Consider the following 72,089-nt stretch of genomic DNA (forward strand, 5'->3'; position numbering starts at 1 on the left):
TGAAAAACTTTGAAACTTTCTCTTCTTTTACTTTTTTCAAAAGCTTACCGTTCGCGAGGAAAACGCTGGCCCATAATATCGAAATGGAACACTCGAAATGGACTGTAATAATTAGAATCAGCAAAGTTTCTACGATAACAAAAACTGCACATCGGGCACTGAAAATTCCTTGACGTTCAATTTTTCAACAGCCGGACAATTAATCTCGATATTATCGATCAGGTTTCGCCGTGGCTGAGTTTCGCTTTGATTAAAAATTTTCATCGCTCGACAGCAAGCTACGTTCATCGATTCCGTTTACCTGGGAACGACGTTTATTATACAAGGACGTTTATTATGCAAATGCACCTGTTATTTTCAAGCAAACCGGATCGAGAAGTAATTTAACGTATCGGACATAGCGAAATCTAAAAGTCAGTCGCGATATTGAAAAGACCGATATAATCCGTCGAATATATATCTTTCAATCTCTCGTCGTTTTCATTACGTAACTGATGCGGTACATTCGAAGAAAGAAAGAAAGACAAAAAATAAGGAAAGAACAGAAGTCTCGAAAGAGATGTCAAATTTGGCAAGCGTTGCTCGACGATTAGAAATTGCAGAGAATGCACATCCATCCAGATCCGACATTTTAAATCACGATCTCGAAAGTATGAATTCCCATTCGAAAGAAATGGTGTTGATCAGCCGATTACGAATCTCGAGCGCGGTAGAGGCAAATCTGAAAGTCTCGAAAACGGGTGGCTTGGTCGAGATCGAAGTTGGTTTCATCTTTTTAGAGAACGGTGCCACGCGAAACGCGATATTTATTAAACGGGAATGACACGACGAATAAATCGACGCGAGGAACGTTATCGTCGTGTTTCAACCTATCGATGATAATGAAAAAGTAAACCTTTGAGAAAAAGTAATAACGAGAGCCAGGGTGAGCTTTGGTCAGGATTAAAAAAGGCTTCGGATCTCTAGTGTATCTTGTTCCGTTGGTAAAAAATTGTCACGCGCAATTTCCAGGGCAGATCGATGATTAAACGATCCACCGGCAATTAAATTAATTGGAATATTTCGCAGTAAGTTTCGAGAAATTTGGCTAATTACCGGGCTTTTGAAATTTTATGATAGCCGTCTCTTTGAATATTAATATTTAATCTTGAACGATATAAAGGAAACTATTTTTGGACGTTTATGGCGAGGAGCAGAACTGTATCGAAGACGGTGATAATTTAAATTGACGTAAGTTTGTCAAAAAGAATGTGTAACGTTTCAGTTGTGTAAATTTTTTGCCGCAACTAGATCCACTATCGTTTTGAAGATCAAAGTTACAACCACTTCTTGAAATTCACTGTTCGATATTCTTTCATCAATTTATTGAACGTTGAATATTAAAGTTAAATGACAAAAATGTCAAGAAATCTTGACATTTCGTCACCTAATCCACGAAATTATAATAAATAATAGTAAAGAAATTCGTACAGCAAGTTGTAAACAGAAGACTATAATGAATTCAATTGTGAAAAAAATTGTTTATTGCGTTTGAATTTTCGCAGAAAAAGATATCTTTACTTTCCCATCTATTTTACGTGATGTAAAATCATCAATAGGAGCTTTACGCTTTGAAATAAAACCGAGTTGTATAATTTTCTTTTACGACGTTATAAATTTAAACGTTCGGCAATTTTTCACTGTTATCGGTGCTCTTTGTAACATAATCAATAAGTATTTCGCGCTTACACGTTTGTTTATTCGTTCAAACTTCTTCAAACACTCGAAACTCGCAAAGCCCAATTTCTTTGGAGAAAACAGTCCCTGGATCAGTATCATCTCGTCCGAGATCTTTAACTTCACAGTTAAAAGAAAAAGATTCGAAATGTTATTCGTTTCGCAACTAAATTTACCTACAAATAACGATGCATGCATCACGTTCACGACGTGTATGCACAATACAGAATATTGTCATCGCGTCACGTATGGTGTTATACCTACGTAGCTTTTACCGGTTCACCCGCACATAAGTACGTAGCTGACGTAATGCGTTTCGATTCAAGGTACACAGCCGATGTAACGGGCGAAACAACGACGAAACCGCGTAACACGGTCTCGGTTTCGACGAACGTGAGGACAAAGTAACAACTCTAATGCTTGCTGTTCTCGCGTCGAAAGCGCGGGATCGTGCCGCGAGAGCTCTCATAGTTGGTTAATTCTTTCTGGCCTGGTGCTTTCCGATCCTCTGGATCCAATTAGCGTTCGACGTTGTTGCTGTCGCGTGTGTTGTTGCCATCGAATTGCCTCTCTGCCCCGCTATCTCATCGCTGCGTGCACTGACTTACAGCAGGATCGATCTTTACGTTTTCTTTGAACCGTGTTAGAAATTCACTTCTTTTTAGCTTCCTCCTCCGTAAATTGTAGTTTCGTCGAAATTTTTATCGAACTATGAAGTGTCGGTGGATTTTCCAAACCCAGAGATGCAGAGATGAAACTGAAGATGGGAGGAGAGAATAAATTAGGAGATTGGACTCTTTTGGAATTGAATTTTTCACTTTCCACACTAGTAGGTTTCTATCGTTTCAATTTTCCTGTCATTCCAATTTTATTGCAAAACGTGACGGTAAGTAGAAAGAGGAAATGAATTAGAAGATTAACTCCCCGATTTCGTGTTCCGGAATTGAATTTTTCATTTTCCAAACGAACTGTTTCTATCCTATGTATAATTCTTTCACTCCAATTTTATTGTTAACGATTATACCGTGAGACATAGATCGCAGACGCTTTTGCTAGATTTCGAAAAATTGAAATCTTTCTATCACTTAAATTCTTTTATATTGAGAATTGCACCGGAGGAAAATATTATTAATTTTAATTCCCATATTTAATTTTCATTAAATTATATAGAATTTTTTAATAATTTTATTATATATATAAATATATATATATATTTAATATAAATAAATTATATATAAAATATTAATTTAATTAATAATTTAACCATAATTATATTAATATCAATAATTCATTTAAATTCAAAATTTAATATGCAATTTACATTAAATATAATTAATATTATTTAAATTATTTTTTATTTATATATTTATTTATATTTTTATTTATATTTTATTTATATAATTTATATATTTATTTATATTTTATTTATATAATAAAATTTATATATAATAAATATAGCTATATCGCAGAAGCTTCTGAAATTTACAACTCGACTCTTCAATAATTAACAAAGAAATTACAAAGAGCGGTACTTCTTACGGAGAAATAAATGAAAATATCATTGCTAGAAGGGGCGTGCTGCAATGGGTGGTTGGTTATACGTACCTATATACATACGTATGTATGTAGTTGGAATTTCGAGAGCGCACGAGTTCGGGTGGTTAAATTTGATCTCGAGGGCGTTTAATACTCCGTGATATATACACACATTCACGAGGCCAGCATAATATCGCGCGATTATGCTGCGGTGGCAATAACAATGGCGCGAACCGGTAAAGATGAAGGTACGACCGGGAATATAACAACGATATCGGCCAGCTTGCGCAACGCCATGACAGGTTATTAATTGAGATGTATTAATAACATAACTGGACACCGTGTGTTTTCGCGTGACGGTAACAGATATTGATTGCAATCAAATCTATTTATAAACCTCGGGCCATTGTCTGGGAAATTTGGATACCATTTGTTTAACCCAATGTGTCTGGCTCTCTTACTCTGTTTTTTTTTTTCGTTTTTTTTTATTACACAACAATACTGCTGCTCGGTCGAAATTGCAAAGTGCTGCGCACGTGTTTTTTTATTAGATTTGATTAACTTCGTTACAGAGTATTTTTTTTCTTTTTTTTTTTTTTTTTTTCGTTAACGCTGTCCTATTTTCACCGAGTTTACGTTTTTTATATATTTGATTTTAGTGCCCGGCGCAATTTAATTATCTTTCGCGCGTTTCGTGCTTTTAATGAACAAACAAACAAAGAAAGGAAAAAAAAAAAAATACGTGTGCTCGGAACATTTCTTTTTGAACGAGATGGATCTTTCCCATGGAAATAATATAAATATTTTAATTGCAGATACACGTAATTAATTGCTGGGCTGCGTATTTTTGTGTGTTGTTAAAATTTTATAATAAATATCGTAAGGTTTGAATATTTTACATACTAGATGTATTACATCTGCGATTGTTCTATATGTGCAATTTATTAATTATTATTATTCTATCGTTTATGATCGTTTTTTTACGATTGTACAATAATAGATACTTGCCTACAATGTGAAAGATTACTAAAATATTAATATCAGAAGTAAATTATTTATATTTCCTCGAAATTTAAAATTGTACAAATGCGAATCATTCGTACGTTATACGGAAAGATAGTTCAGATAAAAAATGAATAAAAATCATACGAAGATCACCTCCAAAGATACAAGATATCGAAAAATTATTCTGTAAAATCTATATGAAGCCAAGAATACCGTTCTTGTTTCCTCTCGTCTTCCACACGATAGACTTTACAGAATCTCCAAAACTAACGATTTCTCATAAGTGTCTTGATAAAATTTTGTAAGAAACAACGAGTGCATTAAAAACTATGTCGCTGGTTTTTCATATGACTTCTATAAAAAAGATCATCGATTGATGTATTAAAAAAAAATCACTTCACACCAGATCGCGATTTCACCTTGCGAGACCATTCATTTTTGTAGAAATCTAAACTATACTTTTATAATTTATGTAATTTGACACTCGAGAAGGATGAAACGCGTGGAGTGCAGCAGAGTTAAAATTTTCCCAATAATGTATCTACCGAGGTTCGATTTCTTTGCAAAGAGGATAAACGGAGCTGCGTGAACAATGCAAAAAAAAAAAAACATCGTCTCGAGAAGTACAATTGTTGACAAAACGGTTTCGTCATTATCGTTCGATAAATAATAATTAATCGGGGAGGATCGGCGTGGCGCGACAAAGCCTATTTGTCGAACGTTAGGCACGCCGTGCGCGCGTTATAATTGGATACCGAGGGCAGTCTGCGCTCTCGCTCTTCGAAACCACCGTGCCGACGCCTGATCGTTCGCCTGGGAAACGACCTTATCAGCTCGGATGGTTGGCCTCAGCCGCGTTCGTTGGATTTTTGAGGGAATTCTGACTGAGATCTGATCGCGTGCTTCAACTCTCAGCGACGAACGAAGAGACGTCGTTTAACCTTCGACGGTTCCCGGCGAGGAAAATCGAAAAAAAAAAAAAACGTATTCGCGGTATCGCGGATCCGTTTCAATGGAAATTCGACTGAACGAGAAATATCGATTTCGATCGCCGGCGTTATTGTCGTCGAGCAACGACTTTCCAAAGTACGAGACTGCGGACAGAGGATATTCAAGTAATTATTTGTGCAACGTTTCGGGAGAGGCAGTAGCTGTTGATGAAAAGTAAAATAGATCCGTCAATCGGAATATCCGTTCGTTCGAACGAGAAGCGATGTTTACTGGAATAATATTAAAACAACGTAGCTCCATTTGTATCAATTAGTTGAATTAATCGGCCTGGATTTGTAGCCTGCGCAGCAGCGGACAATATCTCATTTATCGTGCGTTATTTTCCAGCCGTGGATTAGAGGAATATGTAATGGAAATTTTGCGAAATTTCCGGAGCGGGGCAGTTTCCATCATAGATGGACTGCGCGATAAAGAATTCATCGCTGACTTGTACCATTGTCGACACGGATTTGGATTTAGAGGCTACGCGAAACTGGGCGAATCGGCAAAATTCCATTAGCGTAATGCCACGCGCGGAATAATAATTTTATACACGTGTCGGATATATCATTCACTTGTATCACTGTTGATACGGATGTAAATTTAGAGACAAATGCTAGTTGAAATGGATTCGCCGAATTTCATTAACGAGGGATTTCATTAACGAGGGCTCTACAGAGCGACGAATCTACCTACTTGTCGGATCTATTATTGACTCGCGCTACTAGAATAGAAATTCTTCTGCAGAGAATCCAAAAAAAAAATCAGGAAAACATTTGGCACTTCGTCGTGTTTTGACCTAGAGGCGATGAAATTCGGACGTTCGCGAAATTTTGGGATTTCGTTAACGAGGGCCGGCCGAACAAAGAATTGATACAATTTACGAATATTTCATTGACTCGAACAATCGCCGATACGCGCATATTCCGATACAACGGACGACCCAATTGAATTAAACCAAAAGCCTCGGAATATCATTTGTTTAACAACAGCCAGTGGCATCTCGTTCGAGGCCATTCAGAGTGCAAAGCCGTTTTATAAAATTATGATTTCATTGTTCCTGGCGGCCGGGGCGCGCTGTTTACACGCGAGCTCATCGATATTGCCTACTCCGCGTTAAAGCTGTCGTTTTCAAAGGGACACACTGTCCGGCGAGATCGTTAATTGCCAGATCAACTATGATCCGAAATTTTGCAAAAATTTGTCGATTATCATTCGCGATGTTATTGCTTCGTTTGTTGAGACCGCGTTGTTGCGCTGAAATTGTCGCAAATTGATTCGTTTATTTGTCGGACGAAGAATATCGGAGCGGAGCTTAGCGAAGCCCAGTGTTGAGTCGTACAAGCGCGAGCAGGTCGATATCGGGTCATTGAAGTCAAGGGTTGTCGGTATCGAGTTCCTTGAGTCAGGTTTCCACGACGTGGTATTAAATTCCATCGGTTGTAAATTATCAGTATCGAAATTGTTTCCGAGCAAGTCTCTACCTCCTTCCGTATTAAATCTCTTTTTAAATTCCGCGGTATATGATTTCGTATGGTACCTCACAAGATACTCACATTAATAAAGTTAAATATTTGAACAGTAAATATTTAAACTATCGCAATTTCAGAAAACAGTATCATACAACGACAAACCTGAGTTTACTTCAAAGCTTTGAAAATCTTCGTATTAAATCTCTTTTTAAATTCTGTGGTATATGATTTCGTATCGTACCTCACAAGATACTCACATTAATACAGTTAAATATTTAAACTATCGCAATTTCAGAAAACAGTATCATACAACGACAAACCCGAGTTTATTTCAAAGCTTTGAAAATCTTCGTATTAAATCTCTTTTTAAATTCTGCGGTATATAATTTCGTATCGTACCTAACAAGATACTCACATTAATGCAGTTAAATATTTAAACTATCGCTATTTCAGAAAACAGTATCATACAACGACAAACCCGAGTTTACTTCAAAGCTTTGAAAATCTTCGTATTAAATCTCTTTTTAAATTCTGCGGTATATGATTTCGTATCGTACCTCACAAGATACTCACATTAATGCAGTTAAATATTTAAACTATCGCAATTTCAGAAAACAGTATCATACAACGACAAACCCGAGTTTATTTCAAAGCTTTGAAAATCTTCGTATTAAATCTCTTTTTAAATTCCGCGGTATATAATTTCGTATTGTACCTCACAAAATACTCACATTAATAGAGTTAAATATTTGAACAGTAAATATTTAAACTATCGCAGTTTCAGAAAACAGTATCATACAACGACAAACCTGAGTTTATTTCAAAGCTTTGAAAATCTACGTATTAAATCTCTTTTTAAATTCTGTGGTATATGATTTCGTATCGTACCTCACAAGATACTCACATTAATACAGTTAAATATTCGAACAGTAAACATTTAAATTATTGCAATTTCATAAAACAGTATCATACAACGATAAATCTGATTGTGAGTTTGTTTTGAAGCTTCCACTTTGAAAATACACCATTCATTTTATTCTAAGATGCTTTTACATCACGCAGCGAGTGAGAGAGTGAAAGGATATTTCTCTAAATTGTCATGGTATGTAAATAAATTTTTTTTTCATCTGCAATGGATTTGAAAATTGTAGTAAAGATTCTCTTTACAGTGACCTTCTAAAACTTGATACGCGATTTTTTTTTGGCCATTTTATTGAACTTTGAATTTCAGCTTAAATTCAAGAAATCGCGTTTTCATTTCCGAAAAAATTTGATATTTAATAAAATAGTCAAGAATAATCGTACATCGTGTTTCAATGGAACAGCAGACTCCAATCTTCAATAAGAAAAATATTTTAATGGTTTTACATATTACCGACAATTCATGCCATTTTCGCGAAGAAAAATGCCTTCATTTTTTTTTTACCTTAGAATGAAATGAACGATGTGAAATCTTGAAAATACAGGTTTCAAATTCACTGCAAATTCAGTCGTGAAAAAAATATTTTAACGTTTTTACATACTATGACAATTTATACTATTTTCGAGAGAAAGAAATGCCTCCACATTCTCACCTTAAAATGATGTATTTTGAGAATATAGGCTTTGAAATAAAGCCAGCTTCGTTTTATTTTACCAAGTATTTAGCGTTCGAATGTGAGCAACTGCAGTTCGAAATGATCGTATGCAACATAACATCGAGAAACTTTCCATCGATTCCTTCGTGTCTCTTTGAAATTCCTTTCAATTGAATACCAATGCACCGATCACAGCCCCTTAATAAACTTATCCGTTTCATCCTCTTGCCAACCGCAAAATCAAAGAGCCGCGAACTTCTCATCCTTCGACCTCTTTCTTCAACCGCCTCTATGAATGAATCGCCATCTCTGGTGGCGATTCAAATCGATTGGTTTTATCGCTGGTTACGGCGGTAGAGAGTATACGACTGTAACAGGTGGAACGTAAACTTTGTACTTAAGGGGATGGTAAATATTTGAGGAGACGGCAGCTGTAGCCGGAGGATACGTGGACACGTTGACTGACTTAGGTTGATGCGCACCACGGGCCATCGCTGCTTCTCACGGCTGCCTCTCAACCGTTGATCTAATTCGACCGAATCAAAATTAACGTCAAATACCCATAAACGCGACATAACGGCTTAACGCATACACGCGCGAGGTCTTGTACGAGATATCAGGGGATCGATACAACATGTCGCTCGCGATATCCTGCCCGAGGATAGATCACGCTCGATCGCGGCCGAGAGTCATTCAAGCTAATTGTAAGCGTTCGCAAGGCGTATGTTTTGAGAATTGCCGGGTACTCGAGCGTCCTTTCTGGTTTGTAGCTTCTGTCGAATTGTTCGACTCGTTTAAATCAGAATTGGTTTAAATCAAATTTTGGTTGAAAATTATTTATAACACGTTATATCGTATGTGTGCATGATACGATCGTACACGTAATACGAATAATATTGATCACGCGCGTGAACGTGTTATATTGTAAAAGCACAAGTCCAATTCATCACGTCCAAGAACAGAAACATATTCATGTTGTCGTAAATGTTTCTAAGGTAGAAAAATATCGCGAGACAGCTGTCAGAAACTGTCTGCACGCGGCATTTTCTCTGACGGTGGCGAAATCTTGGCGGCAAAAGTCGCAACACAAGCCGCGATTTTAACGATTCGCATTTTCGACGCGGCGAACAACGTACTGTTCCAGATTTCTCTACGCGCTTTTTGCATTCGCGTTATCGCATCATAATCTAGGTGAAACTGTGACGTTAGGACGAGAGCGAAGTTTACGATCCATCTGTCTCAACGCCCCCGAAGACTCGAACGAGACGTTCTCCATTTTCGAGACTCTCGAATCTTTGTTTCCATCTGCAATACTTGTTACGAGCGTATTTTGCGTTCCTTTCTTGCTGTGAGTGGAGGAGATCCATTTCGCGCCAATGAACATTTATCGAATGTCGGAAAAATTCATTTACCGAGAAACACGTGTCTTTGGTATTTAAAATTTTTGTTGGAACTTTTCACGAGAGATCAAACTTGAATAGAAATTGTCGCTCTGAAGACTCTGAAGTTTGATTGTTTTATATATATAATTTTATAATTTATATATTTTATACATAATTTTATAATTTATATATTTTATATATTTTTTATATTTTAATTTATATTATTTCTATATTTATATATTTTACATATTTTTTTTATATTGTTACATACATCATATATCAATTTTAGTAGGTAAAAGTAATGCAAATAGGTACTTTCATAGGTACCTACGTGGTTGAAAATAAAGATAAATCAGATTTATTCAATTAGGAATTCACAGAAAAAAGTCCCAATACTAAAAGACATTAATCTCTAGATCACTAAGATCTCTCGCAATCACACGCTTAAGGCACGATCAATCGTTAAACACAGGAAGAAGTCTCTGTCTAACAGGAAGAGACCAAAGTTCCACCACAATAATTATTTTACAAAGAGATCGAAATTGAGAAGTAAAATAACTCAACATATTTTCAGAAAAAAAAAAATTTCCTTTCGTCGAACACACATGATTTCACTTGCAGTCAACTTCGATACAATCGTCGGCGCGCGGAGATTGTTTCTTGCACAATTCAAAGAGCGAAATCGATGGAACAGATGCAGATAACCCGGAGCTGCAGATCCTTCCAGGCTATAGTTTAACGAACTCGTAATAACGTGGGAGGCTCTCGCGTAAGAATAAAGAGGAGGCTCGATTGTAAGATGGAGGCGTTGGACGGGCTCGTGGGAAATTTTCATTTCGTCCGGGAAGTTTTCGCGGTCCATTGAAAGTTTAAGGAGCTTTCACGGAACGACGACTTCATGGTTGGCGTATGTTAATTTATGAGCGAACTGCATTACCGTCGGTAATGTATTCAGTATTCACCTGGAGATAGAGAAAACGAGAGAGAGAGAGAGAGAGAGAGAGATAGAGCCTATCTAGGATTTTGATCTATCTATCTATAGATTTCTTTGTTAGAATTTCACTGCGCGTGATGGGTCATTGTATCTCTGCGTTTGTTATCTGAAGCGTGCTCTTATCATTTGTTTTCACACACGTTCGAGCCTTTGCAGTTTTTTGATGAAAAAGTATACAAAATCATTTTTGAAGAAAACGAATTTGCGCCTTTATCAGGACTTGAAATTGCGTGATTTAAACTTAAAGCACATATCCACGTGTGCTATAATTTGATCAAACTTCAGTATAAATACTGGTTACAATGAAACGTCAGAATACGAGAATATCGCATATGGGAAGCTCGTGATCGAATCAGTGTGAGTTACTTTTGATTGAGAACAATTTGTGCTATGTATCCTCTTTGTCTTTTTCGGCAAAGAGAATTTCAGCCAGTAGGACACTTTAGTCATTATTATACGATCACTGTAATCGTTGTAACAAAACTGTAACGATTAAAGCTATTAAAAATATTACTAAAATAACATTACTGTTTAAACGATTAGAAATGATAATTGAATTGTTCCATCGACTGATAGTTTTAACAACAAAAAGATATTTGTCCAAGCAATTTTCATAGGAAGTTCAATTGTTACACTAATTGACTACTGAGCCTGTATATGTATTAATAATTATAGTATTCTTAATCACTGTTTCGAAGAATATTTCGACACCAAGTTGCACGATCTTTAATAAATATAGTATTCTTAATCACTGTTTCGAAGAATCAAATTCGACACCAAGTTGCACGATCTTTCTCTACAAAGCTACGTCATTTTCAATTGTCGACAATTCTTCGTTGTCACTGGTTGCAGTCACGTGCTCCAGTCTAACTAAACTAAAAAATAGTTTCGCCAAGAAAGTAGATAGCAGTAAGTAAAATAAGCAATAGTTTCGTTTTAAAGAAATTAAATGTAAAAATTCGAAACAAAAGAATCCATATCTCAGTAATTTTAACAATCAATCAATTCCAAATCTCGATAATTTCGATCTCGATGACCTCGAGAGCTTATTCAGAGATCGGTTCACGATACGCAGGTTCATGAAGGGGGCAGGTCGTTGGTGAGTTTCTGCCTGTTCTTCGGCGGTACGTCCCTCCTCACCATGTCGTGCACGTTGTTGTCGAGCGGCGTCTGGTGCTTGCTGGTTCGATTGCCGGTGATCCATCTGGTACAAGGGCCGGCGAGTATCCTGGTGGTCTTGACCGGTTACATGGTGGTCGCAGGAGCGATCACGTTCCCCGCCTCGTGCCTCCTGTACAGGGAACACAACGTGACCGAGCCTCATCGCCCTCTGCTCCCGGTAAGCCTTATCCATCCTGCTTTTTCTCCGACGATCACACACTCCCTTTCTATCGCGGCGCGAGCGGCTAATTAAGGAAACGCCGCGATCACGTAAGAGCGCGGGATAATTGAAGGGCTTCCGGTAGGTTTACCGTCTACAGGGGAACGCGCCTCGCCGGGAATTGGACGAGCTCACGACTGTGAGTTGCGAGGGATGGGATAGTCGCGTGTTCCCTCTCGCCGCGATAGCGAAAGTGCTTTCGCTGGATTTCTGCGGGAATTGTGGCTGAGAGTTTGTCGTATTAGGTAGATCAGTTGTTCGGCTCAATGATCAAAGATGATAATTATTTTCCTGGAAATTTTTCCAAAAGAAAAAAAACAAGGAACGTTATTTGAGTTGAGGATATGAATCTCAGAAAATGCGAGGAAAATTTTAAACTTACTCGGATTTATAAATTATAATTGGTTATAAATTATATGGTTATCGTATGAATTGTTTGGCCACTCTTATACTTTGTACTTTGGTTAATTACAAGTGACAGAATATTTTTTTCGTTGTTCATTGATGACAGAAATTCTGTCGCGCTGGCTTGTGTAATAGCCATCGACGAGGGAGATTTATTTCATAGCAGTTACCAATGAGGAAAACTCTAGTTCGTTCGCAATAAAGAACAAAATTCGCTTCCAAACGATTCTCCGCAGTCGCGTTAAAATATTTTAAAAGAATCACAGAGATATTTGCTGACATGAATCTCGTGGTGATAATTATATTGAAAAAAGAGCATCGAAATAAATTCCTCTCGTCAATAATCGTTATTAGCAACGAAACTAATAACCATTATTCGTGATCAAAGACACTTCAGTTGAAAAAATAATTGCTACCCTGTATTCTTTTTATTTTGGTTACGATCAAAAGCTTTCGCTTTTTGGGAAAATTACTGATAACTGTTTCACTAGATTTTTTGAAGAATCGAAAGATTCAATCTAGGGAAAAGAAATTTATTTCGAGTATCAAGTGTTCTCCGACGCAAAGATAGAGCTCTATCGATAGAATTCAGAGAGAAACGACTCGGACGTTGTTCCGTTACGCCGGGATAGAGAAGAATTTTTCAGAAAATTTTCACGAGGATCGCGAAAACGAAAGGGACGACAGATCGAATTCCGCGGCGAAAGCTTGAACAACGGCATCGTCTCGCGCGGTTCCACCACTCACGGATGGAATTAATAAAAATTATCCACGTTGGACGAGGACTTATCTCCCCTTTCAAAGCCGAAGGATACTCTAATGGAAGTCGACTGAATGTTCAATAATTCTCGAAACCGTGCGTCAAGTGCACGACGTGAAAGAAACAGGCTGTTCGTCGAATCGTCGCACGATTCCAATACGTTCTCGCAGAGAGAGATCAATATCCTTTGACGTCGTATCAATCTCTCGGCCTGGGCATTTACCGATTCCGGTGATATCGTCGCATCGACGTCGGTAGAGAATAAAATTTTTCGCAAACACTATCACGTGAGTGGAGGATCAATTCCAGCCGACGTATCGGGTACCTGTTATCTTCTCCTCTCTTCCGTGAAGTTTGTCGCGCGAAACATTCCCCTCCCCTCCTACGAAATCGTTCGAAACGTTTTTCGAATTTCAAACACATTTCGCCTAATGGCCCAAAACAATCGAATCTATCGTTTCGTAGATTTTGTTTGGAATTCGAAGGAGAATCCGAATTTTTTTCTAGCTTCGCTAAGCTAGAAAATTGATGAACGTAAATCTTTCTCCGTGAGAGGATTTCATTTATCTGCTCACGTCGATTTAATTTGTACGTACAAACGCGAAACGTGAAATTCGCCAGTAAATTTTAATTCTCAGTCTTTCATTTTCAATAACGAAATTCGAGTCGTTCGTCTTCCTGCCGTTTTAGTTCCGTGAGAAAAAGGAAAAAAAAAAAAAACTGAATTGAACGAGTAAAAGAAAAATGGATGAAAACTAATTAACGTTATTTAATCAACTTGTCGAAATTTATCCCTCGGAACTGCCTGATGTTTACAGTAACAAATTAAACACTCGTTAAAAACCCAGCAATAAATTCTCACGACGTATCACAAACACATATATCTTGCTATTTTTCGAAATCACGGAATCTAGATAAAAACCACGTCTGTGAAACGACTTCTTGGAATTTGCTTTCACTCGGGAAAAAAATAAATAAAATTTAATAACGTAATTATGATATATAAATTTATTGAAAATCATTACGTGAAATTAATGGATTAAAAAGAAGAACCCAGCAATAACTTCTCACGACACCACAAATACTTGTACATATTTCGGTACTTGAAATTTCCCAAAATCAGAGATAAAAACCACGTGTGTGAAACGACTTCTTGGAACTTGCTTTCACTCGGGAAAAAAATAAATAAAATTTAATAACGTAATTATAATATATAAATTTATTGAAAATCATTACGTGAAATTAATGGATTAAAAAGAAGAACCCAGCAATAACTTCTCACGACACCATAAATACTTGTACATATTTCGGTACTTGGAATTTCCCAAAATCAGAGATAAAAATCACGTCTGTGAAACGACTTCTTGGAACTTTCACGTTATTTTCACTCGAAAAAGAAAAAAATAAAATTTAATAACATAATTATAATATATAAATTTATTGAAAAAAAATTACGTGAAATTAATGGATTAAAAAGAAGAACCCAGCAACAACTTCTCACGACACCAAATACTTGTACATATTTCGATACTTGGAATTTCCCAGAATCAAAGAGCTTAGATAAAAACCACGTCTGTGAAAAACGATGTTTTGAAATTCGCTTTCGCTCGATCTGTTAAAAAGAATAAGATCCGACAGCGTGATTATAATATCAATTCATTGAAGAAAGATTAACTTAATGGGTTAAAAGAAGAAAAAAAAAAAAAAAAGGAAGGAAGGTAGATAGAGGATAGAAAGAGGCATTCGGATAACCGACAGGAGGACAAAGTGCGGGAGCGTGGCGTGATCGATCGCATAAACGCCACGCTGCCCGGCGTGGAACGCGTTCAATGGACCTAGGTACCCGTGAGAGACGTGATTCCGCGTCCTTGGCTCGTGTCCCGGTGGAAACTCGGCGGGAAACGCTGTCCTTCGGTGGCTGTTTGGCCCTGTGCTCGCGCGCGTCGCTCGGAACATCTGTTCCGAATGGCTTAAGAGCCGACCGGGACAATTCGTCCATGCAGCCTCCACTTCCGGCTCACGGTTCCAGCTCACGTTCCTGCGAGTCCCGCCCCCTGGCCTTCAACGATAATTTGGCTCGCTGCGCGGGCAAATTAATGGCGTTTACCGGCGTGTTTGCCGCGTTAAAAGCATCGACGCGCGGCGAAAAGAAGAGTTATGGACGATAATGGCGGACGAAGGCTTTCAAGGCTGAATCAAACGAGCGAAATTGCGTTAATAACGACCGGCGAGCGTTTTGCGAACGCTTGTTATTGAAACAACGACGGGCCACGGCTAAAATGGCTAAATGGCCCGGTGTTTTCGCTGTTTTTGTTCCTTCTTGGCGCGAGCCGGGCCAATATCGTCGACGATTGAACATATAAAGCTTTCAAGATTATGCGGGAACATTTGGTCGACTGTGGTACGAGTTTCTCGCTTCGTCCGGCGAATTACTTTGTGAACGTGTGTATGTAGTTTCTGTATCATTGAGCTTTTGATACTTTACTCTTTCGTGATTGCAAAAACTTGACACCGTGGGAGGGATGAAACATTTAGCAGCAATGGAAATGCAATTTAGCGAGAAGCAAGAGTACGTGCAGCCACTGTATTTCAGAGGCCGAAAATTTAGTACTTTATGCAATGTGAAGTACGTACGTTTCTATTATAAAACGCCTGTTAACACTAGAATTACCGACGACCGAAGCGTAAAATATCCATCAGCGACATTAAAGTGAAAAAAATAGAAAAGCTTTATGGTAACAATAACTTGCGCAAACTTTTATCTATGTATTTTACAAAAAAAAAAAAAAAGAATCTTTGAAGTCTCTGAAAATGCACTGTTTCGCATCTACGAAATTTCCAACGAAAATTGTAAATTGTAAGTGGTCGTTTTGATCACTTTAATAGTTCTGGTGTTAAGAATCGTACCATCCACGGTAAGTAGTGAGTTCAGCTAAAAAGTGACGGAATTTTGAGGGAAGTTTGAGGAGCAGGCGAATTAAACTTGCAAATAAAATTCCTCAGGGTTAGTACAGATAAATCTTTCCAGGTCTTTTCATTCACAAACTCCTGAGTCACAGGGACTGGAGCCTAGACTGTTTCGTGAGAAGGGTCTCGAACTTTCGACAGATTTTCCACTCTGCAAACTGGACTTTCCCCAGCAATCGTTCGAATTTATCTTTATGGGTCGGAATAAAGATGTTTCGACGCGATCCACTGCCACCGAAACGCGTTACGCGACGATATCGATTCCCGACGAGGGTACAAAAATAGGAATCGCTCTCGCCACAGATCACTAGCGATTTCATTGACGTTGAGGGTCGAAGGGTCCTCCTGGACCGATCGAAACAATGGCTTGCCTCGTTCCCGCGGTAAATTCGTAGACCATGCAAGATTTTCCGATCCCCAAACGTTTGCCATCTCTGTCGTCGACACGATGTTCATTTCTTCTCCTCCAAAATCTCAGGACGTCCTTTATTTTCGACAAATATAAGATTAAACTATAGATTAAATTTCATGGATACACGAAACGATTGTCAAAATTGTCAAACTGGTTAAACTCGTAAAAAGTGGATACAAATAATTTTGAATATCGAGGAAACTTTTTGGAACATTCTTTCTTTTTTTTTTTCGATTTATAGAGTTAGCATAGCTCTTTAAATTTGACAAATTGCAGATACATGGATAATTAATATCAAGCTTCTCACACTCGTTAAATTCGTAAAAAGTGAATACAAATAATCGCGAATCCCTTGGAACATCCTTTTTTCCCTTTTTGATTTATAGAGTTAGTATAGCTCTCAAAGTTACAGTTTTAGAGTTCTCTCTGAATTTGACAAATTACAGTTTCTCAAATCATCTGAGTGAAATTCTCGATCTCCAGATCTCCGGTTGTAGAAAATTCTGAGATTGAATATTTAAATCCGCACGGACACGAAGACTTATGGCAGATGGATGTACATATATTTCCCAAGAGTTTCATTGTCAAGATCGTATATTAAACCACGGTCGGTTTGTCAAACCCTCCTGGTCTTCGTTCCCATAAAGAAAAGATATTCTCGTGGATATCGCTTCGAGCGCTGGCTTGATTCTGCACCACAGGTACACACTGTAGTTGCAATAGTTTATAGAGTTTCGAGGGTAGTGAAGTATCTAAATAACATTAGGCTTCCCGAGGCACAGGCTAATTGCTGAAAGTTATAAATCTGGAAGGTTATTAATTGTACATTATTAAGCTCGCAAGCTGTGGAGAATCTTAAAAACTATTCTGTTGCAGCAAGTAGATACCACTTGTTAAAAGTTTCAGAGATCTCAAAGAAAATTGCTCGTAAAGTTTCGTATAATTATAAATTATTATGAGTTGCGATAGATGTGCGCGAGATGGTGAACGCTTAAAAATGATATTTAATTATATTTTACTGTACGATAGAAAAGAATAATATCTACGCTTAATAATAGAAAAATATTATAATGTAATCTAATATATATAAATATAAGATTGATATCCAAACTAAAGTATATATAAAACAAGTATTCAGCTTCTATGTATTTTCGAATTTCATAAAAAGCATGATAAAGTTTCGAAGAATTATAAGTTGCTAAGTGTTAGGTGTAACCTAAGTTGTGGGACGCTAATTCTCATAAATTGTGAGTTACTGAGATAGCGAATGCTTTAGAAAACTATTTCAGTAATGTGAGAATAAATACAATTCATTACACGTACTCAAACCAGAGTATGGACAAAAATCTCTACCAATACTTCTGTATCTTTAATTCCACAGAAATATAGTAGTTTCGAAGGATTATGAATTGTAAATTATTTACAATTATAGATGATAAATTTACGTGCGCAAGATGGCTTTAAAAAAATATTTTCTTATAGAAAGATCATTTATTACAGAAAGATTATAAAAAGATATTTTATTAGAAAGATCAATGCGCAATGATGCGCGTTTTAAATTTATTCTCACATGCTACTTCCAAACTGGAGTACACAAACAGATAAAACCTCCACGCGCAGGCATTGCTTCTTCACAACTCCGCAAAAGTATAAATTTCCATAAAAGTTCGCACTCTCGCTGCTATTACTAAGGGGATCATCCGCCCATTTAAATTCCAGCCATTAATTCCTTGTAAACTAAACTACAGAGCAGTTTACTAGAGTAATTAGCTGCATGCACCGTTGTTTTCGAGCGCCGGCCGATTTTCGAAACACGCCGCGCCACGCCACGAAAAATATCGGCGGGATTTTGTACGTAATTTCCACGGTGGAGCGCCAACGTTTTGCTGCCAATGTTTTCTTGCGTTGCGCCGTACCTCTTTCGCTGATAATGCCTGGGCATTATACGGTAGTTTAACAGACGCCGCCAGCGCGAGCGTGTGTGGCACGAACACACACGAGGCGCGCGCCTCCCCGATGCGCCACGAGCACGTCGGGGAACTTCATTACACTAACGTGCGTAGTGTAACAAACTCGTTACACGGTCGGTCGAAATCCCTTTGTCTAGGTTCGAAGTAGATTTTTCAGTTAAAGGCGTACCATTAACTGCGGCCAGATCCCCTTCCTCCCTCCCTGCTAGCTGTTTCTCTTTCTTTTCTCTCTCTCTCTATATATCTAGCTCTCTCTCTCTCTCCACGTTGAATCTTTATGAAACGATTCTCCCCGGGGGGAAAGTTCGCGTGCCGCTTTCGCCGCGCACGAACTTTCAAACGACGCGGGGTAACGATGTTGCTTTGGCTTCGTGTCTGTGTTTCACGCAGTTGGAAATTTCTCTCTCCGCTAGTAATTCTCCCGATAATCGCCACGGCGGAAACAGCCGTGGAAAAAGGCAGATTTCCAGCAACCTGCAACGAGCAAAGTTACGAGATTCGCAAGATACCTGGAGCTCGAAGGCCGCGGAGAGTTTCGATCGGGGAAAGAATTCATCAACGTTTTATCGGTGATCTTTGATCGGAGTTGACGATCGCGCTACGACCGTTAGCTGTTGGTCGTAAATAACGAATAAATTCTTACCTCAGTCGTTAGTTAAATATATACACTTTCATCGTTCATCGTTATTGATGAAATTCCTTTCACAGTGAAATTAGTGTCTTTTTGTTCTTGCGATAACGTATAAAGTGACGATAAGTGAGTCCATGAACAGTGAAACAATGTTAATTCAACGAAATGAAGTTTTTCCATTGTTGCCCGTTTATTTAGCGAATTTTTAAGGCGTTCGAAATAAATTATGAGTCGTTCTGCATCTCTCGATCAGGAACATACGTTTCATTTCGATGAAATATCCTGATACAGAGACTAATTGGCTCTTACTCCTACTATCCCTTCCCCACTAAGCAAGTGCAGTGATCGATGCAGTGGAGGGGATAGCGCTAGCGTTCGGGAAAGTGGGGGCAAAGGCCGCCAGTTAGCCACCTCTGCCCTAAAGCATCGACGCTTTATTATAATTTCCAGAATATATCTTCAATTTAGATGAAATTATAATTAAATTCGATGCAATAACCAATAATTGATAATCGACGATTAACACGATTAAATCAATCACCGATTAATTTCCATTAATCAATTTATTTATTAAACGATTGACTTTATTTATCGATTAAATCAATCGCCCATTCTCCGACGATTAAATTCCTTTAGCCAACGTTTGACGATTAATTGTATTCGTCGATTAAATCAATCGCTGATTCTATTAATCGTTGATTGATCAATTAAACGTTAATCAGTTAATCAAACTTAAGATTTTAATCGATTAATACCTAACCCTGTTTATGGTAATATAATTGATCGACAATTTGAATTTCAAATTTCGAAACTGCTCCTCTCTATGAAATGGAAGAAACGACTTGTCAAATTTTCTTCTGGCCTTGGTATTCTAAAATTCTGCGAAGTCTGTGCAATGGAATTTTAAATTGATAGCCACTTGTACGTTTGCTATCAATTAATATTGATAATTGACGTTTATTTCAATGTTTGCCTCGTTTCTGTCGTGCTTGTCTCATCTTTTCGACTTGAAAAAAAGTCCTGAAAAACAGACAATATTGCCGGGTATTCGATCGGTATCTCGTCTGCATGTTTTGAAACTCCGACGCGTTGAAAAATCGACGGCGGGACGGATTGGAAATTAATCACGTTTCATTATTAAATTCCGCGTCGCGCGGTAATTACCGCCCGGGCGTATTATTAACTCGCGTTGTGTCAATCGTCGTAGATTGACTTTTAATAGCTAATTTAGATTCAAATGTAACACGCTCTCGATAAATTCTTCCTTGCGCCAGGCGATATTTATGCATAACATTATCCCGCCGCGTAAAATCGTCAGCGTTGTACACTGTCTGTCAAAACTTTAAAGCCGTTATGCACGTTAAGAAAGGAACTTTCATTTCTTGAAAATGACTTCATTTTTCAAGGATGTAATTTTTAACATCTAAATACCGATATAGACTACAGACTATAATTAATTGAGTGTAATGAGAAATTAAAAACGAAAGAAAAGGAAAAGCACACAACAATTTATGAATAATTTATAATTTATTACAAGTGAGAAAATTCTTCATTATTTATCAATACAACTTCTACTATGTTAGACATTTTTTCAATTAATTTATTTCTTATTTTTTTCTGCATTATCTTTCAATATAACTTCTACTACTTTAAGCAGTCTTTTTCTTCAATTAATTTACTTAAATTATTAAACAATGTTATAAAATCTTTATGTTTCACATATCGAAAGCATGATCAGGATCATTATCCTGTTGCACCTGGTGAATTCAAACGCAAAAATATTTGCGCAAGTTCTAAATAAATACAAGTGGTCTTAAACTTCTGACCGGCAGTGTATATCTCATTTAGTGAATGTTAAATAATTTTTTCCAATCCTTTTGCCAAATTAATGGACACCACATGAAAATTGAAATTCATAGTCTCGTTAACGATTCGTTTGTTCGAAGATGCGCCGCGTAATCAATCGGGTAAACTTCCCACGAGTTGCGTGTTTTCAGAAGTAAATTTTTCGTTTCACACACTCGTCAGTCGTCGAATCCACCGACGTGAATCGTTACTTTCACTAACGAAGCCATCAATTTTCATTCGTCACATCCGAATTCCAGGCGTCGTTAAAATCTTCTAGCCTGCCCGGTGTTTACACACACGGAACGCGACAAAGGGTTTCGAAAGCGGGAATTAATTGACACCGATGCCCGGATCGTTTCTCGCGCCTCACTCAAAATCGAATTACAGTATTCCCCGGTTAAACGTCCGACTATTCCCATTTTGCACTACTTTATCGTGCGGCCATATATAACATATGATGAATGATACCAATATTTCGGCACTTTATGATTGTTTCAGACACACATCGAACAAAATTTTATATTGAGTAACAAATACATATCCAATTTATATAATGTATTAATACGATTGTAGAATCATACTCTGTGTATTATTAATTGAACTTGAAAGAGCAATGAAAAATGTGACAAGACCATCCGTTCAAAGTTTCCACTCAATTTACAGGAATTTCCAATAAATTTTCCAAGAAATTTAGATTAATGACAATCATTTGGTAATTATTATAATGTGTTGCTTCGTTTAGTTTGAAAGCATGCATGTGTTGAATTTAAAACAGTCTAAATAAATTGTCAGAATTTTAAATTTCTTCGCAATGAAATAATGTAGCAAACGATACTGGAATTCGCCGTACGTGCCTATGGTTGTTCGTTCATGCCCACTCTTTCTTTCGGTGCAGAATACACCTCTCTTAAGTGTCCGCCACTGTGGACGCTTAACCTCGACTATTGTACCGCGAAGAATGTTCGACGGAAACGATGAAATTGTCGTCCACTTTCGTTAAGCTCGTCAAATCGTCCAACGCGATTTTCTTCAAACATTTTTCACCCGTGGTTGCTCGTTTTATTTCGATGAGAAATAAAAAATAAATAAATAAATAAAAAAAAGGCTAGCGATCGTGTTTCTCTGTTGTTTTTCAATATTTGGTAATAGCGCGGGAAGCGTTGCCGCGGTTTTCACACTCCCCCTGTTGCTCGATTTCACACCGATCGTGCCGCTGCGCCGATGTTTACAATCAGTCACGCGCTTGGATTTTTAATCCGCGTTCGACAAGTCGCGAGGGGGCAAGTTCGTTGAAACGTCGAGCTCGGCGGAAATCCGCGGCGCGAGATCGCAAACACGTCGCGTCGAGATTTCCTCGGTTCGTTCATCGCGATTGAGAGCGCGGGAACATGGTGTTGATTGATGCTATACTGCGGCGAGTAGAATGGTCGCTCGATGGTCGGACACGTGGACGAAAACGAAGGAATTCCATGGTGTTATCGTCGCAGTTTTTCGTGTTAACGTCGAGCGAGATTCGTTGCATAGGAATTGGGATGAAACATAGAAACCACGAGTGAGGCTCGTGATAAGTTTGTGATATATTATCCTAGAAAAATAAGCATTTATTTACAAATCGAAATAAAGTGTTAGTGATACATTTATTTGTCATAAATCATTTTTGTTCGCTGATCAATCGAAATCTAGTTTACTTTGATTTTCATATTTAATTTGAAATATTGATCTTCGGCGATACACGTGTTTTAAAATTAAACTATTTGGGTCGCCTCGGTAAAATTTCAATGTTTCAAAATTGTTTTAACGTGATCTTCAAAATCACCCTCATTTTACAAAAATGGCGAAAATTGTCAATAACGATGGAGATTATATCATAGATTAAAACTTTATCAACTCTTAAATAAAAAAATGATGATGTTGAAAAATGACATTACTTATCCCCTATTAGAGGGTAACTTTTTCTATAGATTTCTTTCTATATAATTTTTTCTATAAATTTCGTCCTGAACCTGTTTCTGATCTGAACGATCCGATCGACCATCCGAATTAATCGTGATATTTCACGCGGGGCGAGTAGCTGCGAACGAGGAGGTGGCTTATTCGCGAGTAATTCAGCACTCGTTGGGAGGCGATAAGGCAGCGAGACAACAGGCGACAGAGAGAACGACACGTTTTATCAAACGTTCGCCGCACAAACGAAGTCACCGCGCGTGTATGTACGTATGTACATGTACAATACGTGTACAGAGATTATATCGCGGAGTGGTAAGGAAACAAACGCGTCGACATCAGCCAATGATTCAGAGATGGACAAGGGTTAGCGCGCGGGGTTGGCCGAGACAGATGGTGAAACGATGATATCTCGCGAGACAAATGACGCCGGCAAGATCGGCTGGTTAAACGTCCCGCAAGTATAATAAATCCCTGTATGATCAGATAATTAATTCACCTGCAGCTGCGTCTCCGAATATATTCACGCGGCAGAATGGAGGGTAGAGTGTCTCAGTGTGTCTCAGAGTGCCGGCGATTAAGAGTGATTTAGCAACCTCTCGAATCACTTTCCGAAGGAAACGTGCTGTTAACACCATCGTCGCTGACGATTCCATCTTTCCAGCTTTCCTACTTCCGTAGATTGGACTTTCGTCGTTCAGCACGACACTCGAGTAAACAGCGGAACAGTCTGTTTTGAGAAATGTTCGAATGCAACATTATTTTTAAGTTACTTTTTTAAAGTTACATTTCAGAGATAATCTGTTTGCAAAACAACGAAATTATATTATCAAGTATATCACGTAAAAGTTCAATTGATTTATTTCCAATTAAATGATTTATTTGTTATTTCATGAAATAAATTGTTTATTATTTCATAAGGATCTGTGCGTTTTGAAATATTCTCAAGTAACATTATTTTTAAATTACTTTTTTAAAGTTACATTTCAGAGATAATCTATTTGCAAAACAACGAAATTATATTATCAAGTATATCACGTAAAATTAATGTATTTCCAATTAAATGATTTATTTGTTATTTCGTGAAATAAATTGTTTATTATTTCATAAGGATCTGGGCGTTTTGAAATATTCTCAAGTAACATTATTTTTAAATTACTTTTTAAAATTTATATTTCAGAAATAATCTGTTTGCAAAATAACGAATTGTGTTACGAAGTATTTCATATATGAGAGTTAAATTAATTTATTTTTAATTAAACGATTTTATTTGTTATTTTGTTTGATTTTGATGAAAGTAACTGGTTCCTCAACGTTTATATTATCTACTACTAGCTACGCTTATCTACAGACAAATGTTGAAATGGATATCGTTCGATTTTTTAATGTCGAAATTTAGAAGAAATTTAGATGTGCTCCACGATTATATACTAATGTAAAATATAATGCTCTCCTTCTGGTTTCGTCATCAGTAGAAAGACTATTCTCATTTGCGACTTTAACATATATCCCCAAATTTTGTATCATTAGTAGACCAAATGTTTGAGGAACGAGACTTATTAAAAGCGAAGACAAATTTCTGCCCTGATAACGCACACTATAATTGTTTCGATTTTCACTGATTATTTCTCTTTTCATTCGAAATTATTTCGAATTTTGTTTTGCTTTCATTAATATTTATTTCGATTGTTATTTTAATGGCAAATTTTCAATTGTCAAATAAACATCATTTCCTCAAACAGCTTTTTAATTTATTATTCTCCGAATTATTTGCCTATTATTTGCGTACTCTCCGAATTATTTGCGTAATTTCAGATTCCTTTAATCAATCAAATGAGCTACACATCATTAATTGAAATCCATTATCTGCCAAATATTAAAGAACATCGTTTGAAAAATTTACTTACAAATTATCGAAATAAATTTCGCCCAGATCTGCCGTGAAACTAGATTATTTACCGTATGCAACAGCAAATTACAGCATCCTTTTACGGTCCTCGATTATTGTATGTTATTGTCGATGTTATGTTGTATTGAAGGATGTTCAAGAGTTGTGCGTAGTGTTGGCAAGTCGTGGATTTAGCCAGAATTGAGGTTTATATGTCTCAAAGAGAGAATGGAATTCTCTATATCTCGTTTCGAAAGAATGAAATTATTTTCGATGATCGTCGTCGGATATCAGTTGAGAATGAATTCCTTCAGAGTTGGAAAGATGAATTGGACTGAATGGCGAGATCGATATTGGCGGAGCGTAATTTGAAAGATTGGGGATGGAAGTTTGAAGTATCAATTTAATCGTGGCGACATTTACGCTCGTCACAAAGTAATTTCTGGCCAATATTGTAATTATCATCGACAGCGATGGCTGACCAAGTAACACAGGAGATAGAAATTTCAAATATCAATTTAATTAAGTGATATTCGCACCATGAAGTTCGTCAAATTTATTTAATGACTATACACGTAACGACGAGGCACACACGTATGCGTCGAAAACGCATGTGTCGTTATCTGCAGCCAGATCAATACACGTTGACGGCAGAGCGAGACAAATACAGTGAAAAGAGTGAAAGCCAGAGTAGAAAAATCAAAAGTCAGTCAGAGCGAGTTGTCGAGAATCGTCGTTGAAATCCTGTATATGCTAATTAATAAATCATTCGCGAGATTATTCGTCATACTGTATGATAGTGTACTCTAACATAATATTTTATGTCCGTGGCTGTAACAGATGAGTTCTACATCTTTGTTTTGATTGAAATACATGTAAAATACCTGCCGAAAAATTGATCTCAAAGTCAACAAAATTTTTTTCTTCTTCTTGCATTTTATTCTACTCACCACAAAGGTCAAACTTTTTCAAGGACAGTGCAAGTACGACAGGTTCTTTATATGAAATCGAAGATGTAGAATTTATCTGCGATAGCTTCTCGGACAAAAACTTTTCTCTCCACCCTGTACACTGGAGACGAAACTTCGAAAAGTCGAATGCTTGAAACTCGAAACACTTAAACATAATGATCATCCGCGCTGCAAGCGAATGTTGCCTATCCAAAGTAAGCAGTAAATAGAAAATTTCGTCAGCCACTGCCAGTGAATGCGTTGAACGTCTCTTGGCAAGATATAAATTACATGCTTCGCTTTCTGTCGAGTAATTTATGGCCCTTGGACCAGCCACCTTCTTCAGACACGTTTCTCGATGGATGCACATACATACGTAGGTACTTACGTTCGCAGACTCTCCCGGCATGCGTCTTGTGTATGTGTGTGTATGCCCGGTGTACAGCAAGTATTCATCAGTATGCAGGTATCGGTATTATAGATCACGTTCAGGATTACCTGAACGTATCACGGAGGAGGAATCTAAGCATCGGTCGATCGAGGCAACCATGTCAATATTACCCTAGGTTATAAATCAACCGGACACGGCGAAACGATAGGCGGCTTATTAGGGGATGATGACCTGCCTCGGACATAAATTCCACGCCGCGAGAAATCTTCGAGTCGCGTGATTTAATAAACACTGTAGAGATTTCTACTATTTAATAAACACTGTAGAGGAAGTCACTTTCAGGGGGAAGATTTACTATTTTATTGTTTTACTATATTATTAGACTATAATTATACTATATACTATATTATACTATAATTATACATATTATATAATTTTATATTATTATATAAATTATATATTTTATACTTATGTAAACGTAAATTTTATTTTTTTTATTATTTATACCAAAATAAAATTTTATACTAAAGAGTAAAATTTTATACTATTATATAATTTTTATATTATACTATAATTATATTATATTATTATACTATATTATTATATATAATTATTATACTATATTATTATATATAATTATTATTATACTATAATTATATTATATTATTATACTATATTATTATATATAATTATTATTATACTATAATTATATTATATTTATATATTTTATTTTATATTATTTACATTTGTATATTTTATTTTATATTATTTATATTTATATATTATTATATTATATTTATATATTTTATTTTATATTATTTATATTTATATATTATTATATTATATTTATAATACAATATTAGAGTCCGTCTTGGCGACGAGCGTGAATGAGAAATAAATACCCCGAGCTTTTTAATTTACCACTCTCCTCGACAAGATGTGTGTAAATGCACGTAAATGAGATATGTTCCCGGTATTAAGGACTTTGGTGCAAAATAGTCTTCTTATGGTCGGCGTATGATAAGGCGAATTGAGGTTAATGTGGAAACGAGGTTAATGAATTTTTTAAAACCACTTAATTCACTAAAACGAGAAAGAAGTGTTGGTAAGTTGTGAATCGCAGAAGATTTTGATGGAACGAATTGTAAGAATGTTGAGGTTGTTGCAAACAAAAAGAGTAGTGTAATAATCGAAAATCGATTTTAGTGGACGAATTCTTTAACGTTTATTTAAAAAGTATGTCGTATGTCGAGTTTCTTGAATTGTTCGTAAAATTTCAATTCCTTCTGTCACTTTGTTAGGACAGTTTTGTCATCTCTTGTGTTAGTTTGACGTATTTTTCGTACAAAATGAGACTCACATTAACATTGAAACTATTATAATTTCCTAGAAAAAAAAAATTGGACTATGTAACAGATGACAATGTAAAGACACTTTTCTCGAAGTTGTTATAAACTTTCATAGCGCGTAAAAACATTGAAAACAATGTTCCATGATTTAGTCTACGGCGAATTTAAAGATCAGAGCCTCCACTTTATGACGATGTCTCAGAAACGATTTAACATTTTTTCTTCGCCAGTTTATTGAATTGTCATCTAAACTTAATACTCAAAGTTCAATAAAACGGTAGAAGAAAATCGTATGCCAAGTTTTGGAGGGTCATGGCAAACAGGAGATTTCACTCTTCAAATTTATTGTAGATTCAAGTGTGAAGAAATTTTTTTAACGTACTATAACAATTTATAACATTTTCGAAGAAAGAAGTACTGCTGCTTGATGCAAAAAAATCTTATAGAATAAAATGAGCAATGTGTTTTTAAAAGGTTTCTAGAGGTTTCAAGCTTTAAAACAAGGCCAAGTTTATTATTGCATGATTCCTTCTTGTAGTATTGGTTCTGTTTGCTGTCATTAAAAGAATTTGCAAATTGAACTATTTATTGTCTCACGGTAAGTGTCAGTTTTTTCGCCATTGTGTTGATTTGACTCAGGGGACGAAATAATTGAGGAAAATAGAAGACGGGTTAAAACAATTATCTTTCATGCACTTCACGATTCTCTAGCAATGGAAAATGTGCAAATCGTCGATTCTCGTTCGCGTATCCTCGTTCCGGACACGCGCAAATTCGATCGTAGGATCGGATCTCTTTTACGATCTCTTTACGATCTCGTTTCGCTCGATGCGATCTATAAGAAAAATAATTCGTTTGCTCGTTAATCTTTTATCGCCTCAGAGCTGCTCCATTTCAACTCGGCGTTCAAAGCTTTATAAAGCGTTTCCTCCCCTTTAATCGAGAAGAGAAGAGGAGAGAAGATCGATATATTCTTCTTGAATATAGGACGACTAATCGCGAGAACCTTTCTCCCTCTCTCTCTCTCTCTCTCTCTCTCTCTCTCTCTCTGAAGCGTGCTAATCTACAAAAGCACCATGTTTCTGTTAATTTTATAGCTCCACGGTTATGGTGTTTATAGTGAACTATACATTTATTATCTACAAGTGATTACAACTAAACGAATAAAATAACGAGATAAAACTCAAGACACGTCCTACAAGCTCATCGGTGACCACACACTCGTTCGTCGTTCACCTTCTTCTCTCTAGCGTTCTAGCACCTTCTCCTCCATATCTTCCTTTGTTGTTCACACATTCTCACACACCTCTATCTTTTATTTTCCAAACCAATTTACACTATCGGCAAGTCAGGGTCCCAATTCCACCAACAGTTTCCAATTTTTTCGTCACGGTCATCGAATTTTTTTTTTTAGAAATATTCTCGCAATTTATCTCTCGGAGTGAGGATGTCGCGGACCTACCCGGTTTTCTCTATCTACCCGCATCATCCCTGCTCTAATTCACAAGTACAAATCGATCCGAGTTACGGGCCTACAATGTCTCAGACATCGTGAAATTGTTTTTCCTCTCTCTCTCTCTCTCTCTTTCTCTCTCTCTCTTTCTTTCTCTTTCCTTCTCTGCCATCTTCTTCCCCGAGAACCAAGATTAATGCAGTACGTGAAACGTTCGAGCCGGAATGAAAGCAACCGTAACGATATCAGGCACGAGCGACGTAGAGCGGAATAAACCGTGCAAACAGGCAGAGGATAACGCGGGGAGGTAGCGAGAAGAAGAACCTCTGGAAGAAGAACCGTCCCAGAACGAGGGAAGAATAGCCGGCGAGAGAGGAAACTGAAAGAAGGTCACGCTCCGCGCACAGACGCGGCTAGAACAGAGTGGAGGGAACGACGGTGGGTAAAAGGAACGATAGAAGGGAAACGAGAATGGGACGTGGTGGATGGGCGGCTGGGTGGAGAACACCTTGGGGACTCCCGGTGGTTTATGCACGAAGGCAATTTCGCGAACATCCAGACGGGAGAGAAAGAGAGAGAGAGAGAAGAGAAAGGCCGGCTAGCAGCGTGAAACGAGACGTCCGAGAATTCATTTTTTCCCTACCATTGGTTGACAGGAAATACAAGGAAGCCAAGGTGGAACGTACCACTTATGACGTGGATGGTCCAATCCAATGTGGCAAATTAGGAATTTCTAGAAATATTCGGCCGCTTGGAAAATTACAGTTGTTCATTTATATTATATAATAATTATATTATATTATATTACAAATATTATAAATATTGTAATATACTCTACCTAATAATTATAATATTATAATATATTATAATATAATTTACCTAATAATTATATTATAATATATTATATTATATTATATTATATTATAAATATTATAATATACTCTACCTAATAATTGAAATATTATAATATATTATATTAAAATTAAGAATTTCTAGAAATATTCGACCGCTTGGAAAATTACAGTTGTTCATTTATATTATATAATAATTATATTATATTATATTATATTATATTATATTATATTATATTATATTATATTATATTATATTATATTATATTATATTATATTATATTATATTATATTANTAATATATTCCACCTAATAATTATAATATTATAATATATTATAATATACTTTACCTAATAATTATAATATATTAAATTAAAATTAGGAATTTCTAGAAATATTCGACCGCTTGGAAAATTACAGTTGTTCATTTATATTGTATAATAATTATAATATTATAATAATTATTACATTATAATATTATAATAAATATTACATTATATTATAAATATTGTAATATATTATATTACAATTATAGTTGTTCATTTCCTGCAACAGTGGATGGTTCTTCGAACCCGAAGCGATATACGCAAAGATACGCGATCGACACCGATCGGCGAGTGTTCTCAACAAGTTACGTCGAAAGATCTCGCGTTCGTCGCGCGAATCAGCGCAAACGAGTCGATCGTTGACGTTCGCGCGTTCTCGCGCCAAACGAAATTACGTCGCGTTGTAAAACTGGATTCCGGGGTCGATTGGCCGACAACCGAGCGTTTCATCGATCACAGAGAGGCACAAAAGGCACGTTGGCCCGTCGCGAGGAGCAATCGTGAATGAAATCGTTCGTTTCGCGTGTTTGCACCGTGATCGGGGCTGCCACTCGATGATGGCACTTCGGTGTCGAACGTTCACGCGTGTTGTCTCGTAAAGAGATTAAAAAGGAAAAAAAGAAACGTCGCCGAAACGTATCGATTTTTATACCATTACTTAACGCAGCTCGACCCGTCCCCGAATCCTGACTCGATTTTGTCATCCAATAACGATACTTCAGTTTTTTTTAATTCAATATCTCTGTAATTACTTTCTTGCCGGATGCTGTGTGCGAGCTGCTCGATAAAGTTTCCTCTTTGTTGAGTGTAATACGCACGATACTAGGCAATTTTTGCTTTGTAATTAATTATGAGGAATGGTTCAGTCCTTGAACGATCTATCAAGTTTTTATATATATATTTTTTTGCTAGTCTGTCTTTGTAATTAATTATTAATAATGGTTCGCAACCATTCTATCTATATATTAGGTTGTCTGATAAATTCGTTCGTCTCTTTGAGAACATTGAAAGTATATATTGAATAAGAAGAAAGGAATGGTATAGACAAATGTTGCTTACAATTGTAAGTAAATACACGTATGAATATTTCAGGTATCGAGCATAATGTGAAATTGAAAATATAATGTACAAAATTTAAACCATTAAGAGCACTTGTTGTTACAGAAAATATTGGCTTTATAATTGACGAACGACTCGAGTTTATTAAAATATTTACTGTACCATTAACATTGGAATCGTTAATCGTTTCAACGCGTGAAAGACGTTCTTAATTACATAATTGGGAGAGCGCATATTGTACACGTGCAATATTTTGTTAAAAGAGACGGGACTTGATTCAAAGTTACTCAACCACATGATACGCGTCAATTTCGTCATTGATGAGGCGAAACGACACATATTGTTGCAGCCATGTCTTTTTTCCTCCCTTCTAGCACAAATGCAAAATATTTTCAATAAAGTCTCTCAATAATAATTCACGTTTAACGATGCGAGGCGTACACGATCCAAGGTATCGATTTTTCACGCCGCGCGTTTACCAAAAATCAGCGGTTGATGTCTAACGCTAGTGAAACGAGCGTGTGTTTGGTCAGACCGAGAGCAGAGCCGAACCCGTATTAAGTTAGTTAAACAAGTCGTACACCGTGTACACATGATCCTCCTTTTTTTTTTTTCCTCCCTTCAAACGGAAATGCAAAATATTTTCAATGAAGTCTCGATAATAATTCACGTTTAACGATGCGAGGCGTACACGATCCAAAGTGTCGATTTTTCACGCCGCGCGTTTACCAAAAATCAGCGGTTGATGTCTAACGCTAGTGAAACGAGCGTGTGTTTGGTCAGTCCGAGAGCAGAGCCGAACCCGTATTAAGTTAGTTAAACAAGTCGTACACCGTGTACACACGAGCCTTCCTTTTTTTTTTTCCTCTTTCTTTTTGGTAAACCTCGGCATCGTATCTCGGGAAATCGACGGCCGGATAAATTACATTCAAATTGCATTCCCTGCGTTTTAATCACTATTGAATGGCCGGCAGCCAATACGTTATTCGGTGGGGAAATTAACGTACCGGTGGAACTTTCGTTTGCGTCCCAGTTGCAGAGTGCTGGAGTGCGTGCCGTCGGCTGAATATTTCAGCGGACCGGAATACGGGAGAAGCGGGCTTAATTACGCGAGGCATCAATATTTACCACGTAGAGGCATCTTATCACGCGCAAAGATAAACGCGAGACGCGCGAGCAGCTTGCTCCCTCTCACTCTTTCTCTCTCTTGCTCTCTCGCTCTCCGTGCAGGTAGATAGGGTTACTTATTTATTCATCGCGACACAACGCGACGTAGAAGCTGGCGCTTTTAGCGCATACATAATACACAGCTTCTGCACGCTCCGTTTTCCACCGGCCGGCCTGGCCTCCTATTATTCCGCGCGGGGACAGTGAAAGTCCTTATTGTCTTTCCTTGGAGAAGTTGTTTGTTCCCCCGCTGTGAACGAGATTCTTGCTCGTTCTCAGTTTTCGGCCATTGTCTTCACCGGCAAAGTATTCGACGATTATCAGCGTTCCTCGAGGCCGGCGAATGTGGGACGCTCTGACGTTTCGTTTAACGATGTTTCTCGCACGCGCGCAACGCGATAATTAACGTTCACTTTGGAATTAAGAACTGGCGTATTTAGAGGGCGAATTTAGAAGGATGTCCACCTCTAAATTGCACCGCGACTCGGTGTACTTTATCAGAGGAGTGCTGTCAGATTTCGTTGCTCTCTTGGAGAATTTTTGGAGATTTGCTGGTTTTTTTTTATTGGTTTATTAATGGCAGTAAATTAATCGAGGTTTCTTTTCGAGACGATTTCATCGAAATAAAATAATTTGTAAATGGCGAAATGCAATGCACAGATTTTCTGAAACACTACGAATTTTCTATGTTTCCTTTTGTTTTTTTTTTTTTTTTTTTCATTTTCCAAATCGCGTTAGACGAGTATCACGTTATAGAAAGAGAGCTTCTGTATTGATTCTGCGCAACCTCGGAACACTAAAAGGTCTCTCTCAAAAAATACTCTCATTTGCGTCTACATATTGCTACATATGCACGTGTTTTTTTCACTTTTCGAAGCGATGCTGCAGTTGAGCTTTTGTCAAGATGTTCGGTATCGTTGTTCGCTAGGATCCATTCTTTCATGCGTTTCGTCGCACGATGGCACTCATCAACGGTGGTACGTTTTCATTTTTGGAAGTGGATATGAATACGGGGACGTTGAACAAGCTATTTAATCTACCGACTGCGGATTTCTATGCGTTTACGAGAAATATTTAAAATTAGTCTAAGAAACGTTCTATTTAGCCAGTTGTGTTAATCGAAATTTAAAAATATATAAAAATCCGCAATCGCAAGATAATTTCTGCAAATACTTAAACATATCATCACGCGCAATGCAATCATCAATATATTTATACTTTACACTTAAAAAAGAAACATATACCATTCAAATATTATTGTATTTAAGAAAAAAGAGATATTTGCATTTTTATTTCTAAAAACTGTATATTTCTCGCAACTGTTAGAAACGTAGGAAATCATTGAAACGAGAAAAACAATTACTCTTAGCCCCTAAATTTTGCATTTGAAAAATCTCCGCGTTGTTTCGTTGCAGTTTCAAAGGATCAGCGATCCCGAATCCTTTGAATTCCACGTCCCAGCAACGTTTCAGAAACAACATAAATCCGTTCTACGGAACATTGCAATTCGCCCTAATTAGTTTCATATTTAATAACAGGAGACGAAGGGCGAATCGCTGTGTGGGCGTTCCTTTTGCATCGAGATTGCAGCTGCCACGTATGAGCACGATGCATCTCGGGAATTACAGAAATTTCTCCGGAGTTGTAGCTCGTTGCCGTTGGAAAACTCGATTCCCCTTGATCACCTGTGTCCGACGCGTGCTATCCCGAGTTATATCTCGGTTCTCACTCGAGGTTCACAGCCTCGAACGTGCCGTCAAGCAGATTGAACCACATTCTCTTCTTTCGGCGAGACTTCTTCTCGCGTTCTGAACATCTGCTGGAACGTTTCTTCGCGCGTAGAGCGACTGTTGCTGTTAATCTTCAATTCGACGCTACATCGATTATCATTTTGTTACATTTGTTGAATAAGAAACGAAAAGTTTTCACGTTGGAAAATTGATATTGAATATGTATGAAATAGAAAAGCGAACGTACGGGGAATAATTTTCATTCTGATCATTACACCGTCATTCCCCTCTTATTTTGTATCATTTCGCTCTTAGTTTCCAAATTCAGAATATTCAGTTTCGAGTGTAATAGAATTTTCTCCAAATGAGAGAGATTTATGTGTAATTTTGGAACGGTAATTTTGGGTATCTATCTTGTTTCGTGTTATTAATATCTGAATTTCGCACGGCGAATGATTTAATAATACGAAACGGAGTGTATTGGGAAGTGTACGGATGAAGAATTGATTTTCTACTTATTAGTCATCCCTTTTACCCGCTAGCACGTATCTACTATTCTACTGCCCTTACTACCCAATCTATCTTTTACTTTTATACCTATTTATTCCTAATTTCTATCTTCATTATTTTTACCCATAATATCTACTTACTTTACTGTAAGTACTATATTTATATCTCATTATCTACCACTGTAATTATTGCATTTATACATTTATTATAAATATAAATATAAATATAAATATAAATATAAATATAAATATAAATAATTTATTATAAACATATATTATAAATTATACAATTTATATAATGTCTCCGTCTTCACTTTGACGCTTGCTCTCGTTACTTTTTCATTTTTCTTCTTTTGGGAAAAAGAAGAGATTTTATCTGTTTCTTTCTTTCTTTTCTTTTTTCTTCTTTTTTTTTTTAATAACTCAAATTAAATTACTGCCAGTATGTACTCTCTTCATCCGAAACCGACTTTTGTTCGCCAATCCTTCCCAACTAATCGATTCGGCCCGATAAATCGAGCGACACCAGAGAAACGGCATTATTACACGCTTATTAGCTCGATAAATTCGCCTGTCGATAGTTCTCCATCGTGGAACTTTTGCATATTCGATCCTCGGGAAGAAGAACTCCGACCAGTCTCTTGCATAAATCCTTTGTTCGGCCGCCCTTTCTCCGGATTCCATCGATGCGCGCACGTCTCTCTTGTCCTTTCTTGCCCTCTCCCCCCCTCTCTCTCTCTCTCTCTTTCTCGACGTTTGCCTCCTGTTGCGCGCGACAACCGCTTCATGCATCTTTGGCGAACCGAGAGAGCGTTCTCCCCCTCTGTTCGTCGACAAATCAAGGTCCAGCCAAGGACTTCGAGTCTCCGATCGTCTTCCAAGATTCTCTCTCTCTCTCTCTCTCTTTCTCTAACTCGCGAGAATATACGACCGCGTCGAGACGACGGACTGACGAATAATTCACGAATTAAAGCTGACCTCCGCTGGTCGAGCTCTCTCTCTCTCTCTCTCTCTCTCTCTCTCTCTCTCTCTCTCTCGGGTTTACTATCTGACTCGCGAGTTTCCGACGCTCCGAGGCGTCGAAAGATTCGTACGGTCGGGAAGTTTATAAAAATTGGAACACGCGAGCGCGCGAACAGAATGAGCAACGAGCAATCGTGATTTTCACACGAACGTGGAAATATTTTATGTATAGACTATCTATTTTATGTATTGCGTGGGATTTTTCGCGACCCGATTTATAAGAAGGGATTTGCTCGTGGTCCTCTTCTTTGATTTCAGTGGAACAACGTTAAATAAGGACTCTCCGCTATGACAAAGCTTTAGAAACAACGGGCTTTCGCCCGAGGAATACTGATAATACGAATAATAATAAATTTCCTCAAGACGAAGTCCCGACATTTATTTCATCGAAAGATAAATCAAAATGTAGGTCGAACTCCTTCGGCCTTTTTCGTTGTCCTAAGCTTCTAAGTTTGTTCGCAAGGCAGAATAAATTAAACCGTGGTCCCTGGCACGAAAATACCGGGGGATAAAGTTTTCGAATTTCCCTGTTCGCTGTTCGCAAATCTCGTTGATTTAACTGAACGCCAATTTCCAGAGATCCGTTCGTAAATAAAACACGCGTTCATAATTGAAAATACCAGTTCCCCAGCAACCAGCAACTCGTAAGTCTTGAACGAAAGAACAGTACACGGGATGGAAAGAAAAGTTTGTCCGTGGCTATCATAGATAAATTCAGACACCTTTGATTTGACGGAGATACATGTAAAGAACCGTAAATTGATCTTGATCTTGAATTTCAGACTCAACAAAATTTTTTTTTTCTCTTTGCATTGTATTCTACTCGTTGTGAAGGCAAACCTTTTCTAAAGAACCATAGGTCGCAACCCTATAGTTCTCTTGAGAAGTGGCAAAGAAGTTCCTTAGTTGTCAAACACTTGAAAAATATCATCGTAGCGAAACTTAAACCTCGCATCTGTGAATTTTGCTTGGACATTGCTAAATCACGATGGAGACATTAGAACAATGTGACATCGCGATACGAATGTAATTTTAATAAAGCGTAGGTTTAATGGCACTTGCTCGATTGTGCCCCGATTTTTAAAATAAGAGGGAGACGCACGTGCGGCGAAAATTTTTCATTCTTCTCTGGCGGTAGCTTCCGAAGATTAAGAAAATTGCACGTTGGACTAACTTTCTTGATCGTGAACTTTCTCCACGTGGATTTTACTTGAATTTAATTAAGTCCGATATCGACGAAATTTTCCGGATTCTTCCCTTCCTCGGTGTTCCCTTCGCAAGTGTTCTAGTTTAATGAAGAATTGTGATACTTGATATTCAGTTCTCTCTTTGTGTGTGTGTGTGTGTAGTCGAACGCGTGTTCTTTAATTAAACGGTACCCTTACACATTTTTATACACGTATTTTAATCAAGACACAAATCTGACTTCAGAATGTGTACGTTCACGAAATTATTCAAACTTGTGGACACACTTTATGAATACATTCTTTCGCATTGTATGAAATCACAATTTGAAATTTCGTTAACACAGTTGTGGGACTCGACGATCGTGGTCATATTGGAATATTTTTAAATATGCATTCACAACAAATACCTCGTAATTTCTATATACATTTTTAGATCGATTTAAAGTTTGACCAATATAATCGTATTTGGTTCCAATGTGAAATGAAATTTTAAAATATTTCACGTAACATGAATGTTTTACGTAAAAAAAAAAAATGTTTAATGTACTTTTACGAATCAATGTACATAACTCGTAAATTACGCGTCTGATGAAAAATTGTTAAGTACAAAAGTTGCGTGGCTTCGAAAGGGACAAAGGATGGCTTTTATCAACTTTTTTCATGCATGAAAGAGTTTTAGCGTTGTTTCTTTTGTTCTTTTGTTTCTTTTCTTTTTGTTTAAGCAGAGCATTTTGTTAGGCGCATAAGTTACGCGAATTTCCACACTCTGTATTACCAGAAATACCAATATTACCATATTACGAACGATAACGCTCATAACCCAGTGGGAAACGTCAGTGTTCCTGCCTGTCGCGTTTCCACGCGACGTTCATCGTATCCCTAGGCGATCAACCAAAGACTAACTCTCAACGAATCGTCGCCCCATAAATCCGTAATAATCGCGCCAAGTCGAACACCGCCACAGTAAATTTATTTATTTGCCAAGTATCAATTACTCGATTGCTTGTATACACATATGTACATGTGTACGCGTATATTTTTTTCTTCGCGATAATAAACAGAAGCATTCGTGCCGGAGGACGGTCGCTGGCGATATTTCACCGGTGATAAATCGCCGCGAAATATCCTCTGTCTGGCGGAACAGCGGCGCGTTTCAAATGACACGAGCCGATACGGTGGGGTTGGGTCGCGGGGCCGAGGATTCACAGTCGAAAACAAAGTGTCTACGTGGGAATTCGAAAATATCCACGCAGAAAATTGCGTCGAGTAATTGGCCCCCGCAGCGGGGCCAAACTAAACGCCCCCGGTTTCGGTATATTCGCGAATTACTGAACGCGTATTAGCGTTCCGCGTGTCCGATCGGCGTGACGGGTTCGACGAACCCTCTCTCGCTGCCATTTTCGACAGACAATGCGACGACCCAATGAAATGCCTCGCCCTCGATCGACGTGAATGAACGCTCTTGACGATAGTGCCCTACACTATCTTCCTCGATTAACGTTTTTGACGCGACTTTCGCCGGCTTTCGTCGCGTGGAAAGATAGTTGTATTGTTGTCGGAATCGTAAGAAATTTTCTTGCCAAAGTTGTTGTGACCAACTTTGAAAAATAATTCCTTCGGAGAATTTTTACTTCCTTTTAGTCGTCCTTGCTAATGAGACCAGCTGTTTTATTTAAAACGACCAGCGCACATCAGTGGGCAGTGATCGGCGAATTTTGAGAATGCGACGTTTGGAGGAGAAGTCAGGCTTAACTTTTACAAAAAGTGTAAAGTCTGAGAAAGTACGAAAATGATAAATATGTTTTTTTTTTATATGGGGTTCAGAGTCGCATTGACTACGAGGTTTTTAGCGACGTGCTGGAATTTTTTCTATTTTTATCTAGTAGTTGATAACGTTTTTTTATTGTTTCTGGCAGGTTAGAGCGGTGTTTAGGTTTAATCCGTATTTACTTCTTAGGTTTCTTTAGGTTTATATATTTTCTGCATTCATGAAGCAGGTGTTGGGTGGTAATTTGTTGGTTGCAGGTGTTGCAGAAGATAAATATGTTATTGATGATTGATTGACGATGATAAGTATTTAACTGGTGACATAAATAATAGACTTATTAAATTATTTTGTATTTGTATTATGAGTGTACACAGTCGGTAGTAATTTACGAATGTGACGCCTCGTGGAAAAGTCAGGCTTAACTTTTACGAGAAGTATGAAATTTAAAAAAGGGTTACAAAAACGATAAATATTATTGACGATGATGATGATGATAAATATTGTTGGCGATATTTAAATATTTTGTATTTTGTGAATGTACATAATCGGCAGTAATTTACGAATTTTGAGAGTGTGAGGAAGATTTAATTTTTATGAAAAGTATAAAAAGATGACAAATATTATTGATGATGACATACACTTGAACAATAGACTTGTTGAAATTATTTTGTATATGTGAACATACTGGATAATATCACTCTTCTATCAGTAGACATTTATTTACAAAAGAAAATATCCTCTTGGCGGAAACTGCAATGGATTTAAAGATTGAAACCCCCGTTTTACAATGATTCTCGAAAATTTGATGTACAATTTCTGAACGTCTAGATGATGAAATTTCAACAAGTTGCATTTTCGTGATTCTATTCGTTCTTGCTTGATGTACAAAATTCGCTCAAATTGGCGGAAAAAAAATCATACAGTGAGTTTCGAGAAGTATCTATAAAATGGAGACTTCAATTTTTAAATGCATGGTAGATTCGGTTATAAAGAAAAGTTTTCAATATTTTTACTACGCACAACTTATCGCATTTTCGAGAAAAAAAAGTGTCTTCACTTTTAGCTATCTACTATGTGATGTAAAAGCACTGTTTCTTAGAATAGAATTAGCAACATGTTTCAAAAGTAGAGATTTCAGACTTTAAAGTGAGCTCAAGTTTATCATTGTATGGTTTGTTTTTTTTCTCTTTCAAAATTATAACAATTCCAATATTTAGCTTTTATAGTTCTGAATCACTGTACGTTAGTGTGAGCATTTGAGTTGGTATATATAAATTGCAGTTGAAGAACTGTTTGATCATGAATATCGTATTTAATACGTTTCACAGCTTCTTTTAGAGCGTTAGCGTTGCTACTAGATCCATTCTTGGTAAACATCAACAGAAATTTTCCCACGAACGCGTTTCTCATAAAACCCGGTGCCAGTTTTCATATTCCGACCAAGAACGGAGACCGTGCATTAAACCCCGCCTTAACCACTTCTCGTGACGCAATCGCGCGCTTCGTCGCCTCGTAAATAACCGCGTTTGCATCTGATAAATCGACCGCCATTTTGTTTTATCGCCGTGTCCTCGTGTCCACCTGATATCGTGCAGTTTAATTCGCAAAATTTCGCACGTGCCTAGGATAAGAAGCTCGCAAGAACATTCGCTCGATGCGATTAGGTTCTTAAAACGAAAATCTAAAAATTCTAAAAATGACTCACGTTCGTTGACAATTTTTCTGCTTCCTTCTTTATTACCTGAAAAATATATATTTTATATTTTGGGGAATTTTTTGTCAGCTGAAAACGGAAATTTATCATTTAATCCTTTGAGTGTCTATTAAAGTCGTCAAAATCGACTGCACGCAACGAGTTAGAAATGCTATCGTCAATATGCATTTGGGTTCATTTATTTAATTGTTAATATTTGAAATTGTTTCAAGCGTTTTAAATTATCTACGCGACATTCTAGTTTAAATGGATTAAACACTCAAAGGATTAAGTATCTTTCAACATTTTAATGGTGCGACAAGCAGTGATATTTTAAATAACAAGACGGCTGAGAAAGCACGTATATAACGTGAATGTCAAACGAAATTACAATTTTATCCTTTAAGCGGGCAGTCGTATTTTTCGCACCTTTCCGCGGGCAATCTGCTTAGTTTATGACTAATATTTTTACTGTCTTCGAATTTTGAAAAATCTGAGAACATTCTGCTTTAATCTGTTATATATAATATATAATCGGCTCTCGAATCAAATATTCAAACGAACAATTGCCAAAGATAAAAATTTATTTTGAAGAAATTCAAGATTCGAGTTAAAAGAATCGAAATTAACAAGTTTTTTTAAAAGATTCTGTTCGAATTTGTACATTTCTTGTAAAAACATCCATTGTGGAATTTTTGCGGCGTCACACTTAAGAACACTTTTGAACAGTGTTCTCACGAGACAGATTTTTTTTTAAATAATCTGTACAATAAAAGTTCCACGGAGACAAGTTTCATCATTTTAAAACGTTTAAATAAAAATCCATTTTTATATTCGAGTGCTATTCGTTCAATAGTATTCGCCATAAATATTGAGAACTTTTTTCTCTAACACTGAACGAATTATCTGTTCCTCCGACAGAGAAATGTTCATTTTAAATTTAATTTTAATTTAATTTTCATTCAAGGTCCATTCTGTTTGAAACTTTGATTCGCAAGATCACCGGCGACATTTTTCTAAGAATCCACGTTTCAAATAGTAGGTTTGTTCTCGATCAAAAATTATATTCACGACGCATTCACTTTCAGCTGTTACTCAAACACGGCCTCGATGGTGTTGCGCAGCGAACACGCGCCCTCTCCCTCCACCCTTATCGAGCGGGAAAGACACATTGGAATCGCGTGTTTCGAAGGAACCGCGTAACAGATGTTACGTGTGTCGCAGCGATCTCGCGCGAACGAAGCTATAAATCACGACGGGCGAAAAGCCCGTGGAATGGTGTTTCGCGTTCGCGCGAGCCTGTTAATAAAAATCGATGGTTTATCGAGGCCGGCCACCGCCGTTCGAATAACCAACGGGATTTATGGCGCGTTCCACTGCAGCTGCGTCGATGCATTTTGGGCGAAACTGTGCCTGCGGCTCCGGCTGATTTCGCTGTACACTTTTTTAAGAAGCACAGCCTTCTCGTCACGATGTTGCTTTTTAATTTCGAGTCAGAGAGAGAGAGAGAGAGAGAGAGAGAGAGAGATTGATCAACAAGCGCAAGTCAAACGTAATCGATTCAACGCGGGTAATTGGATCATCTTTTAGTCAGAAGCTCGTTCAGCCGCGGAATGAAGAATATACAGGGCAGAACTAATTTCGTTCGGGCCCCGGGCTTCGATTTTAGAAAGCGTGACCTGCTGGTGTCTCTCATTTATCTCATTTGATAGAATCGATATGGCTGACGAGATTGAGGACCAGCACGAACGACGTGTAACGCGGTATTATTATACAAAAACGTAAATCAAGCATGTTATTGCTCCGTCAGTTGCAGAACCGCAGTCGCCGGTAATCCGGGGGAAAAATTCGCTTAATATCGAGCTCGATCGTTTGAAGTTGAACCAGAAACGAAATAAATGGCTTCGATCCTTCGTTACCGCGGCCCCTGTCGAATTAATAAATAAATTTTGTTTTGCAATTGAACGATCGTTTTCCATCCTATAATCGGTAACGTTCGGACGCCGGGATATTCGCGAAATCGTTGTTCCGCGGGAACAGAGACGACGAGCAGCCGGCAGTTAAACCTGGATCTCCGCTAATAAGTACAATTCTCGATGCACCGTGAAATAAATAATTCATGAGAGAAAATCCATTATTACGTCGCGAAATGTCGCCGCGGCGTTCGCGACGAATTTTCCCCTCGGTTAAACTGGCTAAATAATTTACACCCTTTTCTACGCGTCTACTTCATTCATGGCCCTCATCTCTCCGTCCCCCTTCTCTGTAAATAACCACCCTTGTCCACTTAATCCACGTTTTTTTTCGTCGTCCTTGTTTTCGTCACGCTCGAGCCCCTTTCATTCCACCGATCAACGCGATTTTATTAAGATCCGGTGGTTTCGCGAAGCTCCGTTTTTTCCCTTGTTTTCCGTTCGTTCTGCCAACCTGACGGCCGGTTAATGGATTTTCGGAACAGAATTTTTCAATTCGTTCGGACGCGATGAGGATCGCCGTTTCGCCGGAAATCAAGTGGAATAACAATTTCATCCCCTTTGTTTTTCGGCGCGCGACGCACATTTTTCAGACCGACCTACACGCGCGCGTACATGCTTCCCCGAGCGTGTTGTTCCCCGCTTGTTTTTCCATCGTGTAACAAAAAAAAAAAAAAAAAAAAAAAAAAAAAANAAAAAAAAAAAAAAGAAAAAATTGCAGCCGCGAAGTGTCGTCTCGACATGCCTGTACTGCTTGTAGCAGTACAAACTATCGGGGCAAACAGCTCGAAAATATTTGCTCGCCCTCCGGTGAAACATCCCGCCAAATCACTTTTCCCTTTTCACTGGCACACCGGTCCGTGGAAACGCGCCGCCTGGCGATTCGTCGTGGGCTTTTGTTTCGGCCGGTTTTACTTGCGTTAACGGCCCTTTTTTAATTTTTCTCATAAGGTGGTTTCGCATCGCTCGATTATTCGCAAATTTTACCGGTACCGAGATTCGTGTAGTCGAAGATACAAGCAGTTAATCTTCTAGAGTCTTTTAATTTACTTATATATATATATATATATATATATATATATATATATATATATATATATATATATATATATATAGACTTTTAATTTACTTATTTATATATTAGATTTTACTTATATATAGATATGTAGCAGTTGGAGTTGTTTTTTAATTCTAAATTTTACTTCAAGGAATATATATATTTCATTTGTTGAACTTATTACACAAGCAAAAAAAAAAAAAATATCATCATTACAGTAGGCTAGCTCTATGGATCTTATTTTGAACTTATTAGCACGCGTGAACGCACTTTGCAATAGATTTTGCTTCAGAAGCTACTTTTTAAAACATTGATTAGGATAGTGTGTAGATTCATGCAGTTGAAAGTGACAGGCAGATGTCAATTTTTCAAAGTTGCTGTGAATTCTAAATTTTATTTCAGGATATATCTAGATTCGTTTAGTTCAAAACACAGGCAGTCGTTTTTTCAATTTTTTAATACTTGTTTCTAATCTGAAATTTTCTTTTAAAAAGTATTCTTTTAGAATATTGCCTAGATACAGTTGAAAGTACAGGCAGTCGTGTTAACTTTTTAAATTTGTTTCTTATCTTAAGTTTTACTCTAGAAAGTATCTCTTAGAATATTGATTAGAATTGTTTGGCCAGTGTTCAGTTGAATTCGTGTAATTGAAAACATAGACAGTCCTGTTAATTTCTTAAACTTGTTTCTAGCCTTAAATTTTACTTTAGAAACTATTTCTTAGAACATTGATTAAGACGTGCCTAGACTCGTGTAGTTGAACATATAGTAGTTGGAGTTGTTTTTTAATTCTAAATTTTACTTCAAGGAATATATATATATATATATTTCATTGTTAAACTTATTACACAAGCAAAAAAAAAAAAAAAAATCATCATTATAGTAAGCTACCTTTAATCTTATTTTGAACTTATTAGCACGCGTGAACGCACTTTGCAATAGATCACATGATATTGGCGTGCGGTAGATATTCATAGACGAGCCTGTTCGCTTGTAAGGGGATGTTGAACACCTGTTCAACTACGAATCACGTCAGGTGCTCCAGCCGCTTTTATAGCCTCGCCAGGTGTCTCGGATCTTGTCACATGCTCGGAATGTACGTACGAACGGGAAACTTTAGCACCCTTCGGTGGTTTTTATCACGCGCCGAAGGAACATACGATCGAGTCGAATTACAAATTTTCTCAGAGTTACTACGTTTTTTTACCCTAAACGTAAACGTCTACCACGAGTTGAAAAAAATTCATCTAGCAAATGTTCGAGTTGCAAAGTTAAATTATATTTTTCAAATCAAGCGTATTTTTTCAATCAAACGTGTGCAGCGTTTAATTTCTTTTTGACCATTTGATTGCTCGCTAAAATTATTAAAAAGACCGAACAACGTACGATTAAATTCATTGGGAATGCATTCATCCTTTGATGTTTTTGTTTTGTCATCAGAATAACGTTAAATGTTACTTGTCAGTATTATTGTATAATATTACATAATTTATATAATAAATTATTATTATTTAATAATACGCAAACAATAATACTAAAAATATTTGGAGCAAAATCATGCATTTTAAATTACTTTTGACATCGTTGAAAAATTGCTTGTTGAAATAATACCTTAACATTGAATTGCTATTGCTTTGTTTCTGTAATGCATCCAGACATTTTCTTTGATAATTATGTTTCTGCACCGTTATAAAAATTGTAAGAAAGATAATGCGTGGAAAGTGTTAATGAAATGGAAGAAACCTTTTTGGACAACGAGTTCGTGTGATTCGAGCAAAGTACGACTGCACGTGAATGCGATGGTGAATCGCGATAAACGCCACGTTCTGTCGTAATTCAAGGATTAAACGAACCCCTTCCTTCGTGGTGCGGGATTGCTCCTAGCGGGCTAAGCTGTTGTCCAGTCAAGTGACACGCAGCGCGACAGATAAATCGATTTGCATTCCAGGTGATCGCGTTGCTCTCCATATGCACGGTATTCCTGACCTGCTGCGCGGTCCACGCAATCGTCTACCGCAAATCCGCTTACTCCGATGTCGAGGACTCGGTCATATCATCCGTGAGTATAAGTCCGAATTCTGTTCCACTTCTGTGCCACGGACTCGAACCTGAAACGCGTTCCGACAACTTTAATACGCTTGTCATCCGACGAGCTGATTGCCTCGCGATTCAGGTCAATGTTTAGCCAAACGATCGCCCAATGTGCTTGTACTTTAATTGCCCTTTTATGCCACACTGGGCAAAGATAATTGAGGGCTAAGTGTCGAAGAAGCTCTTATCTCTCATCATCGGTATTGGTTGCTGAGGTAAGGTGGGAATAAAATTTATTACAGGAGAATTAAATAGTGAAAAGTATACTGAAAATTATTGACGAACAAATTAACACGCGCGCGATACTTTGCGAACCAAGAAATTCGTGTTTTAGAGTGGCTAGCCGAGTCTTTGAACTTAATTAACCCGGATTGTATTTTTATAATCTGTAATATTACATTAGGGGTACCTACGAGTAATGTCGTTTTCTTCAGCAAACATTACCATCTAGTGACAATGATTTAACTTAATCTATTCGTATATTATAACCTATATTTCTATGTAACTTATATTATAACATAACATATATAACCTACATTATAACATAACCTATATTCTTATATAATCTATATTCTAACATAGCCTATATTCCTATATAACCTATATTCATACATTATATAACATTATATACATTCTAGTTATAATCTATCTAGTTATAATCTAACATAGCCTATATTCCTATATAACCTATATTATAACATACATTCTAGTTAATCTACATTATAATATAATCTACATTATAACATAACCTATATTCTTATATAATCTATATTCTAACATAGCCTATATTCCTATGTAACCTATATTATAACATACATTCTAGTCTATCTAGTTATAATCTAACATAGCCTATATTACTATATAACCTATATTATAATATACATTCTAGTTAAATACATCGACATTTAAAATTGCATCAACTCTTAAATAAAATAAAATTTTGTACAGTACTGACAAAACGACATCACTTAACACTCACTTCGTCGATATTTTTATCAAACAAGCGTGTCTTAAATTATCCTTTATTAGCTTCTACATTAGTTTCGATCTTTCAAACGTGTATTCCAGCTTCGTTACAAATTCGTCTTTGTTTTTTGGTAATCGTGACCGGCCGTTCAAGCATTGATGCGTCACATTCCTCGCGATTGAAATTCAGAACAGAGACAGTCCTCGGACTTTCTTTTTTTATTATATAGTCCCGTTCTAATTTTCAAACGACGCTCGAACATTTCGATTACGATGCTCGAAGAGAAGAGAATCGAGTAAAGTCGCACTCGACCGTCCTCCTGATTTCCCAACACTGCCGAGCGTCGAGTAGTTTCGCCTAACCCCTTAAAGAATCGCTATCAGGATCCTGAAATCGAAGAAACTGGCTGCACGGCGAATGAAAATCGTTATGTGAAGGAGAAGGGAGAGCGGAAGGAAATGTAAAAGCGGAACGAAGGGGGAATGCCGGGGATTACCGGGGCGGGCTGTTGTTTTCCCGACGCGCGTTTTCATTACGCTTGCTCGCCGGAAACTCGAGAGGCCTTCGGGCTCTTATCCTTGCACTTCCGGTTCAACAGGCATTAACACGAGTATCGTTGACATCGTTTCCTGCCTGTAGACGCCAGCCGAGACCCGAGACCCGCGCAAAAAGGAATTTAGCAAACAAAAGAAGGCGTATGACCACCGCGGGGTGAAGCTTTTAGGCGACGAGAGGGAAAGGGTTGGATTGTTCCAGGCCGGGCCAAGCTTTTGCTCTGAGAATTTGTCAAATTCCGTCGCGACTGACTATATCGAGTGATCTATATTTGACGAAACGGTTTATTTAATTTGTTATTAAGCGTGGTAATATCCAGGAGGAGAGAATTGATCATCGAAAGTAATTTTGACTGACTTTTGTAAATATAAAATTACGAATTATTTAATTCGTTGTATAAATATTCATTAATTATTTAATTTATTAATATCTGTGTAATAACAACTTTTATGAATATAAAATTAGGAGTTATTTAATTCATTAATTATGAATTAATAGCCATCGACTGCTGGAGTATATTTATAAAATTTGTAGCAGAGAAATCCATAAAGTTCGGGGAAGAAATTTATAATGCAATTAAGAATACAAGCTCCTGTTTGTGTATTTTGACCAAAAATTATTCAAGTCGCAAAAAAATACACTGTTTTTTAAATATATAAAAATTTTATAAATATATAAAATTTATAAGTATATAAAAATACATTGTTTTTTAAATATATAAAATACACTATTTTTTAAATATATAAAAATTTTATAAATATATAAAAATTGTTGACCATTTATTAGAAATAGAATCTAAAAAGAAATTTCTTTCATCCACTGATTATTGTAAAAAAAATACTCTAGTTTGGATATTCTATATGTTTCTACATCGTCACATTTCCCACAAATGCATAGAAATCCGGTCTAACGATATATATAACATTAATTTATTTGTCTGGAAATTATTTTACTATTCTGTTATGTCTGATTAATTCTTGAATCATTTGAATAATTTTTTCGCGATGTTTTTTCTCTATTTATTATTTATTAGATCACCGATATTTGGGAAATAAATAATTTAAAATAAAAAAGAGTCTTCATTCCATAACATTAGAACAATCAGTCTTTGATACGAGACCAAAATATTCTGCACTATAAATCATTATAACTTAAATGACAATAATTCAAATAAACAGATTTCTTCACTTACGTTTCTGTCTAAACAGAAATCAATGCCAATCGTGAATCAAATATTGACCCGATGTTTTTGAAGCAATTGTGAAAAATCGTCATACTGGCGGGTTTCATCGTTCTCGTGTTAAATTTCTTAAATTTACAATCACGATACTGAAAGATTAGTGATGTATTAATTATTTCTTGTACAAGTATCATGTTCAGTTATCTCAAGTTCAAGATCGAGTTTCAAGATGTTGAAGTTTAGCTTAGCTTGGCCCTAGCTGACTATATTACTCACGGATGAAAATTTATATTACACTCGACACATACACACACGCACGCACACACATACACAAATCGAAAGATAGTTCTCTCGTCGACGTCAACGTTCGTAGACTTGGTGATGTTGCAGAAACGTTTTACGGTAGATTCTCGCGGGGAGGAAAACGGCGCGTATTTGGAATCATGCAAAATGGACCGTCAAGAAGTGTTTTAGAGTGTCTCTTGGGACACCGTTGAAAGCGTCTCCTCTTTCGATAATGTGTTTATGGTTTATTCGAGCATTCCGTTTTGCACTTTCCTCCTTACCTCTCGATTTTTATAACGCACGCTGTCAGTTTACAGTTATCCAGTCGCGAGTATGCTCGCGTTCAAACGTCACAATTGAACTTGTATCAGCTCTTACATGAGTTTAAATCACTTTAAATCAATGCAACTATTGAAGAGTAAAATTCCGTTGGCTGTCGTCGAAATATTGTTCATTGAGTTTCATTGCTTCGTTCTAATTGCAAAACGTGTAATTACTTATAATGTTCAGTAACTCGCGTTAATGTTCGGTCACTAAATATTAAAAGCTGTCGAACGAAATATTAAGCATACGTGAGAAAAGTTCAACCTTGATAAAATTGGCGGAAGAAGATCGCGCAGCGAATTTTCGACGCAGCACGTTGTGAAGGAAAAAAGCTTGAATCTTCAAATTGAAGGAAATTTATATGACAATTAAGAACATTTCTCGAGGAGGAAAGAATCCTAATTGCAAAACGTAAAAAAACATCGCATATACATTCTAAAAGTGTTGGGCTTTCAAAACAAGCCCAAAATTATTTCCTTTCTAGAAAATGATAACAGTTTCGATATTCAGATCTGCGAGTCGCTTGACAACGTGTTGGAACGGTATTAAAATGTACGAGCGAGTGAAATTCAGTCGAGTAGTGGAATTGTTTGGTGGCGTGCTAGTTCGCTGGATTTAAAGGAAAAATGGTGTCCACTCGTCGGCGCAAGAACTAATTACTCGTTGATCCATTAATCCCAACATTTCGGTGTAAACAAGCGGCTTGAGCCGAGGTTTCATGCGGTTTCAGCCGAGTCTCAGCACATTTTCAGCTGGCAGTTCGAAACTAGTTGAATCCGGCATTGGTTTTCCGCCTAAGTCCGTCTTAAGACGGTCTGTTGTGTTTCACGTGACGACGCGGACCTGTCGTTGGGCTTCTGGTAACTTCGTTGACCTGTTTCCGATCTCCACTGAACGTGCTCTCCGGTGAGGAAAAAATTATTTTCTTGCTTGTCGACGAAGGAAATAAATAATTTGAGGGTAAAAAGTAGAGGAGAGAAAGAAGTGAATCAGAGCTGGATAAAATAATAAATAATCCTGTTTATTTTAAACTTTGAAGATGGAGCATTTTGTTCGATACAGAGTAAAACAGTATATTTGAAAATAATATTTTGACTTCGAAACAGTATATTTGAACATAATATTTTATTTCGAAGGATATTGAAAATATTTTGATTTTGTTTCGAAATATTTATTTCAATTTATTAGATATTATTGCCGAGAGTAATAATTCACATTCCTAGTCGTGGCCAGATGGTTTTTTTCAGATATGCGAAAATAAAATAAAAAAGCATGTATCTGTTAAGAAATACATATTAGATCCATAAATACTGTGGTTTCTCTAACAATTCTAAAACGCAGGAGGAAAAGATGGTTAACATTGTCAGAAATATTTTTTTTACCATTATTTACAACTTGTTTTTATTTCAATTTCTTTTAATTTAACTCGACTTTTAGAAATCCCAAGATCGAATCGAAAGAAACTTGTGAAATGATACCCACGCAGTGATCGAAGTATTTCATTTTACTTTATCGGATTATTGAAATGGAAATATTTAGTTTCACGTTTTTTCAGAAATTTCTCGTTTGTCGAAATTGATATTAGGAATTCTCTTAATTTGAAATATTTCTCTCGCGAAAAATATTGCCCAGCTCCGAATCCAATCGATTTGCTAAAGACGCAGTGGCGCTAATGTAACAAAGCACTTTCCTTTGTGCCGCGAATTAAGCTTTCTTTAAGCTTTTTTTTCTTTTTTACTTTTATCAGTCGAACAATTTCGCTCGAGGAGCGTAGGAGCCGATAATTGTGAAACGTGTCGTGTTTTCAGAGGTTGGGCTTTATATATACGTACGTAAACGACGATTAACATCTGCGCACGAACGTTGTCTCGCGGTCGACCGACTGTTACCTACTAATTAAAAGCCAGATATTGGAAAATTTATGCCCGAGCAGGGGGAGCATGCGTCACGCGATGGGTGGAATAATAAAAACTTTCGTGAAACAGCCGAGCCCCGAAGCTCGTTGTTCGTGATTTCACCAACGAAAATTTCGAACGTTCACGTGATTTTCTATAATAACGACCGACATTATATCCGCTGTGTTTTCCCGCATAAAATTCACAGCGTTGAGCATTTTAACGAACAAAGGCCACCGGTGGAGGATACAACGGTGTAGTCACGTGTTTCCTCGTTTTTACAGTAGGGTAATTTAAAAAATTTAATCCTAGTTTTAAAAGTTAAACACATACACGAAGAAACTGTAGAGGATTAAAAATTAAAAATATTAACAGACACGCGTGATAATTAAACTAACGCTCGTTTCTTGCATTCAAAGCATTTTGTATTAAATATTTTCCTTCTCTAATTATGTAGGTTGTGTAACAAGTCCGTTCGCCTCATCAGTGATAAAATTATACACGCGTATTCTTTACAAATGAGTCGAGTAACTGAAGGTCTCATCTTTTTTATGAAAAAAATTACGTAACATGTGTATTTCGTACGTTCTTTGAATTATACAATATTATTATCTGTAAAGAGCATCTTTCGAAATGAATTCAAATCACAACGATTCTGTCAATATTTTTCAATATTGTCTGTTATATTTTCAATTTTACATTACGTTTGACAATTACAATTACGAGCAACATTGTTCCATTATTTATTACTTTCAATAAGAATATTCTGCACAAAAAACTTTCAATATTCTACACAAAAATTCCTCTCTTCATCCATCGACTAAATGAAATAAAAACCAAAGGAAACTTCGTGTGGTCAACAGCAGTGAGCAAAAGAAAAGGAGAAAAAAAAAAAATAAAAAGAAAAAGAAATAAAGAAGGCAGTGAGAAAGACTCGAACTGGGAATATTCATTTCACTTTATTTTCCACGTTGGTAAAGTTTGCTGCTTTCCAGTTGTACTTTCCAGTCGCCGCACCGTAAATCCCCAAACTCGCACACTTATTCTTCAAAATTCTTTCTCCGACAACGGTCTCGAGCAGATCGTAAACCTTTCTTCCAACTACAATTACGCTTCACGAGAGTCGTAACCGCGTTAAGATATAATTCCGCGGCGCGGCCGTGGCGACGATATAGAGCCGGCGGGAACTTTCGCGCGAATCAAACGGAAATCCTCAAGATGGAGGAACGCGGTACGTTACTTCCGCCCGGTGTCGCCTATTCTCACACTCTCGCGTATTCTCGCACGTTCGCACATATTATTCGTTGGTTACCGGACCTCGGGAGATTTAAATTTCTGCGCCCGTAAAGCTGTATTCGATACAGGCGATATTAAAAATTTGGCGAATGGTGGCCGTCAGCTTTCAACACGAGTCTCGACGCCATTTTCACTGGATGACGCGAAATTGTGAGGAATTCGAAGAGAAATCTTTTCGTTTAAAAATCTCGAACGATATCTAAAACTTGATGAAATTACTTTGTCTAGGGGATCATTATATATAATATATATTGTAGGAAAATTGACGCAAAATTGTCAGGAATTCGAAGAGAAATTTTTTCGTTTTAAAAATCGCGAACGATATTTAAAACTTGATGAAATTATTTTGTCTAGGGGATCATTATATATAATATATATTGTTATATTATAAGAAATACATTTAACTGGGTTTACGCGTTTTGTAGAATATTCAGAATCGTTGACGAGAGAACATATTAAATGTTCTATAATATTTGTGTGAAAATTTGATAAATTTTATAACAGAATAATGTTACTACTGTTGATAATGTTGTCAATATTTTTAATATTGTTATTAAAGAAATATAATGTAACGAAGATGGTGGACTCCTCGATGTATCCTCGCACGAGTCGTGAGAATTCGTAAGGATCGCTCTTCGTAAATCACCGGATATTTCGCATTTTCGGATTAGCCCTTTCCAGTCGTCGAATGAACGGGCTAAGACCGCGCGCGCGCGCGCGCGCGAGAGAGAGAGAGAGAGAGAGAGAGAGTGTTGCTTCCAAGTGATGCCTGTTTTTCCTTCTTTTTTTTTTCGTTTTCGTTCTCGATCAGTGTTGGAAATTGGCTAGAACACGATAATGTAGAATGTTGCGTTAAATGTAAATAAAAATGTAAACAAAAATATCGGAACTTCGTAGCAGGTGAGATTAAAGGTTTCTTTTTTGTTCAGTTACTCGCTTATGAAGATTAACTCTCAATTGGTATTATTGGATTACAGGCGAGCCAGGATACTTAATTCTGGAATATTTAACTTCTTATTTCCATTCTGTGTTTCGTTGGATCGATTTTTTGGGTGGACGCTACGTGTGAAATAGAATTAACTGCTCGTTAACTAGGATATTAACTTAGTGAAGTGAATCCTTCTCGGAATGAAGTTTCGTCAATTAGCAGTTGAATGGATTGAATTTGAAAATTTTAAAACCGATGTTTCATACGTGTCAGAATATGTTCTGAATAGAAATCATTGCAATTCAAATGGTAATTATAAAATAAATAATAATTATCATTAGATAAACAATTAAATTGAAGTTTTATGTCTAAATGGAAATTGAAATTTATTTCGACAAAAATTACCCCTGTCTTCTCAGTTCTCTGATTGTAAAACAGAATTGATAGGACTTGCTGTTAGACAAACTTTTTTTTTACCACTCCATCGTAATTCCATTTTTTCTCTTCTCTCGTTTCTTTTTTTTTTTTTTTTTTTNTTTTTTGCTCGCGTTACGCCATCGTGGCAAATCCACTTGTACGCGATGAAAACTTGAATATAAATCGCGAAAAGCGGTGGCACGGGCGCCGATTAAAAGGGGTTAAAGAACATCGAGCAACCTCATTCACGCGGAACGAACAAAAGATTCATTCACCTTTTGCGCGCGATCCCGCGCCCATTCTCCGTCCTATCAACCGGCCTTAATGAAGCCACAAAAGGGACGCGTAAAAACGCAAACTACGCGTCGCCACGTCCACCTCTCTTTTATCTCGCTTCGAATCGACGCCGGACCCAAGCGACGCCGACGCTCCTACACAAACGCACCGCCCACCCCTATAGACGCCAAATATTTGCGAGCGTTTCGCGTAAATTTTGATGGAAATTCCCAGCGTTTACGATTATTGAATTCGCGAACAGTTTGATGGAAATTCTCAGCGTTTACAATTACTGGGAGGAAGGTGGGTGGGTGGGGGGGGAGGGGAGGGGGAGGTTGGCTGTTGGAGGTTGTAACGTGAATTTGTTCTGCTTTCGTACCTCCATTATGCGTGTGTCGTAGCAAACAGAATAAATTGCAATATTAATGGTGATGGGAATTAGAATTATCGGGTTATTAATATATTATGCGTATTGCCGTGAATGCAATGGAAATGATAATAATCGAGTTAGGAAACGAAATTGGAATAAAATTACGGTAATGCAGCTTGCAACGTTGTAAAATCGGTACGAAATTGCACGCGTTGTTGCGGCGTTGCGCAAATCACAATCCGTGTAATTCGTATTTATTTCCTTTGTTTCTACCATTTATTTATTGCGTAAATCGGCAAAATATTGAAAATTAGTATTATGGAATGATAATGGCACTTTACTTGAGGCGAACCACCAATTTAAATCGTGGCTGTTAATGCTATTCATGCCTGAAAATTACTAGAATGACGAAACTAGTTTATCTGAGACGAACCTCTAATTCCAACTTTTATTAATACTAATTATTCTATGTTATTTATTCTGCCAGTGACATTGATAAAAATACTTTACCCGAGAGGAAGCACTAATTTCATCCATCATTAACACTATCTGTTCCACGTTACTTTTTATTTATTCTACGCTAAATCAGTAACTGAATATTAAACTAAACACTGAAAATCACTAAAATGATAGAAATACTTCACATAGGACGAATCTTCAATTTGATTCTATTGGTACTATTCGTTCCACGTTATTTTTTGTTTATTCCACGTCAAACTAGTAGCACTGAAAATTACCATAATGACAAGAATAGTTTACTCGAGAGGAAGTCGTAATTTCAACCCCCTTACCAATACTAATTCAGTCCGCGTTATAGTCGTCATTCTTCATTTATTCCATGCTAAATCAATAAAATTGAAAATTACCAGAATGATAAAAATATTTTACCCGAGACTCGTTTATTCCATTTATTAATTTTTATTTGCTCCACGCTGAACCAGGAATAATTGAGAATCACTGGATCGATAGAAATATAAATGACACAGTCGTGGTACTGATGATACGGAAAAATTGCGTATTTTAATAATACTTCGTGTTGTTGTTATTAACAATTATTAACATTATGTTGCGTTATGCGTTAGAACGCGCGCAAGGTTCGAGCCGCGTACGTATGCCAAAGGGTTGGTTTTACGGGCGCGCCATGTGGTCGGTGACGCTTTCACTCGCGGTGGAGGCGATAACGCGGCCACGTTCCCCGCTGCCTGTAGTCAGGATTGCTGTAACTTCGCCATTTTCCCACAGGACAAGGGTTTATTAATATCGCGGCCGGAACGGGCCGCGCTTCTATTTGGAACGCTGCGCGATCGGATTAACGCCGCGCTTACTTCTCGCTTACCAGATTACCCGAATTACGCCGGCTGGGACTTGATACAGGTAAAACACGCGGGCAAGTGAGTGAGATCGATCGACTCGAGAGTAATTATGGGTGAAAAGAAAATTCAGAGTTCTCGTACGTTCTTCTTTAACGCGTTTCGGAAATTTCTCCGCACAAATTTTCAACACATTCTGTTGAAATTAAATTGAAAATTTATGCGAATGGATATTGATTTTAATCGTTGATACAATTGCAAAATAATCGTGCTGCGAGTTATTGACGGAAAAGACACATTTGTTTAATTACGTGGTATCAATTCTATATCGTTTTTCCATTCTAATGAGAAATTTGCACTTCAACGGTGTCACGATACTATGGTTGAGAATTCGCCGGTTTAGAGAATGTTTTTATTCTCTGTAATTTCAGTAAAATTACAGAGAATAAAATCGAAAAATTTTTTAATTGATCAAAGTTGCACGAGTTTCGAGAAGAGAGTGTTTGAGATTGGTGGTGTGAAAGAACAGTTTGTAGTATTCGTAGAACATGGGGATTATTCTCTGATCGTCCAAAGCATGAATAAGGTCTCTGTTCGAGATTACAAGTATTACGAGGTTCGACTGCAAGTAGACATTTACAAGTATCTTTCAGAAATACTACTTTGTCGTACGAAAGAGTAAACTATCCCGCGTATCGAACGTAATCGTTATTGTCCCGTTTATCGTTTCGCATGAAATTTATTGAAGATTAAAAGTAACGCTGTAACGAAAAGAAACTGAAAGAGCGGCGTAATTGAATTTCGAAGCAGTAAATAAGTTATATTAAAGAAGATATATGAGAAGGAATTGGCGCAGCGTAGGGCATGCACGTAGAAAAACGGGAATACCAGCGTTACGAGGTAAGGAAGAATAACTGAAGATTAACGAAAGGGATGAAATAAACTATGTAAAGGAGAAGCTATATACTATAATGGTGCCAGGAAAAAAGAGATACAGAAGCAAAGGAGAGAACCACGTAGAGAAGAGAGAAAAAGCGATCGGTCAAGTGCGAGTAGTCGAAGATTCAAGAAAGTTTGGCGCAAAAAGGGGGGAAAGTCGAACGAGAGGACACAGCAAGAACGAGCTGCGAGAAACGTGAAGAAGAGCGAGAAGAGTGGTTCGGAAAGAACCATCTCTCTGGTGTAGGGAATGGAAACGCGACCCGAGGAAATAGTCTGGAGTGAGATTAAAGCGAGTGCTGAGCGAAACAAGAAGAGAGAAAAGACGTGGGAGAGGAGAGAAGGCTCGAGGAGCGGGAAAGAAACCGACGAAAGGAATAAAAAGAGAAGAAAACAGGAAAGGATCAGTTGGTTCGTGTATCTCGAAGCAAGTTGAAGCGAGGGAAGAAAAGAAAGGATCCCCAAAGGGGGTCAAGAATCTTACGATTCAAGAAACCCAAAGGAGAGCAAAGGGAGAGAGAGAGAGAGAGAGAGCGGCGACACACGCGCGCGAAAATATGGAAGGAAACCTAAGTTGGATAGGGGAAGAGGATTCGAGCTTCAAAAGCGGGAAACTTAACCAGGGGGCGGAAGCGAGGCTCGCGAGGGAACATCGAGCCGGAAGATTGAGCGGGGATCAAAAGCGAAACAGGTGGATTATAGAACAGGAGAGGGGAGGATAGGGTCAATGAGACCGTGGCCAAACAGGCGGTGATAAAAGCAGCCGGAAAGGGTGAATAAAACAGAAACAGTCAAAGATACAAAGAACGGAAGAATCAAACGAAAAACGTCGAATGGAGGACGAAGTCAGAAGGGAAGAACGGGGATTAATAACCAGAGGGAGGATCGAGTGTAATGGGAAACGAGAGAGAGAGAGAGAGAGAGAGAGAGAGAGAAGAATGGAGTTACTTTCGAGTGAAACAAATACGAGAAGAAAGTGTGTGCGTGAGAGAGAGAGAGAGAGAGAGAGAGAGAGAGAGAGAGAAAGGAGTGGAAAATGGAACGAAGGGAGAGTTGGATACAATCGGCAAAAGAAAGGGAGAGAAAGATCGAACGAAGGGAAACGCGTGTAATAAAGTTGAAAAAGGGTGAGCGTTTATCGGCGAATTAATCCGCATAAAGCGGCCTCATCGTTGCAAGGAGGGGTGGGGGGTGGGGGGTGGGGGGAGGAGGCAGAGTACTGTTACCGCGGCAAGTAAGGGGATTGAGCGAGCGAGTTGTTGGTTGGCAGGCTGCCGTTCAAATTATCTGGCCAGAGATCGTTATCGACCTAGTTGCTAGATGACGATGTTTTTCCATCCGAGTGCCGTAATTGCCGCTTTTTCAACCCCCGCCACCGGAGTATAGGCCGCCGCCGGTCGCTTAACTTAATCGATTGCCAGCTTTTTTGCGATCGAGCTTGTCGTCGGTGTTACCATCGCCCGACTTCGCCACAATCTACAACCCACAACCTAGCTAGTTGTTTCTGACCCTAGGTACTTCGAGATACGACGTTCGAGCTGTTGGGATACTCTGACCAACAATGAGTCTGGAGCATCGTTTTTTGACGCGCTTCATGGGGGTGGTTCGACCCATAGAGGGGTTGTAGTCGAACGAAGGCTGTTGACACGCGATCGGCTATATATTTCATTTCGTGATTTTATTTTGGAGGCACGATACTCAGGGTATGGTAGTTGCGTTATTATTAACTCGACGAAAACCTGGGTATCGAAAACTGACTCTTCCGAGTTAAATTGGACTGACACAATATTTTGGAGAATGTACATGTCTCGTGTTTTTGTTTGGGGGTTGTGGGGTATGGTAGCCACGTTCATTGGTGGGGATTTTGTTTCGTTAATTTGATAGATGTCATAAAATTGATCTTCTCAGTCAAGATGAGTTAGTATTTTAAAAAATGCTAGTGTTTTAGTTCACAAATGCTAGTATATTAGGATTCAATTGCGTTGAAAATCTCTGATTTTCTTTTCTCCTTTTTTTGAGCATTTGTTTCAAAATCGAAACGTGTAAACACGTTTAACGATCAAAGTATTTGTAAACCAAAGTGTTGAGTTTTTGACGACGAGATAGATGAGGAATTTGCGCCAATTTTTGAAATTGCAGTCAATTGGCCGTTTAACGAGGCGAGTATTCTTACTTATGTATATTTTAACGAAGCGTTTCACGGAAAATCAGATCCTGAATTCCAAACAACTCTCGGTGAAAGCACCACAGCCCGTTCGATTAAATTCTACCACTCTGTGCAATTACGCGAAATAGTAATTTTCCCGTTATAAACCAAGTTCGTGACTGCTTCCTCTGCAGCGTACAACGAAGCGTTTCGAGCTTAAAGCGGGAAACGATTCGCCCGATCGGCCGCTATAAATCGTGCGTAAATCTTCGGCTCAACTACGTTGGTTAACGTCTCGTTGAATTTTAAGAACACGGCGAACACACCGTCAGACGGACGATGATTTAATCATTCGGCATTCATCGCGTCGATGGAATACGTGGCGAGCAACCCAAACGATTTCTCGCAACGTCTTCGATTAAATCTTCCGCTTCGGGAGGACGAGCGTTTCCTCGCGCTGGTTCCGCGCGACTCGGGTCAATGGACTCGCCGGAGCTTCCGGTCGTCGCGTATAACGCGAAATAAATCGTCTCCAGCGGTGAAGAAAAGAAAAAAAAAGAAGAAAAGAAAAGAAAAAAAAAGAAAGAAAGAAAGAAGCGTGGAGAGGCCGCCGTCAACAAGCTAGCTGGCACGGTGCCGTTGGAATTTCGTCGGGAGATTGTCTTCGGCCCCGTTGCCAAACTCCCCCGAGTCATGCCGCGGAAAACTCAGATTTTCCACGATTCCTCCACGCTCTCTCTCTCTCGCTTACTTTTCCTCTTCCCGTGGGCGAACATTAATTTCCTTGCAGTTGGAAACGATTACGTTAACCTGTTAACGACGCACCGTGGTGTGATGCTGGCCAAAAATATTTCTGTTGTTTGAATCATACATTCTGATAATGTAATGTTTTAGAACGGCGTATTTTTAAGTCGTTTAAAAACTGAAATATACATTTCTCGTGTAGAAAAATTTCTGAACGTGCAAATATAAATCGAGAAGGAGGAATATTTACAATTCGAGGTTTCGTACTTGAGAAATTCGAGTTTGAAGATTTATCAAAGAGAAACACATTTGCGGTTGAACAGTGGTGAGACACGTATAAATTACTGTCATTGATCTATATAAAATACAATATTTTGTATTAATGATTTTGTCACGTGTTTCCCAGATATTGATCTTTCTTCTTGTTGGAATCAAGAATATAGAATCTAATGTCTGGCTTTTTACATAAATAGTAAGAAGATTGCTTCGACTATTTTTCACGAACAATTTTGTGTATTGAAACATGTATGTATAGCATGCTTATAGTTAAGCATACGTATTTCATTATTTTCACTATAGCTCTGTATAATGCGGCGAAGGAATTTTTAAGGGAATTCCTTCTTGAATGAAAAGATTCAACCAAATACCGGAAATTCTTCGTACTCACTTTTTGTGATAAAATGCCAAGTATTTACAGTTTTGATTTCTCTTGGCACCCAATCTTTTGAAGATCATACAAAGCAATGTTCAAGTATTAAAAATATACCAAAATTTTAATTTTAATTGTAATTTCCCGAGGAAAAGAAAATTACTTTCAAATTTACGTCTTATCGAGAAAGAAAGTGTTTAATCATTTTAGTTATCTTTATATTCTACAATTACTTTTATTACAGTTTTAAAACACTATACCTGTAAAAAATTACTTCTTTGATGCAGGTTTTTTTCACGAAATTATCGAAGTTGAAGCCTCAATTTCCTACTGATTCTTGAAAGAGAAATTTTGTAGTTTATTTACAGATATATTTAAAACAATATCGTGACAAAATATCGTTCAATTTGCTCAAGAAAAAAATAAAAAAGAAAATTGACTTTTGGTCAGCTTCTCGGATCGAATACTCCACTGTGCGCGACGTTCGAGTTGCAATTTCTTTCGATCTTTTCTACCTTTTAAAACACGTGCCTTACGTTTTCTACAGCCACTGGAGGAAGTATGAAATTTCCTCGAAGTACTCGAGATAAGAGCTATCGCTTTCCGGAGTACAAAAATTTTACTTAGAGCTGGCTGCAGAAAGTATTCGAACGCTCGATGAGAAATTGTCGATACTTTAGACTCTTCTAACTTGGCGGAAAGAAATCGTACGACAAATTTTCACGAGCTCGTCGCGAGGAGGAAGCTTTAGTTTTGTCGAAAAGTTTGATTTTTTGAATTTAATTGAAGCAAAACATTTTTCAGCTTAAAGATACTCGAATTTAAAACATTTCCCAGAGAAAAAGTATTTCTACTTATCCCTTTCGAAACGGCAAAACATAAAAATGGAAACATCTTTGGGAAAAACCAAATCGAGTAAAATAAAAATAAAATCTTCGCGCTCTGCAAAACGAACGAACTGTTCCAATTGCGCTGTTCTACGATCTCTTTTTACGAAGTTCTAACGAAGTTTAAAATATTTTTGCTTTGTGCGGTGAGTCTACCGATAACGATAATTAAATTATTTAATCCTTTTCAATAGTTATCCAACAAATTGTCCAACATTTACGTATCCTCAGCAGTGTTTGGTTTTCAACGAGGTCGAAGGTTTCGTTACGAAAACGAAACGGAGCTACTCCATCGAACGCGCAGTGGCTCCAATTAAACGCGAGAATTTATAATAATCTCTCATCCGTTTCCGACGAGCAGGATGGGATTTTTCGCGATTCATTCGTTAATTTGGGGAACGGTGTTCTCTCTCTTTCTCTCTTTCTCTGGATTTTCCTCTTCGCCGCGATTCGAACGCGTCAGCGGAGTCGCGCGAGCTTTTCATCGTCGTCAAACACGGCGCTGCGCGTTGAGAGAGCGGCGGCGTAAAAAAAGGAGCGAAAAAAAATTCCCTTGAAACTCTCTTCGAATGAACTTTCTCTCTTCCAAACGGGAGAGGTCTTTGAACTTTTTTCTTCCGTCCCGCAGCCCGTCTTGCTCGCCCCCTCGTCGCCACGAGTATTAAACATCGTCGTGGACCTAACGTGGCTGTGAGAACCACGTTTCTACGTTCAGTTTTCCCCATTCCTCTTGCCATTGTCGTCTAACTCGGCCGCGTTTCGCTCTCGGGACCTTTCGTAAGTTCGTTTTAATAAGCGTTGATGCGTCGCGCTTCATTTCGACGGTTTTTATCCGTCTTTGCGAATAGCGCGGTGATCGTTGTTTGTTTGATCTCGCGCCGGGGGAGAAGAAGAATGAGCTTATGCCGCGAGTATTTTCTTCACTCCCCTGCTTATTCGATTACGAGGTGAATTTGTCATAGAAGCTTTAAAAGCTTCAACTGTTCCATGCTCGATGGTGAATACATTTTCAAGTATTTTGTTTCGACTACGTAGAGGTTTCGTTTCAAGTCACGTTGAATAGCCATGTACTCTCCTTTCACCCCATTCTCAAACAACACTCGAGCCTCTCACGCATTCCCAGCGCTTGGAACTTGGTCAGTCGTAATAAACTTATCCAATTCCTATTTAATTCGATCGAGTTCCAAATAAATTTAATTCCATGCTGTTAATATCAACCTAATTTTTTCTGTGCCAACTAGAAACTTCTAATTACTATTTTTCTACCCTCGTACACTTTACAATTTCCTCAAGTGAAAATTTTCAATTGTTTTACGATTCTTGTAGAGGGTGTTTTGAAAATGTTGGCGCGCAAAGACCTGCACACTTTTCTACTTTATTTAAAATCCTAGTCTGTTGACATCTAAAAAGAAACTTTTGATCAATTTTTTTTCAACCCTTTCAACCTCAATTTTTTTTATTGTAATCGAACACTTGAAAAAATCAACACGATTTTTCTCTCAATCCATTGAAAATATCAGTCAGCAAAAGCAATACTTTTCAACCCTTATATCTCTCTCACAATATTACAAGCAGCTTCCAATAATAACAGAACAGAAGAATCCTGTATGTCTATTGTAATACCCATAATCAAAGTAAAATATCCATAATTAATTTTCAAAAATATCGATACAATATTACTCCATTCAAACTTTTCGACTCTTATATTAATTCTCTATTATTAAATTTCAAGCAGCTTTTGAACAACAAAACAGAAGAATCCTTTGTAACAAAACACCCATAATTTAACTCTAAGTCTTTTCATCTATTCAACTGAAGAATTTTAACCCTTTGCACTGCTATGTCATGCTGGAGATGACAATAAAAATTTGTAGCAGAACGTCGGAAATTGTTTTAAAAAGTACCACGCTTTAAAAGATCTCAAAAATTAAATCTTATTATAATAAATAAGATAAATAAAATAATAATAAATAAAATAAACATAAAACGTTGTAAATTCCACCGTTGTAAATTACTTTGATTCATTTCCCTAAGAATAAATACAAGTTTACACCCAGCAACATTGATAATAAATCGAGTGCAAAGGGTTAATCAATGTTCCATCAACCGTTATATCGTTACAACATTATAAACAACTGGTCAAATTTAAAAACAAAAGACGGATGAATGGATTTTTGCAAAGGCACGTTTACAATGTTGCGGCGTGAACAGCATCGGCGAGGGTCACGGGAGCAATTCAACGCCGTGGATCTGCCGCGTCTCCAGGTTTGTACAACCCTAGAACCCTGCCTCGAGTGTTCCGGGTGGCGGCGCGGCGATGTGACACAAGTTTCAGATTTAGTAGCAAGTTGCCCGGAGGAGCGGTCGCCGGGGATGAAAGTCCGACATGCTCGCTAAGCGTCCGAGGCTCCTCTTTAAAGAAACCCTCTCTCTCGGTGCCACTTAATCGATCCTGGCCGGCTTTTAGGGCACGGGGCTAATACGACGACGCGACAGCCGTCGCCTCCGCCAGTCAGCCGGTGTGTGAACGAACGAACGAACCGTCTTTCTTTGCCACCGACCTCGATCTCCGCGGGAATCAAACGATTTAAGGTCGTTCGAGATTTCGTCCCTCTCTCAGTCTCGAAATCGTGTTGAGCTGGACTTTGTCGCGACTCTCGTCGGCTGAAATTTTTCTCGCTTTGTCTCTTTTTCGCCAGGGAATCGGTTGGAGTTGACTCGTTGAGTTGTTTTTTTTTTGGGGGGGGGAGGAGATTGGAAATTGGTTTGAAATTCTTGGAGGCTTTTCTCGAAAAAGCAGCGTCGATTCAAGATCGCCTCCGGTTCTTTCTGGAGAATTATCCGATCTCGTTTCGCGAGAGTTTCCATTCGATCGAGGAAGAGTTAAGTCTATTTTTTCGAGAGTTAGAGAACTCGGTGAGATTTTGGGATTCGAGTTGATGGCTGGTTTTCGGTATCTCCCCTCGAATAATCGAAGAATAATCGCTCGAGCTCTCCTGATCACGGAATCCTGTTTCGAACATGGAAATTCGGATCCCGCCGAGGTGAAAATTATATACACCGTTCCGTTCGAAATTAGTTTCGAAAAAGAGCGAGCACGGATGACGGGAAACTCGTTTAAGGCTAGAGTCTGAAGCAGTTAATGGCCCCTCTCTTCCTCTCCCGAGAGCCAAGTTGGAATTGAATTTGGAACGCGGGAAGTTTCGAACCGTCTTCCTTTTTTTCTTCCACGGCGGAAGCGCAGCAGGACTTGGAATTTCGAATATGCGGCGCGTTTCGTTCGCGTGGAGGGCGGAATTAAAATTGAATCGAAAGTTTCGCGGACGGGTTCCCGTTAAACGTAGAACGCGGTCGAGAGGTCGAGGCTCGGTTTCTAGACTGTGTCGGGTTATGCTAGATCGAGTTTCCATGGGGAAAAAAAAAAAAAATTGAATTGCTTTTCCAAATGAGACGCCCTGAGTTTTCCCTTCGATGGAATTTCATTTTAATCGAGTTGGCCGCTCGACTCAAGGGGAGAGGGAAGGGAATTAATTTTAACCGAGTTCCCCTTGAAACAGAATTTCATTTTAATCGAGTGCATCTTGCGACCAAATTAATTTCGACCCGACCGCTGTCTTCCCTTCCACTTACCTCCTACCACGAACAGTTCTTTCTACAACGATGAATTTACAAGTCCCCTGCAATTTTCTTACAACGTTGCTGTCTGAAATTTACTCTTTCTAGCCAACCTTCATGCTAGTCAATATCACGTATCAATCAGTCTACATACCGTCATATATCAGTATATGAATATCAATATCCATATTGTTTATACGTACGTATATCAATATGTCAATATCAATATCAATGTCGATATACATGTATCAGTGTAGTTAATGTCAATATCAATTTTAACATTAATACACATATATTAATATATTAATATTAATATCGATATACAGTGCATATCAATTTATCATGTCTATTGATGTGTTTATCAATGATATATACATACAGTCACAGATATTCATATATGTATGCACTAATTGAATATATTGAATATATGTATATATATATATATATATATATATATATACATATATTCAATATATTCAATATATAATATATATATATATATTTATTGAATACATATGAAGTATACATTCAATATATTCAATTAGTATCACATTTAGGAAACCAGAAGAACATGCTCCGTTAAATCAGTGAGATCTTTGTAACACTAAAAATCGTCCATCTGTATCATTAAATCAATCTTGAGCTGAAAGACATAGACTAAAGCATAGACTAAAAGACACAAAAGCTATGAAAAGAAGTATGATATTGAAAGTATACACGTGTATTTTAATACACGTTAAAAATCGTATACACATGTATACATGTATCAATACTATTCTCCTGCCTGGAGAAATGAAAGAGTTTTTGTACGATATCCACCGCCAGTGGATGAAATTCTCAAATTTGAAAACGAAACGCGATTAAAGTTCCACAATTGGCAATTCCCGGCAACCGGACAGTAGGTGGTATTTCATGCACGATTTTGCAATTAAACGCGCGAGAAACGCGAGAAATTTTAAGGATGAATATTAAATAATCATAAATAAAATAATCACGTCTGAATAATATGTGACCAACGGAAGACGTAATTGTTAAATTAGAATTCACTTACGTCCGATTCAATGTTTTCTTTTTGTTGCAATTACTGTCAATAACGTTTGACTATAGACCTTTTTTTCTGAGCCAACAGTAGCCAAGGGATTGATGCAAATATTCACCGCGATTCGTGTAATTTCGTCGCCGCAGAATAAATCGATTCCCGATTCTTCCGCCTAACTGAGAAGGAACGTCACGTCGCGTTGCCATTCGAGATCCCTTTGACCGTCTGACAGAGAAAATCGCTTTTACCTCTGCTGTTAATCGCGCTCCACAGCCGGCAAAAGAAAGAAATTAACAAGATTCGTTATAAATTGAATAGCCGAGCGTCTCGGAAGGTGAATATTGGTTCAGAAAGATCGTAATTTCAATGGATTAATCGGGCTCGGACGATTCCCGACGGCTCCAGCATCTCGGTTTCAGGTAATTTTTCTAACAAAACCGTCCTTTTCATTTCCTTCAATTTTCTTCTCCTCAGGTTCTGTATCCGTTTCAACTCACTTCTTGTTGGCTGTGAAACTTTTCAACTCTTTTTAAGTGACCTCTGTTTCTCCCTCTCGTTCCATATTCTGCGACATATCGTTCAGAGATTAAATTAACAGAAACGCGGCTCTTTTCCAAAAAAAAAAATAGTTAATCCCCGAATCTTTGGAAAGGAAAGACATGGGAAAAGTGTCGAGTTAAACCGGTCGTTTCGTCACTAGAATCGCGGACGGCTTCATGGGAAAATTATTTTTATCCGCGTGCAAAGGGTTGGCCGGTAAAAGAGCGAGCGGGCTCTCGTTGTCCGGCAAACGAGGCTGGGAAAACTAGGTGAAATCGAGGCCAGCGTCCGTTAAAATGTAACTCCGTTTCTGCGTGAATTCGCTTCTGTCCCCACCCCCCCCCCCCCCCCCCCCCCCCCCCCCCCCCTCCCCCGCCCCCCAAAAAAGAAAAAACGAGCAGCGAAACCAATAAAAAGAGAGTGAAAAAAGGGGAGCCCCCCCCCCAAAAAAAAAAATAGAAGAGAAAAATTCGGAATTTCGCCCTTACCTCTTTTTTCATTCGCTGTCGGTATCTATTTTCGCTCGGCTCGTTTCATATCGCCGATGGATAGCCGTTTCAACGGCAGCCCCCGGTTACTAGGATTGTTCGTCACGTTGATTCGACGATTTTCGAGAGCAATGAGGACACGCGTCAGGTGGCAGTTGGTCGACGACGAAATTGATTCGAAAGCTAAGCCGGTGGCGTGACCGGCGCGAGTGGCGTGGAAAAGCGCCCGCGCCGCGCGCGAATTCATCACGAGGACCCTCCGCCGTGCGTGTGCATCGTCGAGTAGCTCTCTCTGCTCGCGTCTCGTTGGACAAAAATCACCGTTACCCTTCCACCTCATGCTTTGCTTCTACCTCATGTCGTTTCCTTCTTCTTTCCCTTTTCTCTTCTCACTTATTTTTTCCCCTCTTTCACTTTGTCTCTCTTTCTTCCTCGTGCGTCGTTTTCCTTCGAGTAGATCATCGATGGCGAACCTATGACCCGCGGGTCAGACACTGACCCACGCGTTGATTTTTACGAACTTATCGTCATATGTATAAAAGAATTTTAATTATTTTTCGAAAAATGTTAAGAAAATTACAAGTGTTTGGTTAGAGCTTAAAAGTGAGAAATAAATGCATAATTGTGTTTTATGGAGGATTTATGACTTGGTTATGTATATATATATATATAGGTATTTTAAGTTTTAAATGTTATATGAGTTCGTTGTGTCCAAAAAATTTTATATAGCGCTTACGATTAAACAGATGTAATAAACACTCAAAAACACACTAGTTCCCATTCTCAGAATGGGTAGCTTTGTTAGTTTTTTCTATAATAAAAGAGAGAACAGACAATAAAAAATATTAAGAAATAAAGTATATATATATATATATATATAATGTATAGTGCGGGGGTGACTGGGCACGATGTCACCCTTTTTATATCAATTTTTCGACGTCGACATTCTTTTTTGCTCTTCGCTCGCAAAAGTAAAAGTTGTAAAACAAAAAGGAAACGTAAACTTTTCAGAGGATTGTAAAAGTGAGAATAAAAAAAAAGTAGTTTTTAATCATCCTCCCCTCCCCCTTTCCAAATGATCCACGAGCTAGTACTGAAAAAAATAATGAACAAAATTTGACCTACTTCTCAAAAAGGTTCGCCGTCACTGGACCAGACATTCTTTCTTTTCTTTTCTTTCCTTTTTTTTCTTTTGTTTTAATTCGTTTCACGGTTGAAACCAACGCGAGTCGCGTCCACCTTGTCCTTCTTTCGCAACAATTTCCGAGCCGCTCTCGGCAGCCAGATGACGCAGCGCGAACGATCGACCGGAATGATCGCGTTTAACGGGGGATTAGGGGGAGATCGATGCGTCGATCGAATCGGCATTAATGGCCGTGAAAACGCGATCGAGTCGATTTTCGAGATTATTACGCGCCGCGCGGCGTGGATTTTTAAATTGCCTCTCACGGTGAGGAACGACGCGTTCGACGATCGTCTATCCTGCGCACGTTCTCGTTCAAAAGTGTGTCGGCACAGCCGCGCGAGTAATTATTGGACGATTATTCAATTCTTGTCTCGCTTGAAATATTCAACGTTAGAACACTAGCAACTCGTTATGTTGCGCGTTAGTTCATTTCCTTCGCGAATAATTAAAGTGGACTTATTTTTGGTTTGTGTACGTTGTGACGTACCGACAAATTTCACGATCTCAAGCCACCGCAAAATCTAATCGAAACAGTCTGTAAAACAGTCTGAAAACAGTGTAACTTTCATTGGAATTTTTCCGTACACAGTTACGATATCAGAAACAATTACGACAGCTCGCAGCACTGAACACTTTTCGATCTTCAACATCGGATAAAGTCACCAAAGCTTTGTATCAACAGTCAATCAATTGACATTTACTTTCGAAATAAATCGCAACTAGTTGCGCCAAGCTCCAGCACCAGCTCGTGCTTTGTTACAAATAAATATTTCACGCAATTTACAAATTGGCTGACATTTGATTGATTTCGAATTTTCTCACTGAAGTTTAGATCAAAGAGTTGCTTAACTGGGATTTCACATTTTCCCGATAGTTTCCACATTTTCATATTTTTCCAAACAAAATTCGTTTGTTTCGCGTACCGATGCCGGCAGTTTATTAAGAATCTAGATCCAGATTTCGGAGTACCAGTGTTTCGCCCAAGGGCAAATTAATTCGACAATCAATCTCAAACGGTTCAGCATTCTCGGCTTTGGAATTTCGTCGTTTATTAAAACAGGCGCAAACGGAGGATTCTTTTTAATGGTAACTTTGCGGTAAAGGGGCTTAACAGAGGCGCGACAAAATTGATTTACGTCGCTTTGACAACAGATTATTGGCAATTGCATTAAATTGCACGGCGATATATTGCGCGGCGACCTGGATCATGATTGACATTACTGTCAATTTCCACGTAGCGTCGTTCTTTTTCACGCTGATTTATAAAGAAGAAGAAGAAAAAAAAAAAAATAAGGTAAAATAAAAACGGCACGCGGTATTTCATTCTATAAAGTTGTTTAAAGAAAAAAAAATATGTCATTAAAATGTTCCCTGGCCGGTTTCAGATCCGACATTTTCTCTTCCCTTTCTTTTTTTTTTAATGTTTTTTTTTTTCATCCAATTATCCGAAAATCTATTTGCCAACGCGAATATAGAATATCCCGCCGAACGGACAAATTCCCAACACCGCTATTTTTGGTTGATTTCCTCGTTTTCGTTAATTAATCGACCGTTGGCGATATCGCGTCGGATTTTCCCCAACGCGCATCGGCTGTCAAAATTAATTTTTCGACTTGCTTTATGACGCGACGCGATGAGCATAAATGACGGTCTGCAAACAGTTTTGTCCCGTGTTTAGCGATGATTTTGCCCACGAATTTCATGGCTAGGAAATCCGATTTTTCCCCCCGGGAAAATCCTGAAACGCGGTGAAGAACGATCAAGCGTTGCTTCTCACGCTGATGCCAGTGGAAAATATCCAAGAGAATTTGTTATAAATTTTGTCGGCGACGTACATTGCGAATTACATTGGTAAAAATTTGCGATCAATCTGAAAATTTGCGTTGGGATCACGCACCGAGTGTTTACCGCGGAAATATGCGCGTTTAATAAAAAATGACCGTCCAATGTACGAGAATCTGATGAATAATTGACTTTCACGATTTCCACGTATCCTACATTACATAACGAAGTGAATTTCATAACAGTGATGATAAATTTGAAAGAATGTTTTTACGCGCGCGTAAACATTTTCGTAAAAAGTTCTTTCTTCCTTTTTTGTTTCTTTTTTTTTTCTTTTTACAGTCGGACGAGCAATTTTCGTCGGATAGAACTTTTCCGTGATATTTAGAAATTTCGAAGTTCCTTTGTCCATCCTTTTCATCAACTCGAACCCTTCTATTTTCAAATTTCGCGCGTAAGTCTGTAACTTCGACGCTCACGGCTAAACACGAACATTTCCCTCCCATTCGAACATTTCCCTTCGCCGTTGAATCGGCAATTTGATTTATTATACCTCGCCGATCTTTTCCTTTTTTCTATTCTCCTTTTTTCTTTCTTTCGCTTTCAGACTGTGCCACGTTCTCCTAACGCAGCGCATCGTGCTCAATCGTTGATTCCTGTATTTTTTGAAAGGATTTATCACGTCAATCAACCGAGCGCGATTGAAAAAGGAGGAAAAACAAAAACAGAGAGGTTTTATTTCTTTATTACGTAAAAACAGCCACGGCGAATTCGACACGGAAATTGTTTGAAATCTGACTATGTATATTTTTAATCACCGTTTTTCAACGAATGAAATTGTCACGAAATATCTATTTTACTTTCTCTCTCTCTTTTTCGTAGTTGTTCCTCTGTCGGGAAATAGGAAAAACTTTTTCACGAGTCCTCGATTAAATACGGATATTTGTAAACGTTGCGTCGAATAACGCTCGAATTAAACGTATCTCTTTCTTTTTATTCGTATTCCATTTCACGCTCTGCACGTGGAATTACGAAAATCCAACGGAGTTCGATTCTTCTTTTTTTTTTTTTTTTTTTTTTTTTTTTTAATGCTTTCGCGAGCTTTTAATTCGTTTGTCTATGATTTCTCTTGAGGCGCGTAGGATTTATTATATGTTATTATTATTATTATTTATGTTATTATATAGGATTATTTATTATATTATTTATTATTTATTATATAGAATTAATTAATTTATTATATGTTATTAATATATAGGCTTTATTATGTTGTTATTATTATTATTATTATTATTATTATTTATGTTATTATATAGGATATATTACATTCGATTGAGATTTTTTTCTGAACCGTCTGTATCGTGTCCTTTGAATTCTCGTTCAAGAGAGAAATCGAGAACTTTCGAAATTTTGGAATTAAACGAGGGTTAATTAATGAGGATACTTGGAAGGCGTGGAGCGGCTCTGGCGCGACCTTGGGCGTAAGAGATCAGAGATCAAAGTAGCATCGGGGGCGTCGCTGATCCCTAAATACCACTACAAACCGTAAAGTGGGACAGTCGAGTGTAACTCGAACGTGCACGTGTAAATGACGGGCGTAAGAATGTCATTAACTACTTGGCCCAGTTATCCACGCATACTTCACGCTCTCGTACGAGACCAGACTGAAATCAGATACGAATAGAATGAAAAACGGTTATAATAGTTTCCAGATAGACAGATCATTCCCAAGAAAAATAAAGAAAGCAAAACGAATAAGTACAACGACGCACGAGGAGTTGATTCAAATTCAATTGTAATTCAAATCTAATTCGAAGAATTTAGTACTCTACGAGTATTTATCTCATTATTTTATATTTTTCAATTTTTTTAAAAATAATGATTGATCTTTCATTGATTTAATTTAATTTATTAGGCTAAATTTATTTTAACGATTTATCTTTTCATTTAATAATGAATGATTATTTCTAATAATGATCTGATTCTAAGGATCTTCATTGCTTGCAGAGCCCCTCTTCCTTTCAGATCGTTCCATTAAAATTTAATCCTGTTTCCCAAGAATTCCCTCTCATTTTCACCTTCTTTCCTCTGAAACTTCCCCATCACGATCAAATGTTTCCTCTCGAATTTTTCCATCAGAATCAAAACGCCCTCTATGCCGCTCCAAACCTCTCGCACGCGTGTTCTTTATCGTACATCCCTTAATATTCCAACGCATATGCGTACACCTTCCCTTCTACCATCTAAGACCCCATTACTCTCCCGGAAACACTTGCCGGTAACTAGCAAATCCACCACACATTCTCAGCGTTCCCTCGGTATCTTTGCAACGATATTTTCCACTTATCGCGTCTCTCGCGTCGACCGAAAACATGGATCGCGCGGCCGCAAGAGACGTCAGCCGTCTAAATAACCGATCGGATCCGGGGAGGAAGAGGGCGCTGGGGCGAATACAGTATCACGATGACGTGAACAGGGTGAAGCCTGTTGGTTCGACTCGCCTCGTCCGTTCGCCTGTAATTCCCCTTTAAGCCGCTTGCCAGGTGGTCCGGCCGCGTGTCGCGCGTGGCGGCGAGGGGATGAATGTGGTACCAGTGGCACCTCGAAGGAGGCCGGGTGGCTGGTTCTCCCCGATATACACGCCGACACCCGTGGTCTATCGGCTTCGGCTTGTCCGTGTATTGTCCCCGTTCATGTACGGGCTGGCTTAGACGCTGTACGTTCGTACGAGGCTTACCAAAGACGACGACGACGACGACGACGACGACGACGACGTCCGACGTGGGGCGAACAATGGGGCGATTAAACGCGAGTAC

At 37.9% G+C, this 72,089-nt stretch overlaps 1 protein-coding gene across 1 annotated transcript; it reads left to right on the forward strand.

Annotated features, from left to right (window-relative positions):
* The first annotated feature begins 11,759 nt into the window (after positions 1 to 11,759).
* On the forward strand, positions 11,760 to 45,549 carry LOC122531855. Its single transcript, XM_043660120.1, has 2 exons — positions 11,760 to 12,011; positions 45,313 to 45,549. Exons 1-2 carry the CDS (start codon positions 11,814 to 11,816, stop codon positions 45,547 to 45,549), a joined length of 435 nt encoding a protein of 144 aa, XP_043516055.1. The 5' UTR covers positions 11,760 to 11,813.
* Positions 45,550 to 72,089: the final 26,540 nt, after the last annotated feature.

The sequence above is a fragment of the Frieseomelitta varia genome, unplaced genomic scaffold (assembly GCF_011392965.1).
Source record: "Frieseomelitta varia isolate USP_RPSP 00005682 unplaced genomic scaffold, Fvar_1.2 scaffold_418, whole genome shotgun sequence".
In the NCBI taxonomy this organism is placed as follows: Eukaryota; Metazoa; Arthropoda; class Insecta; order Hymenoptera; family Apidae; genus Frieseomelitta; species Frieseomelitta varia.

What these genes read in the sequence shown, in the direction of transcription:
- LOC122531855 (XM_043660120.1), top strand. Translation starts at nt 11,814, where the DNA reads ATGTCGTGCACGTTGTTGTCGAGCGGCGTCTGGTGCTTGCTGGTTCGA. An exon ending in CTCATCGCCCTCTGCTCCCG is followed by an intron (nt 12,012 to 45,312) that starts GTAAGCCTTATC and finishes TTTGCATTCCAG; the next exon opens with GTGATCGCGTTGCTCTCCAT.